This window comes from Stegostoma tigrinum, unplaced genomic scaffold, assembly GCF_030684315.1.
Source record: "Stegostoma tigrinum isolate sSteTig4 unplaced genomic scaffold, sSteTig4.hap1 scaffold_49, whole genome shotgun sequence".
Classification (NCBI taxonomy): domain Eukaryota; kingdom Metazoa; phylum Chordata; class Chondrichthyes; order Orectolobiformes; family Stegostomatidae; genus Stegostoma; species Stegostoma tigrinum.
In genome coordinates, this window is record NW_026728419.1 from 3,492,499 (window position 1) to 3,564,587 (window position 72,089).

Consider the following 72,089-nt stretch of genomic DNA (forward strand, 5'->3'; position numbering starts at 1 on the left):
GCATTTATTGCTTTGCAAACAGTTCAGTTTACTTAGTGCACAGAATAGAACAGCACAAAAATCAGACCCTTTTAGCAACTGCAGGCACATTGACACTGCAGGCAGTTACACATTCCAAAGAAACAGACAGGGTGGGATGGGTTTGGAGGGCAGGGGATGGTGATTCGCCTGTTTTTTGTGACAAAGAGTCACATTTATCAAGGGAGGTACACCCACCATCTTCAGCGGGTGGTTCCTTGCGGCCGTGCACTGCCTGAGAGGGCGCTGGAAGCAGAATCATTCATGGCCCTCAGGAGAGAGTTGAATGATGAGAGATTTACACGGCATCGGGAAGGACGGGTGAAATTACCCGGACAAACAGCTGATGCAGACAGTGACAGGCTGAAGCACCTTCCTCTGTGCTGGGACATTCTCTGAGTGTGCAGTTCTGTCCAGATTGTTGCTGCAATCTCACTGACCCGCTGCTAGTCATGGAGCTGGTTGATGAGGCTTGTTAGTGACGTCAGCTCTACCCTATCTCATCTGATTGGTACATTTCCGATGATCTACATTCACTACGAAGATTTTTTTATAGAAAAGTGATGCAAAAGCACTGGTGCAAACTGACTTGTTTGCCCTGGTTAAGAGGCCCAGGTAACCATCCCAACACCCACAAACGAAGCTGCATTAGAACATTATTCCAACGAGCCACCACACACTGCAGCACAAAGGAACTATGCAGAGCAGAGGAAAATCACCCACACAGCGTATTCAAAAAGAATGTGTACCCTATGAACACAGTCCGCCGATTTCTCAGCAACAAACCCAAACAAACAGACAAAACGGGCTCAGAAACCAGAACCACTCTCCCCTACATCAAAGACATTTCCGAAATGACTGCCAGACTACTCGGACCCCTTGGCATCAATGTAGCCCACAAACCCACCAACACACTAAAACAGCAGCTAATGAACTTAAAAGACCCTATACAGATAACAAATAAAACGAACGTCATCTACAAAATACCTTGCAAGAACTGTGACAAACACGACATTGGACAAACTAGCAGGAAGCTAGCCACCAGGATACATAAACATCAACTAGCCACAAAACGACATGACCCACTATCACTCGTATCCCTCCATACAGATAAGGAAGGACACCACTTTGACTGGGACAACACATCCATCCTAGGACAAGCCAAACAGAGACATGCACGAGAATTCCGAGAAGCATGGCATTCCAACCGGAACTCCATCAACAAACACATTGATTTGGAGCCAATCTACCATCCCCTGAGAAAAAGAACAGGAAATGACATCACCAACCCAAGGAAACCTAACCAGATAAATAGAAAGCGGGACATAACACCAGCGCTTCGTCGGAGGCTCACTGATGATGTTACTAGAAAAGTGACGAAACGTCTGAAAACTAACCTTCCAGCTCAGCGAGCAAACTCACATCCAGGAGCTTTCTCCATCCTCTCCATGCATTGTTGTGGTATTGCAGTGTTCCCAGGAATGGTGCAATCTTATTAAACCAATTTTAAAAGCAGACTGATCAAAACTTTAAAAATTCTAGGCGTAAACACCTTGTTATCTCAGATTCTCCAGCATTTGAAGTTCCTACAATCCTTGAAGAACTATATGCTGGGATATGCTCAATGCTCTGGAACCATAATCATGGAATTCCTACAGTGTGGAAACAGGCTCTTCAGCCCAACAAGTCCACACCAAACCTCACAGCATCCCAGCCAGACCTATAACCCTCCTAATGTACCCCTCCCTGAATACAACAGGCAATTTAGCACAGCCAATCCACCTAACCTGCACATCTTTGGACTGTGGGAGGAAACCCACGCAGACACGGGGAGAATGTGCAGACTCCACACAGGCAGTCACCCAAGGCTGAAATTGAACCCGGGTCCGAGAGCTGTGAGGCAGCAGTGCTAAACACTGAGCCACCATGCCACTAAAATGCTTTCTCTCAGTACTTTCACCCAACTTTCTCTAAATATGCTTGTTTCAAGGTAAATGTTAATCTCTCCTTTTATGTATGTTCAGCACTTGCTCTGAATGTTATCACCTCATCCCTGGTACATACTGCACCTTCCCACCAACACCCTCCCTGAATATTCACACAGGGCATCAGAAGTAAAAGAAAATCAGCTGCTAACACTACCTCACTACAAATAGCATTTCAGAAAAAAATGCTATCGAAGTATTCACTAGTTTTGAATTTGATGATGATGACTTGGATGTATTGAACGAGAGATTTTGGGAACACTGTGAGCCAGGAAAGGATATGGTGTATACAATGCACATTTTTCATTTGAGTGCAAGAACAACCAATCAGTCAGGTGTGCATGTGACTGCTTCATTTTTCTCAAGTCGAGGCCTGTGAGTTTAATCAGATTACTGACTCACTGATGTGGGACACAACTGCGAATGACCAAGTCAGGTGGCATATTACGCCAAAAGCCAATTCTCACATTAGCCAGACCAATAGATATTTGCACATCTTGCAGAGTGAAATAAAAATGCTACATCAAGATGCAGAATTGCCTGTCCACAAAGTACATTCTTGCTGTCAGAACACTACATGCTTTTCAGCACCTGAGACATGTTCTGCTCAGGGCCTGGCACAATATCTCTGCCTTACCCTGGCATTTTTGCACTTTGATGTCTCAACTAGAACTTAATGTCTCACAGTGCTCCTGTCTTGCCTGGTTGCTTATCACAGACATAAGCCAGGCAGCTTAGCATTGTTATTACCAGCAGTCAGTCAAGGGCTGGTCAGCAGCTGTGGCAACTAATGCATTTTTTTTAACCAAATGGTCACGTCTCCAAGTCTCAGGGAAACAGTTCTCAGTCAGGGCAAGGGAGACAGGATTCAGTCAGGGGATCCTGACACAGCATGTCCAAGGAATCATTCGATATCAGCCCAGGGACTTTGACACTGTCAGTCAGCCATTTGGGGCAATCAGGATCAGGGAATCTGTATCACTACAGTACAGAGAGGTGGCCACACTCACTACTAATTATTCTCAAAATGCTGCAATAGACTTGTTGAGCCTGAATTATGTTCATCAATCCAAGCTGACCCTCTCCATTCCTGCCATTGGAGGTCAGTTTGATGAAATTCTCAAGGTTTTCGGGAGTTTGGGAGGTTCAAGTCCATAGCTCCCTGAAATAGCAACACAAGTAGATAAGATGGTGAAGAATTTCGCTTTCATGGTACACAGCATCAGGATATGGTCAACTTGGATGTCTGGTTCATAAGTGGCATGTCAGAGCATGCACTGTTTGTACGAGAATAACTATGGTTTCAACCATGAAATGGCCACAACTTGATCAAAAGAGAAAGTGACCATCAAGCAGTTTGAACAGTCAGCTGTCAAATAAATTAAGAGAGAGTTAAACGTATTTGCAGGAGTTTTTGAAATTTTTTTTTAAAAAATCATTCATGGGATGATCACATCACTGTATAAGAATGGCAGTTTCCTTCCCTAAAGGCCATCAGTGAACAGATGGGTTTTTCCAAGAAAGACAATGGATTGACAGTCATCATCAAATTCTTATTTCCAGATGGATTCACACCTAGGTCCCCGGACCAGTATCTCAGCCTCTAGGGAAGTGATGGACAGAAGACTAAATAGAAAATATGTACTAGGAACCACACAATGTCTTGGTTTATGTTTCCATAATGAGATCCATCGCTGCTATGGACACCAGGTAAAGAGCTGAGGAGACTGCAATGCTCCCAGGCAGAGTCACAGCGGTCACCAGGTTTCACAGCCGACTGGGAAAATGCAATCATGGATTATAGGACATGACACATCCCAATCCTATGTTTGGATTTAAAACTTTCCTTTGATTTTTATCTACAAAATGAAAGATTACCTTGTTTCCAATAAACAAACGTCTGTGGAGAGCAACAGAATCCGTCACTGTAAAGGTGCGCAGACCTATCTAACAAATAAAGGGCCATCGAGATCATCACAGAATTCCTGCAGTGTGGAAGATGGCCATTCAGTCAATACCAACCCTCCAAAGAGCATCCCAACCAGTCTCACACCCTACCCTATCCCTGCATTTTGCACACAAGATACTGTGGGCAATTTAGCATAGTCAATCTACATAATTTGCACATTTTTGGACTGTGGGAGGAAACCAGAGCATCTGGAGGAAACTCACGCAGACAGTGTCTGGGTAAAACACTCTTCGTCAGGTCAGTGCAGACTTGATGGGCTAAGTGGTCTGCTCCCACAGTGGAGGGATTCTCTGATCTCCAGAAACAAGCCCAAAACACATGGTTTTTGAATCTACTATAACAATGTGTGGAGCTGGGTGAACACAGCAGGCCAAGCAGCATCTCAGGAGCACAAAAGCTGACCTTTCAGGCCTTGTCCCTTCTCTAGGCGCGAAAAGTCAGCTTTTGTGCTCCTGAGATGCTGCTTGGCCTGCTGTGTTCATCCAGCTCCACACTTTTTGTTATCTTGGATTCTCCAGCATCTGCAGTTCCCATTATCACTGATACTATTTTTGATTCTACTGTTAGCTATATTCAAACCAATCAACTTATTCAGAAATTTGCTGGTAGTTAACCAGTCCAGATGAACCGGGAAATCCCTTTTCACATATCGTGCAGGTGGATAGTCTTTAGTCAGTGTGAATGTGTCGATGTGTTGTGACAACGTGACTATTTCCAAGCTCTACCTTACACAACTGTCAGTGTGACATTTTATTCACAATACCAGCACCTTCAATTGAGCAGGGATCAGTAATATCTGTACAAACAGCCCAAAACCATGGTTCATTTGCTAGTGAGAGTGACAGCAAAGTCCTTCAACTGTGGTTGTCTGTGAACTCACTGGTGTGTTAACAGTTTGGATGACAATGAATCCCTTCCCACACTCAGAGCTCATGAAAGGTCTCTCCCCAGAGTGAACTCGTTGGTGCATCAGTGGGGAATTCCAGTCAGCAAAGCATGTCCCTCACGCAGAACAGGTCAATGGTCTCTCTCCAGTGTGACTCTGGTGGTCAGTTTCTAGCTGGGATGGATGAAGAAATTCCTTCCTGCAATCTGCACATTTCCACACTCTCTCTCAGTGTCACTGCACTGGTGTTCGGACATTTCAGATGAATCTTCACAGACTCTTCAACATACACACCATGTGCTTTTCTCCCCAATATGAGTGCTGCTTTTTCCTTCAATGTTCAAAATCCTGAGAAAATTGGGTTTGTGATAAACAAAGTGACTGTCAGACCTGGATGTGGAACAGTTTGAATTCTCCGACGGCAGACTATACTTTCAAACAGAAAGTAAGTGTAGCGAGTAAGAAACCAGAAGGGGACACACATTGTGAAACTTAGAAATTCTCTGGACATGTGTGGAGCAACACTTGGGGAATATGCTAGATCACCATTAGAACAAATTCATTCACAAATATCCTCCAGGTAAGGGATCCAGTCAGTGTTTGCATCAAACTACCAAAAGAGAGAGGTGGGAGAGCCAGGGAGGAAGGACAGTCATTGTATAGATCTGTAACTCAACCTTTCGATCCCTCTGAAAGACTAAGAATAGTGCAGAAGTAAAATTGTGGAAATCTGAAATGAAAACAAAAAAAAAATGCTTCGTCAGAGTTGTACAGCACAAAACAATCCCTTTGGTCCCAGTTGTCCACGCTGACCAGATATCCCAAATTAATCTAATCCCATTTGCAAGCATTTGACCTATATTCTGCTACACCTTTCCTATTCACATACCCATCCAGATACCTTTTAAATGTTGTAACTGTACCAGCTTCCACCAGTCCCTCTGGCAGCTCATTCTACACAAGCACCACCCACTTTCCCTTTAAAAAACAACAAATTTGCTGGAAAAGCTTAGCAGGTCTGGTAGCATCTGTGGAGGAGGGAAAAAAAAAGTTAACATTTTGGGACTGGTGACCCTTCCTCAGAACCCGAAACTCTTCTCTCCTCCAGAGATGCTGCCAAACCTGCTGAGCTTTTCCAGCAACTTTGTTTTTTTTTCAGATTTACAACATCTGCAGTTCTTTTGGTTCTCGGCTTTCCCTCTCAGCTTAAGCCAGTGTTATTAGTTCTCGTCTCCCCTGACCTGGGAAAACAATCTTGGCCATTCACCCTCCGCCCACCATAATTTTAACAACGTCTATAAGGTCACCAGTCAGCCTTCAAAACTTCAGGGAAAATAGCCCCAGCATATTCAACCTCTCCCTACAGCTCAAAACTTCCACCTCTTGCAACATTCTTGTAAATCTTTTCTGCACCCTGCTAAGTTTAACAGCATCATTCCTATAGCAGGGAGACCAGAACTGAACACAGTATTCCAAAAGCAGCATCATCAATGCCTTGTTCAGCGTATAACATGACCTCCCAACTCCTACACTCAATGCACTGACCAATAAATGCAGCACAGCAAATATCATCTTCACTACCTTCTGTACCTGCAATTCACCTTCAAGGAACTGTGCACATGCACCCCAAGGAGTTTCTGTTACATAACAATCCCCAGGGCCTCATCATTAACTGTTTAAGTCCTGCGTTGATCGTCATTACCATAATGCAATCGCTCACATTTATCTGAACTAAAAACTTATTTCTATCACTCCTTAGCCCATCAACCCATCTGATTACGTTCCCATTGCACTTGGAGGTAAACTCCTTTGCTGTCTTCTACAACAATTTTAGTGTCATCTGCAAACTTACTAACCATTCCTCCAATATTCATTCCACATGATTTGCATCAATGATAAAAAAAGCAGTGGACCCAGCACCGATCCTTGCAGCACACTGCTGTTCATAGTCCTCTAGAATGAATCTGCTCCCCCCGACCCCACCATGATCCTGTTTCCTACCTTCAAGCCAATTTTGTTTCAAATAGCTAACTCTCCCTGGATCCCATTTGATCTAATCTTGCTAACCAGTCCATCATGTGGAGCTTTGGTGAATGCCTTGCTGAAGTCCATATAGACAGTGTCCACTGCTTTGTCTTCTTCAATCTTCTTTGTCACTTCTTCAAAAAAACTCAATCAATTAAGTGAGACAAGATTTCCTACTCACAAAGCCATGTTGACTATCCCTAATCAGTCTTTTCTTCTCTGAACACATGCAAATCCAGTCCCTCAGAATCCCCTCCAGCAATTTACCCACCACTGACATCAGGCTCAACGGTCGATGGTCCTCTGGCTTTTCCTTAAAGAATGGCACCACATTAGCCACCCGGCCTTCTGGCACTTCACTAGTGTCAGTGATACAAATACCGCAGCAAGGGGCCAGCAATTATTTCCCCAGCTTCTCCCAGAGTTTGTGGGTAACACCTGATCAGGAGCCAGGAACCTAACCACCTTTGTGCATTTTAAGACGTCCAGCACCTAGACCTCTGTAATATGGCCACTTTTCGCAAGTCATTATTTATGTTTCCAAGTTCTCTCACTTTCATATCCTTCTCTGCAGTAAATATTAATGCAAAATACTTACTCACTATCTCAGCCTGCAGTTGGACACAGGCAGCCTTGTTGATCTTTAAAGGGGCCATATTTTCTCCCTAGTTGTTTTTTTGTCCCAAATGAAGTTTCAGAATCTCTTGGGATTTCCCTTAACTCAATTTGCCAAAGATAGCTCATGTCTCCTTTTTGCCGTCCTGATTTCTCTTGAGTATACTCCTACTGCCCCTATACTTCGAGGGATTGACCCAATTTCTGTTGTCAATACCTGACATGTGCTGCCTTCTTTTTCTTGACCAGAGCCTCAATTTCTCCAGTCATTCAGTATCCCCTACATTTACCAGCCTTGCCCTTCACATGAACAGAAACATATTGTGCCTGGGCTCTCCTTATTTTAGTTTTGAGGGCCTCCCACTTTCCAAGCATTCCTTGACCTGCATATTACCTCTCCCGATCATCTTTTGGAAGTTCCTGCCCAATAATGTCAAAGTTAGCCTTACTTCAATTTAATACATACTTTTAATTTTGAAATGTATAAGTTTTATATTTAAACTGATCACATCTGCCTGCATCTGGCATATACTCCTCTAAACCTCTCCTATCTATGTCTTTATTCAAATGTCTTTTAAACAACGTGACTGTACCTCTATCTACCACCTCCTGAAAGTTCGTTCCACACATGGGCAACTCCATAAGAATAAAAATATCCCTCATGTCTTTTTCAATATGTCTTTCTCCTCTCACCTTACACACATGTCCCCTTGTCTTGAAATCACCCAACCTTGAGAATAAACCCTTGCTATTCGCATAATCTGTGCCCTCATGATTTTATGAACCTCTAAGGTCACTCCTTAACCCGTTATGCTGCAGTGAGAAACGTCCTAGCTTTGGCTGTCTATGTGAGAATCAAGCCCTCCAATCCTGGCAACATCCCAGCAAGTCTATTCTGAACTGTCTCCAGTTTAATAATAACGTCCTTCCTGTAACAGGGCAACCAGAGCTGCACACAATACCTCAAATGAAGCCTAAACAATGTTGTATACAACCTCAACACAACATCCCAACTCTGAGACTCAGAGGTCTGAGCAATGAAGGCAAGTGTGCTAAACAACATATTAACCAGCCTGACTACTTGTCTACATAAACTTCAAAGAATTATGTACCTGAATCTCAGTTTCACAACTCTACCCTGGGTGCAACCATCAATTGTGCAAGTCCTACCCTGTTCATTTTACCGAAATACAATGTCTCACATTTATTCAAATTGAACTTCATCCTCCACTCAACTCATTGACATAATTCATCAAGATCTCGCTGTCATCTTAGATAACCTTCACTCACCACTAATTCTAGTATCATCTGCAAACTTACTAATCTTGTCCCTTAAATTCTCATCCAAATATTTAATCTAAACGAGAAACAAAAGTGGCCCCTGCACTGATTGCTGTGGAACACACTGGTCACAGAACTCCACTCTGAAAAATCCCACAACACGACATTCTCTCTGACAACTAAGCCAATTCCGCTTCCAATTAGCGAGCTCTTCCTGAATCACGTGTGATCTAACTTTACTCATCAGTCTACCATGTGGAACCCTGTCAAAGGCTTCACTCTCACTCTGGGAGGTGCTGCAAATCTGACCCAATTCCCCCGCCATTTGTCCATCATTCCTTGAAAAGTTAAATCCCAACTTTCTTCTGAGAATAACTGCTAAATCTGCATCCAGCTGCCATTCACACTGTTCCAGATCCTGGGAACTTGCTGAGCCAAACAAACAATCTTCACATTTTCACCCTGCATTATTTGCCAATTAGCTGAATGTTGTATTCTACGGTTACCAAACATTGCTACTACAATGGAAAATTATCTCAGCTTCTGTTAGCTCTCTCCAAACCAGAGACCCACCATAATTTTAATTGTCTTATGGGATGTGGTCTATGCTGCACAGACAAATATTGATTGCCCATTTTTATTGGACATGGAGAAAGTGGTACTTTCTCTGACTGCTGCACTCCATGTGCTGTAAGTACACCACTGTGCTGTTTGGATGATAATCCACCCTGGAGCCTCACTACCCTCCCTACTGCAGGAATCATACCTCAGACCTCACTACCCACCAAATCATGCCCTCAGGCCTCACTTACCTGCATTACTGCAGGCATCACCCTCGAGCCTCAACACGCTTCACATCCCTGGAATCCCTCTCCAGCCTCACGACCTGCCTATCGCTAGAATCCCCCAGTAGCCTCATAACTCACACCATCTATTCAGATTCCTCCAGTCTCACAAACCACCTTATCTCTAATCTCCTCCAGCCCACAAACTGATCCCACGATGAAGCATTCCACTCTCGCACATCCCAGATGTCCAAGTTCTTCAAGGGCCGCAACGTTCCCCCGACAGTGGTCGAGAACGCCCTTGACTGCGTCTCCCGCATTTCCCGCAACACATCCCTCACACCCCGCCCCCGCCACAACCGCCCCAAGAGGATCCCCCTCGTTCTCACACACCACCCCACCAACCTCTGGATACAACGCATCATCCTCCGACACTTCCGCTATCTACAATCCGACCCCACCGCCCAAGACATCAGCACCACCCCTGTCTGCTTTCCAGAGAGACCACTCTCTCCGTGACTCCCTTGTTCGCTCCACACTGCCCTCCAAACCCACCACACCCAGCACCTTCCCCTGCAACCACAGGAAATGCTACACTTGCCCCCACACCTCCTCCCTCACCCCTATCCCAGGCCCCAAGATGACTTTCCACATTAAGCAGAGGTTCACCTGCACATCTGCCAATGTGGTATACTGCATCCACTGTACCCGGTGTGGCTTCCTCTACATTGGGGAAACCAAGCAGAGGCTTGGGGACCGCTTTACAGAACACCTCCGCTCGTTTCGCAATAAACAACTGCACCTCCCAGTCGCAAACCATTTCCACTCCCCCTCCCATTCTTTAGATGACATGTCCATCATGGGCCTCCTGCAGTGCCACAATGATGCCACCCGAAGGTTGCAGGAACAGCAACTCATATTCCGCCTGGGAACCCTGCAGCCATATGGTATCAATGTGGACTTCACCAGCTTCAAAATCTCCCCTTCCCCCACCGCATCCCAAAACCAGCCCAGTTCGTCCCCTCCCCCCACTGCGTAACACAACCAGCCCAGCTCTTCCCCTCCACCCACTGCATCCCATAACCAATCCAACCTGTCTCTGCCTCCCTAAACTGTTCTTCCTCTCACCCGTCCCTTCCTCCCCCCCCCCCAAGCCGCACCTCCATCTCCTACCTACCAACCTCATCCCACCTCCTTGACCTGTCCGTCTTCCCTGGACTGACCTATCCCCTCCCTAACTCCCCACCTATACTTTCCTCTCCATCTTCGGTCCGCCTCCCCCTCTCTCCCTATTTATTCCAAAACCCTCACCCCATCCCCCTCTCTGAAGAAGGGTCTGCTGTGTTCATCCAGCCTCACATTTCATTATCTTGGATTCTCCAGCATCTGCAGTTCCCATTATCACAAACTTCTTTAGCTCTATAATTGTCTTCAGCCTCACAAACGTCCCTTTGTCTGAGGTCTCCTCCAGCCTCACAATCTTCCCCATTTCTGTAATCTCTTCCAAGCTCACTTTTCCCTATTTTTGTAGTCTTCTGCAGTCTCAGAACCCTTCCTGCCTCTAATATCGTCCGGCCTCACAAATGGATGATACAAGAACGATATTTCTTTCCTCTAATACAATCCTTATTTTTATACACCCACTTGATGGCGGTGCTTTCACTTTCCTGGGCTTCAGGCCCCAGAATTGAGGTAAACCGCATTACGTCTGTACCTCCCTTTACTCCCGAAAATACTGACCAATCATGAGTCATTTATTCTAATAGCTCATATTCTGAAATGACTTGAAATATTGCTGGGTATCTTCCTATGTGAACTGCCTCGGAGGTCTACAGTACAGAAAAAGGCTTTGTGGACCATCCAGCCAGTGCCGGTTAAAAACCACCTAACCGTTCTCATCTAATTTTCCAGAACTTGGCCCATAGACTGGCCTGTGTTGGCATCACAAGTGTGCATCTAAATATGCCTTAAACGCTATGAGGATCTCTGTGCCTACCACCCTCACAGACAGTGAGCTTCAGTGCCATTGTCACAGCATGATGACATCACAGACAGGAACAGAGACGAGCTGAGTCTGTGCAAACCAAAGATCCCCCACACACTGAAGGACGGGAGGGTCCCTGATAGGGGGCAGAGGAGATTTAACAGAATGGTTTGTAGGGAGAGGGTTTTTAGTTGCATGGTTAGGGCTGTTATTATAATTTCATGTGACTTAGATATTGCTGGTACATATTGAGAATAACCATCTACAATAGATGGACTCTCCTTCTCAACCTCTCCCCTCGCCTGGGGTGCAGTAATCTTCAGGTTAAACCAGCCCTATAGTCAGGTAGGACAATGGTGACTTTACCTTAGGCATAGTGATGCCACTGTGCTTCGGTGGTGCAGAGGGGAATGTTGCATGTGGTGGATGGGACACCACTCTGACACTGCTTCACCTGGAGGATGTTACCTTTCTTTAATATTGTTGGGGCTGTACTCATGCAGGGAAGTGGAAAATGTGCCAACACAATCCGGATGAGTGCCTTACACACAGGAAACAAACAAACAGTCATTGGGGAATCAGGTGCTTGGAGAAACTAAGATTGATCTCCTTTTAACAAAGGATTTTGAGGGGACCTTAATAGGCGGTGTTTCCAAAAGATAAACATTAGGACGGCAAAACGCACACTCAACTGGCCATAAGAAAGGACTACAGGACATATGTTGAAAGTCGTAGGAAAGATCTATTGAGAGAATGGAGTAATAAGAGAGAAATTTTACACGGCAAATGGGAACGAGCTGGAACACAATACTCACACACAATGCGAATATCCAGGTGCTGATGAATTAATTCTGTCAGTTTCGTGTTACAATTATTGAGCTTCCCACCTGAAAGTCCACTTGTAATATTCTGTAACACAAATTCATAAAATACATCGCTGACAGTCGGGTTAGAAATTCACAACATCCCCTCCTCCTGGTCAAGGATAACTGTGCATTGTTCCTGCTGCACATTATTCCTTGTTGGGGTCCACAGTTGATTCAGGGGAATAGCACAGTGCTATTCCGACCAGATTATTTGACCTGGGAGTACTCAGCATTGACTCTGACGCCTGGAAGTCTCATGGCTCCTGTTGATTACGATGTACCATCCTCCCTCTGTTGATAAATCGGCAGCAGTATTATCGCTAGATTATTGATCCAGAGACCGAGATAACATTCTGGGGACCTGGGATCGAATCCTGCCATGGCAGATGGTGAAAATTGAATTAAATAATGATCTGAAATTAAGAGTCTACTGATGACCATGAAACTATTGCCAATTATCAGCAAAGACCCATCTGGTTCGCTTTTGTCCTTTCAGGAAATTTGCCATCCTTACCTGGTCTGGATGACATGTGACTCCAAAACATAGCGATGTGGTTGACTCTTTATTGCCTTCCAGGTAATAAATGCTGGTGCAGCCAGCAATTTCCACATCCCAAGAGTGAATTTTAATAAACAAAAAACTCCTCAATGTTGAACAGCTCTTGGAGAAAGCACTGAGAGTGTGAACAGCACTAAATGTACTCAATGTCTACCTTCAGGAGTAATTTGCAGGAGGATTACCAATCAGGCTAGTCGGGTCCTAAAGGACAAAGCTGCCTGGCTGGGACTGCAGCAGGTGGTGACGCACCAAACGGGGAAAACATAGCTGACCTCATCATCACCAATTTCCCAGCTGCAGAGGCATCTGTCCGTGACAGAACTGATAACAGCGACCACCGCACACTCCTGTGGAAACAAAGCCTCATCTTAAACTTGATAATACCCCCCCATTGCGTTGGGTGGCACGAACTTTGGCTGAAAGGAACAGACTTGGAACAGACACAGGAACTCCAAACCTGATATCTATGAGGCTTTGAGAGAGACTACAACAGTAGCAGACCTTCTCCAGCTAAATCTGTAACCTCATGGCCCAGCATACCCTACAGTCAGCCATTGCCAATGACCCAGGAGACAAACACTGGTTGAATGGAATAGTATCGGAGTACATGCCAAGAACAGCACAAGGCAGACTTAAAAATAAGGTGCCAACCTGGTAAAACTACCAAACAGGACTACCTGCATGGCAAATACCATAAGCAGCAAGAGTTAGAGCTAAGCCACCCCATAACCAATAGATGAGATGTAAGCTCTGCAGTTCTGTCACACCCAGTCGTGAATGGTGACGAACAATTAAACAACTCACTGGAGGAAGCATGCCAAAAATCCCCATCCTTACTGACAGAGGAGCCCAACCTATCCATGCAAAAGGTAAGAGTGCAGCAATCTTAAGCCAGAAGTGTCAACTGGATGATCCATCTCAGCCTTCTCCAGAGGTCCCCAACATCAGAGATGTGAGTTTTCATCCAAATTGATTCATTTCAATTAATATCAATAAACGGAAGAATTGTGCAAAGGTTATGGGTCCTGACAACACTGGCAATAGTACCGATGACTAGTGCTCTAGAGCTTGCTAGCCACCAAGCCAAACTGTTTCAGTCCTGCTACAGCGCTGGCATCTACTGCCAATTTGGAAAACCGCCCAGGTCTGTTCAGCACAAAAACACAGCAAATCCAACCCGACCAATTTCCCCTCAAGCAGTCTACTCTCTATCGTCAGTAAAGTGATGGAAGGTGTTGTCAACAGCAGTATTCAGCAGCACTTACTCAGAAGTAACCTGCTCAGTGATACCCAGTTTGGGCCACGGCGGCCACTCGGTTCCTGATTTTATTACAGACTTGATCCACAAATTCACAAGCAGCTGAATCCCCGACGTGAGGTGAGGGTAAACAGCAGAGCCCTGCACAAAAACCACTTATTTCCACTTCAGTGACAATGACCCAACAACAACACCTCAGTTTCAGCTCATTTGCTGAACCTCTCATCTATTCCTGTGTTACCTCTAGACTGAACTATCCAAACACACTGCCAGTCAGCCTCCCACATTCAACGGCCCGGAAACCTCAAGAATACCTAAAATTCTGCTGCACACAAGTTCATTTGTACCAAGACCTGTTCACCATCACTGCTGTGCTCCCTGACCCACAAAGGCTCCTATTTATAAGCAACAATTTAAAATTCTCATCTTTGATTTAATTCCTGGCTGTGATGAGCCCTATCTCCCTGCACCACACAACGTTCAAGACTTCGACAATTCATTTAGTTTCAGCTCCAACAATGCGCTTTGTCATTGCTTCACGACTGGAGGCTGTTTCCACAGTTGCCAGGCAACGTGGTCTGGAATTCCCATGATAAACCTCTTAAGTTTGCTTTCCTTCTTTAAGGAGTCAGGAAAACCTGCAAATTTGGTAACTTTTTGGTCACCTGATCTAATGTGGCCTTATGTCAAAAGTTTCTGGATAATATTTTTGTGAAATTCTAAAACATGATAAAAATACAAATTGTTTGTTGATTTGGACACACCATCAGCTCTTCAGTATCGCTTGATGACCGATCTGTAACTTCTCAAATGACCGCATTGTGGGAGCACCTTCATCATACGAACTGCAGCAGCACACGAAAGTTAAATATCACCTTCTCCACAGGGAACAGGGCTTTGGCAACGATCGCTGGTATCTGTGGAAGGAGAAACAGTAAATGTTGCAGAAGTGCAAAATGAATGACAGAATACAAAAGCTGTCGAATTTGGTGGTCTGAAATGGAAGAAAAATGCACTCTCTTTCTGGGAAATATTTCCTGGTTGTGAAAGATACCGTTCAAAATTTAATCTGGTAAGAGAGCAGCACATGGTGAGGGGGTGGGGAGCAGTGGAAAATTTATTTACAAAAAAGGTATAAGGAATTAACAATAAAATACTGCAGAGATCAAATATACCCATCATTAGAGACCAACACCGACAAAAGTGATCAGGAAGCACAGAAGCGACTAAGAGCAGTGCGAGCTGCTACTATCCCACACTCTGGGAAAGAAATCCAGAAGAAACAAAAACTTGGATAAGAGAAAATGGGAACTGCAGATGCTGGAGAATCTGAGATAACAAAGTGTGGAGCTGGATGAACGTAGCAGGCCAAGCAGCATCTTAGGAGCAGGAAAGCTGACGTTTCGGGCCTGGACCCTTTATCAGAAATGGGGGAGGGGAAAAGGATTCTGAACTAAATAGGGAGAGAGGGGGAGACAGATCGAAGATGGAGAGAGAAGATAGGTGGAGAGGCAGGCCAGGGAGGACTGATAGGTCAAGGCGGTGAGATGAGGTTAGTAGGCAGGAAACAGGGATGCAGCTTGAGGTGGGAGGAGGATATACAAGAGAGGAAGAACAGGTTAGGGAGGTGGGGACAAGCTGGGCTAGTTTTGGGACGCGGTTGGAGGAGCGGAGATTTTGAAGCTTGTGAAATCCACATTGGCACCAATGGGCTGCAGGGTTCCCAGGCAGAATATGAGTTGCCGTTCCTGCAACCTTCGGGTGGCATCGCTGTGGCCCTGCAGGAGGCCCAGGATGGACACGTCGTCTGAGGAATAGGATGGGGTGTTGAAATGGTTCGCGACTGGGAGGTGCAGTTGTTTATTGCGAACCGAGCGGAGGTGTTCTGCAAAGCGGTCCCCAAGCCTCCGCTTGGTTTCCCCGATGTAGAGGAGGCCACATCAGGTACAGCGGTTGCAGTATACCACATTAGCAGATGTGTAGTTGAACATCTGCTTGATGTGAAAAGTCTTCTTCGGGCCTGGTTTGGGGGTGAGGGAGGTGGTGTGGGTGCGGGTGCAGCACTTCCTACAGTTGCGGTTGAAAGTGCCAGGTGTGGTGGGGCTGGAGGGGAGTGTGGAGTGGACAAGGGAGTCATGTACAGAGCGGTCCCTCTGGAATGTCGACAAGGGTGGGGAGGGGAAAGTGTCTTTGATGGTGGGGTCGGATTGCTGATGGCGGAAGTGTCGGAGGATGATGCGTTCGATCCGGAGATTGGAGGAGTGATGTGTGAGGATGAGGTGGATTCTTTTTCGGTTGTTATTACAGGGACGGGCTGTGAGGGAGGAGTTGTTGAAAAATGCAGGAGACACAGTGAAGGGTGTTCTCGATTACTGCGGGGGGGGGAGGGGAAGTGGAGGCTGGGGTTGCGGTCCTTAAAAAACAAGGACATCTGAGATGTACAGGAGTGGAACCCTGGGAGCAGATGCGGAGGTGAAGGAATTGGGAATAGGAGATGTCATTTTGCAGGACGGTGGGTGGGAGGAGTTGGATACTCGCTAGCTGTGGGAGTCAGTGGGCTTCAAATGGATATCGGCTTCTATATGGTTGCCCAAGATGGAAACAGAGGTCCAGGAATGAGAGAGAGGTGTTAGAGATGGTCCAGGTGAACTTAAGTTTGGGGTGATAGGTACTGGTGAAGTGGACGAACTGCTCGAGCTCCCCATGGGAGCACAAGGCAGCGCTGATACAGTCATCCGTGTACTGGAGGAAGAGGTGGGGCTCAGGGCCAGTGTAGGTACGGAAGAGGAATTGTTCCAACAAAGAAGCAGGCATAGCTTGGGCTCATGCAGGTACCCATGGCCACCCTCTTTGTCTGTAGGGTGTGGGAGGAGTTGATAGAGAAGTTGTTGAGGGTGAAAATGAGTTTGGCAAAGCATCTAAGGTGGGGGAGGTGGGGGTGGTCAGTGGAGGGGTACTGATCAGACCGGCAGGACGGGAAATAGCGTAGGGCTTTTAGGCCATCTGTATGGGGAATGCAGGTGCTCATGTGGTAAACTACATACGCTCTACCCTTTCTGGCCTCCTCTACATCAGGGAAACCAAGCGGGGACCACATTACAGATCTTCTACGCTCAGGTCGCACGAAACAACTGCTCATCCCCACTTCCCTAACCTGTTCTTCCTCTCACCTATCCCCTCCTCTCAACTCAAGCTGCACCCCCATTTCCTACCTGCTAACCTCATCCCAACCACTTGACCTGTTGGTCCTCCCTGGACTGACCTATCCCCTCCACACCTACACTCACTTTTACCTGCTCCATCCCCATCTCTTTAACTTGTCTGTCTCCTCTCCACCTGCCTCCCCCTCTCTCCCTATTTATTTCAGTATCCCCTTCCCCTCCCGCATTTCTGAAGGGTGTAGGCCCGAAAACGCCAGCTTTCCTGCCCCTCTGATGCTGCCTTTCCTGCTGTGGTCCTCCACCCCCACACCTTGTTCTCTCACTTTCAGCCAGATGCGGCTGCGCATGCGCCCAGCTTGAGCTTGGCCCTTCGAAAGTTTCAAAGCTACCGCGCATGCGCCTCGCGGATCATTGCCCCCAATAAAGATGGTGGCGGTCACACAGGCCTATCGCCATCTGAGGCATTGATTTGTTTTCTGCAAACGTGAGTCTGGGAGTTTCAAACGTGTGTGTTTTCCGACGTGCACTAAGTGTTTGTAAAACTTCCAAACCCATACGAATATCACTCCCCTCCCGCTTTCTGCTGTTTTGCTTTCTTTACCGTGTCCTGCTCTTACCTCAATTGCACAAATCTTGGTCTCAGCGAAGGAGCTAGGCCCGAAACGTCAGCTTTCCTGCTCCTCTGATGCTGCTTGACCTGCTGTGTTCATCCAGCTGCACACCATGTTATCTCAGAGTCTGTGGTATCTGCAGTTCTGGTTATCTCAGCGACTCTGGACCGCTCTCGTGGATGATCACGTGGTTTTCACCGATCCCGCCCCATCTTCATTCCGATTGGCTAGAAGGGCAGGGACTTTCGCCCGGCCCTGCACTGCATCTCTGTGCTCATATTGGTCGCGCACTGACATCAATCACCCAGACGCCATTGTCAGCTGGAGCATGCGCAGTGCTTTGTGTTGTCATTGTCAGAAGCAAATGATCGTCGTCACAATGTTGCATTTTGAGACAAATGAGACTGAGAACCGGATGAGAAAGATTGTTACATTAGCGATCCTGGGATTTTAATAAGTCGCTCTGAGGAAGGGGCACTGCACCCGAAACGTTAACTCTGTCTTTTTACCCTCACAGATGCTGCCAGACCTGCTGAGCTTTTCCAGCAACTTTGTTTTTGTTCCTGATTGACAACATCCCAGTTCTTTTGTTATTTTTTAATAAGTCGCGATTGAAAATGCTTCCTGCAGCTCAAAGCTAAAGATAGCTCTTGATACCGCTCTGCCAGCGAATAGGGAAATGGCGGTGAAATAAGGGTAATAAATACAGGTATAACAGTCCTCAGGTAAGATGAAAGAGAATAATTATGAATATGAAGAACACCACGTGGTGAAGTGAGGTGAGTGTTGTTCATATGAACTGTGATTGGGCAGAGAGGGATGTTAATCAAAAAAGAACAAGCATAAAAGAGATTCTTAAGAAAGGTCTGTGCAATAGAAAACAAGGAGAATCAGAAGGTAAAAGCCCAAGACGGAGGAAACAGTTTGAAGACCGAGGCTGCAAAAACTTCAATAAGTTGTTTCACTGCTAGTTATTGACACTAGCAGTATAACCCACATTCAACTGGAAATACCTGTCTGAGTTGTCACTATAGTTTACTTCATAACAGATAAACTTCTCCACACTTTGTCTCAATAAGGCTGACAGTTGGTTCATAAATCAGTTCTTCTGCCAAGTCCATTCCTGTTTGAAAAGGGATGTAGATCACATTTAAATCGACAATGCTAAATGTCAGTCCAGGCTGGCAGCCAAACTCCACTCCCTCACCACTGACTCCATCCCTGCCCCTGGTAACTGGCTGGTAACACACTGCTCACAGTCATGGTGCAATATTTCACCCCAAGATGAGCTTCCAACCACATTTCTCACCCCCACGCCCATTACCACAAAGACCACGTATAATTTCAACCTCAACAAGATCTCAGTTCATCTGTTGCTGAAACTCTCATGCATTCCTTTGTTACCTCTCGACTTAACTCCCCAAACACACTCCCGGCCGGCTTCTTAATTCTACTGCCCTGAAATCTTGAAATGACCCAAAAATCTACTGCCTGTGTGTTTACTGTCACCAATTTCAACATCTTCGGGTTTTGCCATCCGGTGCTCATTAACATACACATTTTCTGGGTGGCAAAGCACCAAGGTATTGAAATTCATATCCTTATTTTGAAATTTTGTCATCAAACCTCCTTCTTTTGATAGTGCCTCCAGCTGCAAAACCCTCTGAGATATATCTGAAGAAGGGTCACTGGACACAAAACAATAATGCTTTTCTCTCTCCACAAGCACTGCCAGATATGCTGAATTTTTCATGAATTTCTGTTTGTGTTACTACTTTAAAGCATCTACTGTTCTTTTTATTTTTCCGTCAAGATATTTGTTCTCCCTGACTTCCAACCTCCTGTGGATTTCTGGCTTTAACTTTCCCACCTTTTTCATGGCCTCAGTTTCCAAGGCCATAAACTCTTGAATTTACTCCCTAAACATCCCTGGTTTTCAAAGTCCCTTTGTTTGTTCAGGATATTCCTTGAAACCTACTTCATTGGCCAGTTTTGGGTCACTTGTCCTAATAAGTGCCTGGTATCAAATACTGTTTTGTGACAACCTTGTGTAATATGTCAGATCATTGGATTGAATCAAAAATGTGAAAACATTTAAATTGTTCTTTTGGAAAACATCACTAATCCTTCACGATCATTTGGTAACTCCTTACCTAATATTGTTGCAAGTGCGACTTCATTACATGGACTGCAATCGTCGAGAAAGGTCAAACATCAAATTCTCCAGAGGTAACTGAGGATTGGCAATAGTTACTGATACCTGTGGAGAGTGATCCAAAGTTCATTTATCAGGAAATGTTGAATGAATGACATGGTGCAGAACTTGTTGGTTAATATAAGCTCAGAACAGAAAAGAAAAGGACTGCATTAAGAATAATTCCTGACTACAAAACATACTGTGGGAAGACAAAGCTTCTGAAACCATAGGGTTCAATGAAAGAAATGTGGTGGAAAGCTCATCTGGACGTCATCTGATAGAGTAACAGAAGCATTCACCAGACAGGTACTTCCACATTATTAGAGACAGAGGTAAGGCAGAAGTGAAACAGAGCAATATACTGAAATGGATTCAGATCCATACTAAAGGAGACACACCAGCCCTAAAGCTACAGCACATCTCACAGGTAACAGGCACAGCACTAAAACTCAACATTGTTGACGAATGGTCAAAAATACTCCACCACGTCACTGTTGACAATTTGAGATTCTCCTGTTGCACCTGCAGCTGGAAAGATATCAGAAATACTGGAGTTAGAGAAAATTCTGTCAGTTGAGGAAATCCCTAAGGAACAGGTGGTCTCACTGTGCTACTGTTGCTGCAGTAGGATCTTCAGAGGAGATAGATTCATTCATAAACCAGAAAGTTTCAGGACTGACGGAGTTGTGAAGCGATGGACCACCTGGAGTTGGAGGGAGATTTTATGAAAGCATCTATCTCCTCTGATGATCCTCCCCTCCTTCACAATGTATGACAATGTCTGTTCTGAGTATACCTGGTCATCCTCGGCCAGGAGGAGGGACGTCGTGAATTCCTGAAATAAAAGAGAGGTGTTGGAGCACTCCATAAGCCTGGCAACATCTAGGGAGAGAGAAATAGTGCTAATGTTTAGAACCAGTTATTGTACTTTTATCTCTGCACTGATAGTGATTGATTTTTGAAGCTTCTTTCACTGAGGCTCATTTGAGGACCTACATATAAAATATTAAATCAAACAAAAGGAATAATTTGTGTGTCTGATTTCCAACCGAGACTGACACTGTCCTTACTAAACTTCTTTTACAGAATATATTAAAACAAATCACAGACAGGAAACTTTAAACAAACATCAAATCAAAATTTGGCATGATCAATCGATTAATCAGAAACTGGACATTATTGGCCTTTTGAGTGTAAGTATTCGGGTCCCTGTCATTACCATTCACTGCAGGTAATTTAACCGTTATAACCTTCATGTTGATCTAAATCTGACATTTGTATCCCATGATCCATTTCTTTTCAGTTAATGTGAACCCCTTGTTTTGTCTACGTTGCCTCAACCAACAGTAAACATTATAGTTCCGTCAAATCTCCCTTCAGCTTCAGTTAATCCCTGACATCGTAAGCCTTTCCATTTTTAACCTTCCTGGCAAAGGAACACGTCTGCTCCCTCTCAGCGACCTACGTCCTTCCCAATGTGTGGGTGATCTCTGGTTTGCACAAACCCAGATGCCCTGTGTTCCCATGTGTGATGTCATCATGCAGCAACAGTAGCACAGTGACATCGCCTGTTCCTTAAGTATTCCCTCAATTGAGAGATTTTTCTCTAACTCCAGTATTTCTGATATCTTTCCAGCTGCAGGTGGAACAGGAGAATCTCAAATTGTCAACAGTGACGTGGCGGAGTATTTTTGACCATTCATCAACAAGATCTTGGACAAAATCGATAAGGAAGATCTGACGAAGAAGCTATGTGAAAGGGCTTCTATAGCCTGGCTGCAGTAATTGTTTGTAGATAGTTTGACAGAGTGGTCAAAATCACTACATTTAAGCTCTAGTCTCTATCGAGTCATGGGTATGAATCTTACCGGTAACCAAAATCACGAGTGATCTACCTCAGGCAGTCACATTGAAGGAGCTGGGCAACTTCAAGTTTGCAATGTTTACATTTCTTCTGGGTAACTGTGGCTGCTTGGGCCTCTGATACTGTCGGTGCTGCAAGTGGGAAAATGGGCAACAGACTCCGAAAACAGCAAGAGCTCTGGCTTCACAACGGCCCTTCAGAACTCCGCTAACACCCTGCTTCAGCGGATTTTGCATGGCTTGTTGATGCCAGTTTTTATGGCTCAACCGGTCAGCATTAGGTGTAAACTGAAAAGTCGGGTGTTTGAGACCATCCAGGCACACAACTTTAGTTATTTTGGATCAAGCAATTTGAGTGACCACCGACCTGCATTTAACCCATGAAAAAGCTACAACAAGATTGGATTCAAAACACATCCATCAATGATTCTCTCTTCCCCAGCTCCACACAGCGTGAGACTGGGGCAAGCAGAGGGTTTGACTTCGCTCTCCAATCTCCATTGCCAGATTTTATGGGCAGAGAGATCAAAAGATCGTACAAATGGTTTGAGTGCAGTCTCCTATAAACAGTCTCTGCAGGTGATCTAAAGTGTTAAACGGTGTGAGTAAAGTGTCAACAGCTGAATAACAGGTGAAGGGATGACCTGTGATCTGATTAAATGAGGCAGAGAGATAATTACAAAAACAAACTAAAAATAAGGTTGTGGTTGGCACAAACCAATTTCTGATGAAGGGTCTAGGCCCAAAACATCAGCTTTCCTTCTCCTAAGATGCTGCTTGGCCTGCTGTGTTCATCCAGCTCCACACCTTGTTATGGCTGGAATTATGTGATAGGTATAAGAATCACTTGCTGATAGTCTAACCAAAGTAATAAATAATCCAAAATTGTACTAACTAATCAAGAGAGAGATGTCATAACAATTTATCAAGGTGATGGTGTTGAAATAGGACAATAAGGAAGATTTTATAGATGCAGAACAGTACAGGGGGATCACATGTAGACATGAACTTAAGATCATGATTGAGGCTGTCTTCATGGGCATGGAATTTGGCTATCAGTTTCTGCTCGGTGATTCTGCTTTGTCGTGTATCTCAAAGGTCACGTTGCATGTTTTCCCGAAGATTGGACGCTTAATGTACTTTACTGCTGAAGTGTTCCCCAACTGGGAGGGAACATTCTTGTCTGGCAATTGTTGCACAGAGTCCATTCATCCGTTGTCATAGCGTCTGCATGTTCTCACTAATATACTAAGCCCGGGGCATTCTTACCTGCACTGTGTGAGGTCGATAATGTTGGCCCAGTCACATAAGTATCTCCCTTTATGTGGTGGGTGGTGGCTGCATGTGTGATGCTAGTATCCATGTCAATGATCTGACATCTTTCAGAGGTGCCAGTGGCAGGGTTGTGTGGTGTTGTGGTCGAATTTGTCCTGAAGGTTGAGTAGCTGGCTGCGAACGACAGCCTGATTAAGGTTTGGAGGTTGTTTGAACAGAGAAGTGAAGGTGTATGGATGATCTTGGTGAGATGCTGGTCATCATCATTGACATGTTGAAGGCTGTGGAGAACATGGTGCAATGTCTCCGCTCTGGGGAATTCTTTATGATGAAGGGCGCTCTCTAGGTTGCATCCTGTGTCTGTCTTCTGAGGAGGCCATTGTTGGTTTTTGCTGTGGCACGTCGGAACTGATGAGCCTCTGTCCAAAAATAAGTCTCTGTCAGTGATCAAAAAGTGTTAGATGGTGTGAGTAAAATGTTAACAGCTGAATAGCAAGGGAAGGGTTGACCTATGATCCAAGTAGAGGAGGAAGAGAGATAATTAAAAGAAAATTTTAAAAAGACGGTGCTGGAGAGAAACAAAATGACTTTGTTTTTCCTGCAGAACATTAAAACCAATTTTGAGCACTTATTCCAGGATTTTAAATGAATATTTTAAAGCTATTGCCCTCATCTTTGAGCAGCCCACATGACTGCAAATTACACTGTCAGACGCTGGATAAATTTGGGAAATTGCTTCAATAAACCCATTCATTTCTGTTACAGATCGTAAGGAATTCTCATTCGGCTGAAGAGACACGATCAACACTTTGTTTGTTCTGCGTGCAGGGTCTCAGCGAAGATCTGAAGAGACTTTATACAACTGTTTCAGAAACTGTCGCCAATTTGACTTCTTACATCAGCCAGTGCATCGAAGGCCTGCAAAGCTGGCAACTGATCGAATTGGGGGGAGCTGGTTACATTGAAAATACATTTAAACTCTCTCCCAAATGAGAAAGGCCTCAAATATTTATCACAGTTTCAAGCAAACTACAAAACACATATAGAATCGTGAATTAAATTATTGATAATGTATAATCCATGTGTTAGGATTACAGAACGAAAGAACACTGCTGATGGTTCAAATCTGAAAGACTAAAAGTGAATGTGAGAGACACCCAGCAGGACAGAATCTAATCTATCAGCAGGGAATCTCTCCGCCCCCAGAGACTGGGGTTAGATTCTTTCGAGCAGCATAGACTGAGGAAGGGTCACCAGACCCAAAAGGTTAACACTTTTTTTCTTCACAGATGCTGCCAGACCTGCTGAGCTTTTCTTGCAACTTCTGTTTTTGTTATACACTGAGAGACGGGGGGCAGGGGAGGGTGGCGAGGACATGAGTGTGATGTGTACATTTATGAGGGAAACAGACAGAGTAAACAAGATGAATCTTTGTGCTTGGCGGTGGAATCAGTATCGGGGAGGGGGGGCCTAGGACAGACACATTAGATGAGATGTAAGGATTTTTTTTCACTCAGATAGTGGGAATCTGAAACTCACAGCCTGGAAATGTGGGAGAGGTGAAAACCATCATCACATTGCACTGGTCTTTAGCTGTAAAAAAGAAGCGCTGAAAGAACTGTGGATGTTGTATATCAGAAACAAAGCAGATATTGTTGACAAAGTTCATAATAATAAAGTGTGAAGCTGGATGAACACAGCAGGCCAAGCAGCATCTCAGGAGCACAAAAGCTGACGTTTCAGGCCTAGACCCTTCATCTGAGAGGGGGATGGGGTGAGGGTTTTGGAATAAACAGGGAGAGATGGGGAGGCAGAAAGAAGATGGAGAGAAAAGAAGATAGGTGGAGAGGATGGTATAGCTGGGGAGGTCAGGAGGGGATAGGTCAGTCCAGGGAAGACGGACAGATCAAGGACGTTGGATGAGGTTCGTCAGTCGGAGGTGGAGGTGCGGCTTGGGGTCGGAGGAAGGGATGGGTGAGAGGAAGAACAGGGTAGGGAGGCAGAGACAGGCTGGGCTGGTTTTGGGATGCCGTGGGGGGAGGGGATGAGCTGAGCTGGTTGTGTGATGCAGTGGGGGGAAGGGACGAACTGGGCTGGTTTTGGGATGCGGTGGAGGAAGGGGAGATTTTGAAGCTGGTGAAGTCCACATTGATACCATTGGGCTGCAGGGTTCGCAAGCGGAATGTGAGTTGCTGTTCCTGCAACCTTTGGGTGGCATCATTGTGGCACTGCAGGAGGCCCATGATGGACATGTCATCTAAAGAATGGGAGTGGAAGTGGAAATGGTTCGCGACTGGGAGGTGCAGTTGTTTATTGCGAACTGAGCGGAGGTGTTCTGCAAAGCGGTCCTCAAGCCTCCGCTTGGTTTCCCCAATGTAGAGGAGGCCTCACCGGGTACAATGGATACAGTATATCACATTGGCAGATGTGCAGGTGAACCTCTGCTTAATATGGAAAGTCATCTTGAGGCCTGGGATAGGCGTGAGAAAGGAGGTGTGGGGGCAAGTGTAGCACTTCCTGCGGTTGCAGGGGAAGGTGCCGGGTGTGGTGGGGTTGGAGGGCAGTGTGGAGCGAACAAGGGAGTCACGGAGAGAGTGGTTTCTCCGGAAAGCAGACAAGGGTGGGGATGGAAAAATGCCTTGGGTGTTGGCATCAGATTGTAGATGGTGGAAGTGTCGGAGGATGATGCGTTGTATCCGGAGGATGGTGGGGTGATGTGTGAGAAGGAGGGGGAGCGTCTTTGGGCGGTTTTGGCAGGGGCGGGGTGTGAGGGATGTGTTGCGGGAAACGCGGGAGAAGCGGTCAAGGGCGTTCTTGACCACTTTGGGGTTAAAGTTGCGGTCCTTGAAGAACTTGGACATCTGGGATGTGCGGGAGTGGAATGCCTCATCCTGGGAGCAGATGCAGCGGAGGCGGAGGAATTGGGAATAGGGGATGGAATTTTTGCTGTAAGGTGGGTGGGAGGAGGTGTATTCTAGGTAGCTGTGGGAGTTGGTGGGCTTGAAATGGACATCAGTTACAAGCTGGTTGCCTGAGATGGATGCTGAGAGGTCCAGGAAGGTGAGGGATGTTTTGGAGATGGCCCAGGTGAACAGGAGGTTGGGGCGGAAGGTGATAGTGAAGTGGATGAACTGTTCGAGCATCTCTGGGGAGCAAGAGGTGGCTCTGATACAGTCATCAATGTAACGGAGGAAGAGGTGGGGTTTGGGGCCTGTGTAGGTGCGGAAGAGGGACTGTTCCACGGAACCGACAAAGAGGCAGGCATAGCTGGGGCCCATGCGGGTGCCCATGGCCACCCACGTTGTCTGTAGGAAGTGGGAGGAATCAAAAGAGAAGTTATTGAGGGTGAGGACGAGTTCGGCTAGGCGGATGATGGTGTCGGTGGAGGGGGACTAGTCGGGCCTGCGGGACTGGAAGAAGCGGAGGGCCTTGAGGCCATCTGCATGTGGAATACAGGTGTATAGGGACTGGACGTCCATCGTGAAAATGATGTGTTGGGGACCAGGGAATTGGAAGTTCTGGAGGAGTTGGAGGGCACGGGTGGTGTCACGGACGTAGGTGGGGAGTTCCTGGACCAAAGGGGAGAAAATGGAGTCCAGATAGGTGGAGATGAGTTCGGTGGGGCAGGAACAGGCTGAGACAATGGGTCGACCAGGGCAGGCAGGTTTGTGGATTTTGGGAAGGGGATAGAAACGGGCCGTCCAAAAATCCACACCCCAACCCCGCACTGGCCCGGTTCTATCTCCTTTTCAAAACCCACAAACCTGCCTGCCCTGGTTGACCCATTGTCTCAGCCTGTTCCTGCCCCACCGAACTCATCTCCACCTATCTGGACTCCATTTTCTCCCCTTTGGTCCGACCAGGGCAGGCAGGTTTGTGGATTTTGGGAAGGGGATAGAAACGGGCCGTCCAAAAATCCACACCCCAACCCCGCACTGGCCCGTTTCTATCTCCTTTTCAAAACCCACAAACCTGCCTGCCCTGGTTGACCCATTGTCTCAGCCTGTTCCTGCCCCACCGAACTCATCTCCACCTATCTGGACTCCATTTTCTCCCCTTTGGTCCAGGAACTCCCCACCTACGTCCGTGACACCACCCGTGCCGTCCAACTCCTCCAGACCTTCCAATTCCCTGGCCCCCAACACCTCATTTTCACAATGGACATCCAGTCCCTATACACGTATATTCCACATGCAGATGGCCTCAAGGCCCTCCGCCTCTTCCTGTCCCGGAGGCCCAACCTGTCCCCCTCCAGCGACACCCTCATCCGCCCAGCCGAACTCGTCCTCACCCTCAACAACTTCTCTTCTGATTCCTCCCACTTCCTACAGACAAAGTGGGTGGCCATAAGCAACCGAATGGGCCCCAGGGATGCCTGGCTCTTTTTAGGTTATGTGGAACAGTCCTTCTTCTGCACCTACACAGGCCCCAAACCCCACCTCTTCCTCCGTTACATTGATGACTGTATTGTTGCCGCCTCTTGCTCCCCAGAGGAGCTCGAACAGTTCATCCGCTTCACCAACACCTTCCACACCAACCTCCAGTTCACCTGGGCCATCTCGAACACATCCCTCACCTTCCTGGACCTCTCAGTTTCCATCTCAGGCAACCAGCTTGTAACTGATGTCCATTTCAAGCACACCGACTCCCACGGCTACCTGGAATACACCTCCTCCCACCCACCTCCCTGCAAAAATTCCATGCCCTATTCCCGATTCCTCCGCTTCCGCTGCGTCTGCTCCCAGAATGAGGCATTCCACTCCCGATCACCCCAGATATCCACGCTCTTCAAGGACCGCAACTTTACCGCACAGTGGTCGAGAACGCCCTTGACCGCTTCTCCCGCATTTCCCGCAACACATCCCTCACACCCCGCACCCGCCACAACCGCCCAAAGACGATCCTCCTCGTTCTCACACACCACCCGACTAATCTCCGGATACAACGCATCATCCTCTGACACTTCCGCCATCTACAATCCGGCCCCACCACTAAAGACATTTTTCCATCCCCACCCATGTCTGCTTTCCGGAGAGACCACTCTCTCCATGACTCCCTTGTTCGCTCCACACTGCCCTCCAACCCCACCATACCCAGCACCTTCCCCTGCAACTGTAGGAAATGCTACAATTTCCCCCACACCTCTTCCCTCACCCCTATCCCTGGCCCCAAGATCACTTTCGATATTCAGCAGAGGTTCACCTGCACATCTACCAATGTGGTATACTGTATCCATTGTACCCGGTGTGGCCTCCTCTACATTGGGCAAACCAAGCGGAGGCTTCAGGACCGCTTTGCCGAACACCTCCTCTCTGTTCGTAATAAGCAACTGCACCTCCCAGTCGCGAACCATTTCTACTGCCCCTCCCATTCTTTAGATGACATCTCCATCATGGGCCTCCTGCAGTGCCACAATGATGCCACCCGAAGGATGCAGGAACAGCAACTCATATTCCGCTTGCGAACCCTGCAGCCCAATGGTATCAATGTGGACTTCACCAGCTTCAAAATCTCCCCTTCCCCCACCGCATCCCAAAACCAGCCCAGTTCGTCCCCTCCCCCCACTGCATCACACAACCAGCTCAGCTCATCCCCTCCCACCACTGCATCCCAAAACCAGCCCAGCCTGTCTGTGCCTCCCTAACCTGTTCTTCCTCTCACCCACCCCTTCCTCCCACCTCAAGCCGCACCTCCAGTTCCTACCTACTAACCTCACCCCACCTGCTTGTCCTCTCCATCTTCTCTGGACTGACCTCACCCCTCCCTACCTCCCCACCTGTACTGTCCTCTCCACCTATCTTCTTTTCTCTCCATCTTCGGTCCGCCTCCCCCTCTCTCCCTGTATATTCCACACCCTCACCCCAACCCCTCTCTGATGAAGGGTCCAGGCTCGAAACGTCAGCTTTTGTGCTCCTAAGAAGCTGCTTGGCCTGCTGTGTTCATCCAGCTTCACACTTTATTATCTTGGATTCTCCAGCATCTGCAGTTCCCATTATCTCTGATACAATTGTTGACAAAGTTCTGCAGGTCTGGCAGTATCTGTGAACAGAAATCAGAGTTAACATTTTGTGTCAAGTTTCCCTTCCTTAGATCTATTCTCTCCGCAGATGGTGCCAGACATACAGAGTTTTTTCAGCAATTTCTGTTGAATTGTGATGACATTTCGGACACATCTCTGGGAAAAGTGCTGGAAATGACACTTGAATAGTTATTTGACCAGCAATAATTCGATGGTCCAAAGGGCCTTTTTCTCTGCTGTGGACTCCGAAACTGGGAGATTGGTTCAGATCAGTGAGCAAGGGCATAGAAAGTGGGCGGGGGGGGGTGTGTGGACGGTGAACAGAGGGAATGAGCGGGTGAAGGCTGGGAGAATTTCGCCGATAAAAGCTGTCAAGTGAAGGGGATTGGTGATGGAGAAGAAGAGACAAAAGAAGTGTCTGATATAACAAGGCGTGGAGCTGGGTGAACACAGCAGGCCGGGCGGCAATGGAGTATCAGGAAACTTGACGTTTCAGGTCTGGGCCCTTCTTCAGAAATGGGGAGGGTGAGGGGTCTCTGAAATAAATGGGTGGACAGTGATAGCAGGTAGATAGTTGAGTGGATAGGGTGGGAAAGAAGATAGACAGGTCAATGAGGCGGGTATGAAGCTTGAAGAGGTGAGTGTAGGAAGGGAGTGGGGATGTGGGTTGTTCAGTGAGGAGGGAGAGGTGAATATGTTCGAGAGAAGATGGGCAAGTCAAGGGGCAGGGATGAGCGGGCACTGATCTTGGGATGAGGTCAGGGTTGGGGAGATTTTGAAGCTTGTGAAGTCCACATTAATACCACAGGACTGCAGGGTTCCCAGGCCGAATATGAGGTCCTGTTCCTCCAACCTTCGGGTGGCATCGTCGTGACACTGGAGGAGGCCCGGGATGGTCATGTCATCAAGGCAGCAGGAGGGGGAGTTGAAGTGGTTTTACGACTGGGAGTTGTTGTTTGTCACAAACTGAGTGTAAATGCTCCCTGTGATCTCTCAGCCTGCGTTTGGTCTCCCTGATGTAGAGGAAGCCACATTGGGAACAGAGGGTGCAAAAGACCTCATCAGCAGATGTACAGGTGAACATCTGTTTAGTGTGGAAGGTTTTCTTGGCGCCTGGAATGGAAGTGAGGAGGGAGGTGTAGGGGCAGGTGTAGCACTTCCTGCGGTTGCAGGGAAAGGTGCCAGGGCTGGTGGGGCTCGTGGGAAGTGTGGAGTGGAAGAGGGAGCCATGGAGAGCGTGGTCCCTCCAGAAAGCTGATCAGGGTGGGGAGGGAAAAATGTCTTTGGTGGTGGGGTCAGATTGTGGGTGGTGAAAGTGATGGAGAATGATGTGTTAGATCCGGAGATTGATGGGGTGATACGTGAGGACAAGGAGAATTCTCTATTTGTTTTGATTGTGGGGAGGGAGTGTAAGGGCTGAGGTGTGGGAAATGCAAAAGATGGGGTCAAGGGTATTTGCAACCACTGTTGCGGGGGGGTTGTGTGTGTGTGTCTGTGTGTGTGTGTGTGTGTGTGTGTGTGTGTGTGTGTGTGTGTGTGTGTGTGTGTGTTTGTGTGTGTGTTTGTGTGTGTGTGTGTGTGTGTGTGTGTGTGTGTGTGTGTGTGTGTGTGTGTGTGTGTGTGCGGCCATTGCCGTCCTTGAAAAACAAAGACACCTCAGATGTCCGGTAGTAGATCACCTCATTTTGGGAGCAGAGAGGTCTAGGAAGGACAAACAGGTATCAGAAATGGCCCAGGTGAACGTCAGGTTGGGGTGGAAGGTGTTGGAAAGGTAGATGAAATGTGCAAGCTCCTCGTGCGAGAATGGAGCAGCATTGATACAGTCATCGATGTAACAGAAGAAGAGGTGGGGGGATAGGGCCAGTGTAACTGTGGAAAAGGGACTGTTCCATATTTCCCACAAAGAGGCAGGTACAGTTTGTGCCACTGTGGCCACCCCTTTCATCTGCAGGAAGTGGCTGGAGTTAAAGGAGAAGTTGCTCAGATTAAGGACGAGTTCAGTTTGGTGCCTATCGGTGAAGGGGGACTGGTCTGGCTTGCGGGACAGGAAGAAGCAGAGAGCTTTTTAGGAGAATGCAAGTATACAGGTATTGGACATCCATGATGAAGATGAGGTGTTGACGGCCAAGGATTCGAATGTTTTGGAGGAGGTGGAGGGATTGGGTGGTGTCCTGGATGTAGGTGGGGAGCACCTGGACCGGGGGGAGGAAAAAGAGTCGAGATAAGTGGAGATAAGTTCGGTGGGGCAGGAGCAGGGACGCTGGGTCGATCAGGGCAGTCAGGTTTATGGATTTTGGGAAGTGCGTAGAAGCGGGCCGTGAGGGGTTGGCGAACGCTGAGGCATGAGGCTGCTGGTGATGAGGTTATGGGCGGTCTGGGAGATGCTGTTTTGGTGGTTGCGGTGGGGTTATGATCATGGGGACCGTAAGAGGAGGTGTCAAAAGCTGACACTTGGCTTATATATAAGTTATCCGTGTAGGAGAAAATTACATAGAATACTTGCACACACAGCAACAAATGTCCCCGAGAATATCAGAGTCAATGTGTGAGCCTCTTCAAGAAGGGCAAGGTGCCTGACTGTCTTTGTTCAGTTGTACAGGTTCACACTTCATTCTCCCCTCCCTTCTAAAGGTTCATAATGCTCAGCCTGGGTTTTTGTGTTTTTTTTTTCATTCCCAGCAACTGCAGTGATTCGGTCGGTGGGGTTCATAAATTGGCACATACCCATGGGCAGCTTGTGGACTATTTCAGCTTCCCCTCCCCTTTGCTGTTCTCGGTGAGACCTTCAAATGATTTTCGTTGCCTGCAGATCAAGAATTCAAAGCTTATTTCACTTTCAACGCCATGAGAAAATTTAGTTTGGAGTTCCAGCAAATGGCTCACCGCCTCACCATGGATATCCCTGCAAGTTTATATCCGAAAACACGTTAACTTTTATGAAGATAACAAAGTGTGAAGCTGGATGAACACAGCAGGACAAGCAGCATCTCAGGAGCACAAAAGCTGACGTTTTGGATCTAGACCCTTCACCAGAGAGGGGGATGGGGAGTGGGTCCGCCTCCCCTTCTGTCCCTATTTATTCCAGAACCCTTACCCCATCCCCCTCTCTGATGAAGGGTCTCGGCCCAAAACGTCAGCTTTTGTGCTCCTGAGATGCTTTTTGGCCTGCTGTGTTCATCCAGCTTCACACCTTGTTATCTTGGATCCTCCAGCATCTGCAGTTCCCATTATCTCTGATCACAACTTTTATAAAGGTTTGGTTTGTTTGAACATGACCGGCAGAGATTTGCCTTTTCATACCATTGGCAATCTCAGTAAAAAGTCTTGCTGGTCCTGCTTTGACTCCTGTCATAAACAGCCTTTGCGTTTCTACTCAGCTTTCAACCGTAGTCAGCAGGATTCAAACCTGCGCAGGAAGAACCCAATGGATTTCAAATCCATTGCCTTAACCACTCGGCCATGACGAATGGGAGAAATGCCCTGCTGTTTGTCTTTTCAGGTCACTTTCCATGACCAGTCACACTGTGGAGGAATTATTGCAGTGTTTGTTTGAATCCAATCACTTTGCAGATTTCGAAAGTGTTTAATGCAATACATGGTGATTCCGGTTGTTTAATTCCAATAGACAAAATAAACGTTCACTTGCAAATGAAAATATGCATTGCAGGAAAAAAAAACTCAGCAGATCTGGTAGCATCTTTGGCCCAGGATTTGAGTCAACATTTCAGAACTTCTTCAAAACTCTGTTTTCTCCTTTCTGTAGGGCAGTTTAGGTTTTTGATTCTGATTCCAAGCATTCCCAGCTCTTTATTGTAGCTATTAAAGCAACATAGAAATAACTTTATGGTCACGCCCCAGACAAGATTTCCGTTTGGTGAACATTTTCCTGACTGCATTAAAACCCGTAACTGTATACTCAAAAGGGAACTGGTGGAGGGAGAACAGCACTTGTTCCTTTCTCAGTGACCTCAAACCACCAACTTCACATTTCACAGTCGAAAGCACCCGCCAATTGAACCACAGAAAATGGCGAGCTCTTGCAGCAGCCCTGAAAGCGGACTTGTAGTGAATTCAAACTTCCAACTGCCTCACTTGGAATGACAATTGTTTTGTATCAGCTGTACTTTTCCAAAATAAAACCTGGGACATTCATTGGGGAGACATGGGATCAGACTGATCTTACCCTCTGCAGACCCATCCACATCACTGGGAACCAGATCTTCTACAACCGGGCCCGTCTCACATTGACCCTTTCAGTGTCTTGTCTATTTCTCAGTTTTCTCATTGTCCCAGAGCTGAGATGAGATTTGAATTCCTGACGCACAGGAAAAAGAATTCTTCCCATGTCTCAGCTCAGTTCATGTCCCAATAACACCTGTGTCAATGCCCAGCCTCTTAAAGAAATGGCAGGTGTCTGGACTGTTTGTGCTCAATCAGAAAGTTCACTCTTCATTGTCCTGTGATTCCAGTTCCCAGGACATTCTGGCATGTGGTCAGGGGTGGGGAGATTTTGAACCTTGTGAAATCCACGTTGATACCCTTGGGCTGCAGAGTTCCCAAGCGCAATATGAGATCCTGTTCCTGCATCTTTCGGGTGACGTCATTGTCTTAATGCAGGAGGCCCAGGATGGACATGTCACCAAAAACAGCCCAGCTAGTCCCCGCCTCCCTAACCATTCCTCCCATCTCAAGCCCCAACCCCACCCCCTACCCACTAACCTCATCCCGCCCCCTGACCTGTCCATCCTCCCTGGACTGACCTAATCCCCCCTTAACTCCCCACCTACATTCACCTTCACTGGCTCTCACCCTGACTCTTTGACCTGTCTGTCTCCTCTCACCCTATCTTCACCTTTCTCCATCTTCTATCCGCTTCCGCCGTCTCCCTATTTATTTCAGAATCCCCTTCCCCTCCCCCATTTGTGAAGAAGGGTCCCGACGTGAAACATCAAGCTTTCCTGTTCCTCTGATGCTGCTTAACCCGTTGTGTTCTGACAAGGCGAGGTATGTTCAAGGCTGAGATAGACAGACATTTCGTCATTTTGGGAGTGAAGTCAATTGTTGGGAAAAGCCTACCTGGTTCACTGATATCTTTTCAGGAAGGAAACTGCCATCCTTACCTGGTATGGCCTATATGTGACTCAAGACCCACAGCAAGGTGGTCAACTCTTTTCTGCCCTCTCTGGAAATTGGAAACGGCTGATAAATGTTGGCCTCTCCAAACATCCCCCTCATCCTGCGTATGAATAAAGGATCTGCAGTTCTTGCTATCACCAGTTAACAGAAGCTTTTCTGCAATACATCTACTGAACAACATCAGATTATTACAGCCCCGTTTTCTCCGCTTTGAAACGCAGGGCAATAATATGAATCATTTCAAAACTTGGAGAAAGACACTTCGCTGGTGAAGGTGCTTCTGGTGTAAGAACAGACTTGGGAGTGTGTGCAAGTCAGGTTGCTTGGATTAGTGTCAAGTAAATTGGTTGGCTTTTAGTGCTTGCATCGCTCAGGCATGGATGCAATTCCCACTTAGGAAATGAAGATTTATATCTCTTCCTGTTAACCTCAGGAATGAAAATGAGTTGCTGGTTATGCACAGAACACACACCCTGGATCTAGCAGAATCAGTCCAATGAGAGCTTGCCTTCACATTGAAGGGTAATAGCAGCAGTTTCATGGGAATTTGACCACAACAAACTCCCCTCCAAGTATCTCACCATTCTGAGTTTGAACTGTGCCACTGTTCCTTCAGCGTCGCTGCTTCTAAATCCAGGAACTCCCTTCCTAATAACATCAAAGCTGTACCCAAGTGCTAAGGAGTTTGAGTGTTCAATAAAGTAACTCATCACCTCCATCTGTGGGTTAATTAGGGAAGGGCAATAAATCCAATCCCATTGAATGAAGTCCTATCCCAGGCATTCGGGTTCAAGTTGTAGTTTCTAACTGAACACCTACAATTGGTCAGGAACACGTTCAGAAGCAAAGTGTGGGAGTGAAGCAATGGGAAAAGCAACAATGGCTGTGAGGGGGGGGGCGGGGGCATGAGGCAGGAAGTGAGTGTGGAACTGTTGGTGCAAGGATCAATGTTGGCTCCAATGGGCCAGGCTTTACATTTGCTCAGTAACCAAAATGAACCTATTCTTCTTGTTAGGTTCCCTCAGTGTGTGTTAACGTTGTTCATGGGCCCCAAGAGGATGGGCCCATGCTCTTTATCTTGTCAGCTGAAACAGGTGAAATTGTCGGTTTTAAACCAAAGGGTCCAGGCCCAAAACGTCAGCTTTTGTGCTCCTGAGATGCTCGCTGGCCTGGTGTCTTCATCTAGCTCCACACTTTATTATCTTGGATTCTCCAGCATCTGCAGTTCCCATTATCTCAGGAGAAAATTGTCTCATTCCATGTATTTTCACAGGAGAATATTGAGCTGTCAACAATCCGTGTTGAAAAGTGGTGGTAGATTGAAATTCACACTGAGTAACACTGATACAGGAAAGTTCCCCAAGTTACTGTGATTGCGTGGTTAAGGAAATGCCCTAATGGATGGGTAAAAAAAATCAGTGTGCAGTAAACAGGCGATCTTGAGTTAAAATCCCAGCGGTGCCTGAGCTTTACATTGAAGATTCCTTGTTTCAACGCTTCTGAAATGCCATATAACAACAAAGTTACTTGCCCCCGCTTTATTCATTCACAGACTGAAGGTGTCACTGGCTCGGCCAACATCTATTGCCCGTTGCTAATTACCCACCATGTTTGCTGTGGGTCTGGAGTCAGACGTAGGCGCGATCAATAAGGATTAAGGATGCCTGAAGGACATTAGGGAACCGCATCGGTTTTGGTCCCCTGATAATGGATGTATGGCCATCATTGCATTCTAAATTACACATATTTATTGAATTGAAATCCCATCATTTTCTGGGGGTGATATTTGAACTTTGGTCTCCAGAACGTTACCTGACTTTCTGAATAAACAGTCCAGCGACAATACCACTCAGCCATTACTTGCCCTGTTGGTGCAGAGAACTGAGCATGGTTCCTATGTTTTAGTGCAGACAGTTATCATTTGATGCTGGCACTCCTGTCACCTGTTTTCTCCCCATCAGGGAATGGTTTCCTGCTAACAAATAATTCATCCTGAGGTTTGGTCGGGATAACAAGGTGAGGCAGAATAAACTGCAGCCTTCCTGCGGAATATTGTGGTAATGAGACAGGCACCACGAGCTGATCACACTCATTCTCTGCTGTCACCATTCATTCATTTTACACCAACAGTAAAAACATCACAGCAATCATATAATTGTGGCATTTTGTTTCTTTTCTGGTGGATTAGGAATTCTATTTAGAAGTCGAAACACTCATCATGTTTTGAGGGAATAAATGTCTCCTTGGCTCAGTCCTAAGTAACAGAAACACTATTTGGAGAATGTGAGCCCAGTTCCAGGCTTTACAATCGGGGTGGGAAAGTCTCTCAGCAGCTCCAGTCTGAAACACTGTCCAGTCATCAGACTTTTCAAAGAGCAGCAACGGGAAATGAGGGATATAGATAGAGAATCCCTACAATGTGGAAACAGGCCCTTTGGCCCGACAAGTCCACACTGAACCTCAAAGCATCCCACCTCCCTATAACCCACCTAATCTACACATTCCTAAACACGACGTGCAATTTAGCATGGCCAATCCACCCACCCTGCACATCTTTGGACTGTGGAAGGAAACCCATGCAGACACGGGGAGATTACACAAATTCCACACAGACAGTCGCCCAAGGCTGGAATTGAACCCTGGTGGCTGGCACTGTGGGGCAGTAGTACTAACCACTGTGCCACTGTGCTGCCCTCAATATGGATGGACAGAGTTGGAGAATATAAAATTTGGTGAGGTGAATACCCAGAGACAAATAGAGATGCATATTGAGGCAGACACTAAAAGGACCAATTCTCCATTCGACATCGCTGCTAACTAACTGAAAGGAAAAGGCAAATAAACCCTTTTAAGCAGAGCCTTTTACCACCTGAGGGCCACGGAAGCAGCATTACAGGCGATAAAAGTCTGTTAAAGTAGTAAAGTTGACGATGGGAAATTAATGTGATATTTTAATAAATATGCTGATTTGACAGATATAAGTGATCATTTCCCTGGCATTATAATATAAAAAGGCATAACTGACCTGGTTCTGATGAACAGTCAGTGGATCTGAAATGTTAACTGTACCTCTCCACAGATGCTGCCAGGCCTGCTGGGCCTCTCTGTCAGTTCCTGTTTTTGTTTCAGATTCCCAGCATCCACAGTTCTTTGTTTCACGTGAGCTTGAGTATCGTTTGGGACACAGTTAGTTACCTCACAGCCCCTTTCCTTCTCCTCATAGGGAGGCGATGCAATCCATGCAATCGATTGTCGGAAGAACCCTCCGGTTCACTAATGCCCTTTAGGGACAGAAACTGCCCATCCTCACCTGGTCTGGCCTACATGTGACTACAAAGCCCCAGCAATGTGGTTGATTGAATAAATGCTGCCGAGCCAGAGACGCCAGTTAATGAATAAAAGTACAATGAGTCAGCAAAGCTGTCATCGCTAAAAGCGAGGAGGTAAGATCTTCCACTCAGTATTTCAAACCAGGGCCGTGGTTCCAAAAGCGCCAAATCCGAACCACTAGACAACCAAAGAACATGCCGGAGATGCTTGTATCATTTCTCAAAAACGTTGTTTTTGCCTTTCCATTTTCGATCCTTTTGGTGACAGGTCAGTTTCTCCCAGTCTGAGTTATTATCGCGTGGAAAGAGACTATCAGGGCCATTGTGTCTGTGTGTGTCATCAGGCATCTATCCTATTCTAATCTCATTTTCCAGCATTTGGCCCACCGTGTTGTGCATTCTGACACATCAAAGGCAAACGTCATTGAGATTAACCCTGTAATCAAGGTTTTGTGACTGTAAAACAGTGGTACAGCCTACTTATGGAACTCATCCTCATGTTTAGCCACAGAGGGAGATACACAGGCACATTGCTCAGGATGACACTAACTCCAGGCGCTTCACGTTCACTCTCTGTCCCCACACATGTTTTGCCCACAACAGGCAGATTTATATGGAGCACAAGCAAGTTCTCCAAGCAATGAGACCTGTTGTTCTGAGCTCAGAAATGAAGCCAACAGTGAGCTGAAAAGGTCCCCAAAACTGCTCAACTTCCAATTTCGTAGTTTAGCTTCAGGGAATTGGCAACGAAATCACCCACCCTATATTCCAACTTCAGGTGAACATGTCATCTTGCTAGCCTTGAAAATGGGCAGGTTGCACTCAAGCCAGGCAGGACTCGAACCTGCAATCTTCTGATCCGAAGTCAGACGCGTTATCCATTACGCCACTGGCTCGAAATGATGAACTGGCTTCTTGTTGAGTTGAGATGTTTACAGGGTCCAAGGTGGAAATGTGATACATGAGGTGAGCAGCAGCAAAGGCAATCTCTGTCACTGCTTCATTTCAATGGGCCTCATTTTGTGAAGCAGAAAATTTCACTTGCAAAACAAAAACAAATTTGTCCTCAGATGACTGCTTCATTGTCATCTGTTTCTCTGCTGAGACTTGGCATCATTTCATTCAGTTATTGTGCAAGTTTACCGACCAATCCAGTGAAACATAATTTCATACGATTACTAACCCTAAACTTTGGTCAGGTAAGTGAATGCATGTGATGTGTTCGCAGCAAACACCCTTTTTGATCATAGGCTGAAATTGATTTCATAAAGAACCACCCCCAAGCTCCCCCAAACATTAAAAAAATACATCAGAGGCAACAACGGCTCATGTAGGATTCAAGCCAGCAACTTGTCACATTTCTAACAGCCACCTGATGTGAGAATCAGACCACAAGGCCAATGACGCAGTCTGAGGACACCCCACTTAACAATAAATGAGGTGCCACTCAGGCAGTGATAGTCTCCCTACCTTGGATGTAGGAGAAAGAGTTCAAGTTTTATCTGCTCCAGAGGTATGTAATAAGATATCTGAACGTGTTGCTTAAAAAAAATCCTACTTCCCAATGCAGCAGTGAATATTTTCTTTTTGTTCTGTCTCTCTACCACGGAGTCAGAGCTCTCTCCATCAACAAATGCATTCAGCCATTTAGCCACGGGCAGGCAGTGCTGGGAGTGGTATACACTTTGTCGCTGTCTGTCAAACACTGGAAGAAGGAAGGAGCAGAAGGCATGGAATCAGACTTGTGTAGCAAATTTTAAAGGCGATTTGGAACTTTCATCAAATGACATTGATCAGAGGCAGACAGAAAGATGGAGAGCTGCTGGGAAAGATAGAAGTCGAAACTAGAGATTAGTCTGTACAGCAACTTAAAATGCAATCTTTCTGTGCAGCCTGTTTGATGTTCAGAATTTGTCTGGAAAACAGGGCGTCCGGCGTTAAGTGAATCTGAGTGAAACACTCACGCACTGAGAGACACCCCCAACGACCCCGAGTTGCTGGGCTGCAGACAGTACAACGTGGAAGGGAGGGTTAATAATGAGCTATTGTTTCTCCCCCACCCGCTCCCTCACAGAGACAGGGAGAGTGACGTGATAAACCCATGGTGTCATTCACATTCACATTCAGCCCATCGAGTCCACAGCGACTCTCTGCCTCTTGTATTTCTCTGTAGTTATTCACAATTTTTGATATCTGTCCCTAATAATGGTGAACTGTGTATGTGTCATGATGCAGTCTCTGGCATCCTGACCCTTTTGTCATTCATGTCTGAAACAGCATTGGGAATTACTGCCAGGCATGACAAAAGAGACTGCAAGTAATACGTTCAGAGATAATGGGAACTGCAGATGCTGGAGAATCTGAGATTACAAAGTGTGCAGCTGGATGTGCTCGTAAGGTGCTACTTGGCCTGCTGTGTTCATCCAGCTACACACTTTGTTATGCAAGTAATGTGTTTCTACTTGACCGGATTATTCTCATCTCAGAGAGGAAGTTTGACGATTCAGCTCGGAGCAGACCAACTGAGAACAGAAGAAGACCATTCAGACCTTCACAAGTGTATAATCTCACCTGTATGAACTTGGCCACAACAAACTCTAAACATTTTCATGTCGCATCTCTTTCTGCTTCTGTCCCTGCCTCACCTCTAGCTTCCTCTGACCGCCCAGATCTGAGGTCAATGAGCTGCTCGATACAAATGCAGTCAGATCGTGAAGCCAATCTTTACCTTGGCAGCAGGTCCAGGGAATGTCAGGCACAAGGAACGGATTGAGAAGCGATGGGTTATCACATGGTTGTGCGAAGAGACACCAGGATTCCATCTTCCTGTCTCCCAGATACTGATTCCAGGAACATGCACAGTGCCAGTTATCCCCAATCCCAATGGATGACGTGTCTGATCGCCAGATGAGGGGACAGTCAGACCGACACCTTCCTGGCTCGGGTGCATTTTGAAAACGCTGTCCTGTCACTTCACAAACGAAGCTGACCACAAATGATCATAGAGTGCTCGAGCACAGAAAAAGACCCTTCATCCCATCCGGCCTGACCAGTTGAACTCAAGACTTTGACTGTTCTCGGAACAAAATCAAAATTGCTGGATAAGTTCAGCAGGTCTGGCAGTATTTGTGAAGAAAAATCGGGATTAACACTGTGGGTTGGCTGACGCTCTCTCAGGGCTGACTATTCTAGTCTTATTTGCCAGCAGATGGCTCACAGCCTCACCACGGCTGGCCCTGCAAGTGGATATCTTCAAACTGGTTGACGTTTATGAAGGTTCGTGCCTGTTCTGCAATGACAGGCAGTGAGTTGCCTTCTCCCCACCACTGATGCCCTGAGTGAAAAGTTTGTTTCCCACTGCTTTGATTTCTGTCACATGCAAAATGGAGGGAACATACAGCCCTCACACTTGTCTCCAGTTTCCCCCCACCCCCGCCACAGTCAACAGGATTTGAACCAGCACAGGGATGCCCCAACAAATTTGGAGCCCTTTACCTGAACCACTTGGCCATGATTACTGCAAGTGGTATGATGCTGTTTATCTTTTCAGGTCGCCTTTGGTGGTCAGGTGAGCTGTGGCAGAATGAATTCTTGCCTGGTTAGTTTGAATCCAATCACTCAGCAGATTTTTAAAGTATGAAATTTGGTTCATGGTGATTCTGGTTGATTTATTCCAACAGATAAAATAAACATTCATTTGCAAGCAAAATATAAACTGCAGAAAAATAGCTCAGCAGATCTGGGAGCATCTGTGGGCCAAGATTTTCAATCAAGATTTCAGACCCTCTTCAGAACTCTGTTTTCTCCTTTCTGTAGTGCAGTTTCTGTTCATCGTTCTGACTCGAAGCATCCCCAGCTCTTTATGGAAGTAAGGAAAGCAACATCAAAATACCAGTCTGGTCACTCACCGGACAAGATTTACGTTTGGGAAATATCTTCCTGACTGCATTAAAGCCTGAAACAGTGCAGTCAAAAGGGAACTGGTGGAGTGAGAACAGCTCTTGTTCCTTCCTCAGTGGCTTCAAACCCCCAACATCATATTTCACAGTCAAAAGCGACAGCCATTTGCATCACAGAAAATGGCAAGCAATTGTAGCAGCCCTTAACACGGGCTCATAGTGAATTCAAACTCCCACCTGCCTCGAATGGAATGATAATAGTCTTGTGTCAGCTGTACTTTTCCGAAATTGGAGATATTTCACGAAAAAAACAGCAGTGTTGCAGAATCAACGCACAGAATACTGCAGAAACTCAACAGGTCCAGTGATATTGGTGGAAAGAAAAACAGAGCTGAGGTTTTGAGTGCAGCTGTATTCTTGTTCACAGCATGTGTGCCCTGAATGTCGATGCACTGCCAGAACTGAGAAAACATGACATTGTTTTGACAGAAATATAGCTGGCAGGATTTGACCCTACATGGGGAAACCCCAAGGTATTTCTAAGCCATTGCCTTAACCACTTGGCTACAACTACAGGCCACTGAGCATCTGTTAATATTTCTCATGAAATGGTTCTAACAGGAAAGGTGAGTGCTCGATTTGTGATGTCTGCACCATGATCCTAATATCTCCTGTCACCCTGTACTTGATCAGAACAGAGTCGGCTGTTGTGGGATTGAACTGAACTAAACACATTGATGAACGATAGAGTGGATGGAAAGGATCCATCTCCATGAGCAGAGAGATTGAATGTCAGGGCAATGGATCGAGAAATAATTATGTACTTTTATTTTAATCACGCCTTTCACCACCACCTAAATCGCAGCCACCGAAGTACGCTTGGAACAGATTCATTTTTGGGAAATCTAACGTGCAAATCAGGGCAGTTGGTTCAATGAGAGGCCTAGAAACAAAATACTTTAAATACTTACAACTGGGGCTGGGGACGCCAGTGAGTTCACACCGAACTTTGGAGGCTTGTTGTGTTCTGATTTATACCCGAGTGAGTTATTTCAGGGAAGCGAGTTGCCCATTTAAATCAACGATAAGGTGGGTGTTCTCACACTCAGGGAGAAGCAAATCTGTGGAAGTCTTGAAAACAGAGGCTGTGCTGGCTTGATATATTCAAGGCTGAGACAGACAGACATTTCGTCATTTCAGGAGTCAAGGGCCACGTGGATAAAGCAGAACAGTGGTGTCGAGGATTACCAGATCAGCCTGGACCTCATTAAAATGTATAGCTGACCTGATTGGCCAAATGGCTTCCATCTGCTCCAATTGCTTATCTGTCATTTGGAAAATGCTAGGGAACAATTTAAAGGAAAAAATAGCAGAACATTCACCAAAGATGACCGCAGTCAAACTGAGTCAACATCGTTTGATGAAAGGAAATATGCACTTGACACTTTTCCAAGATTTGCTTGCTCATCAGAGAATGATGAAGGGTCTCGGCCTGAAACATCAGCTTTTGTGCTCCTGAGATGCTGCTTGGCCTGCTGTGTTCATCCAGCTTCACATTTCATTATCTTGGATTCTCCAGCATCTGCAGTTCCCATTATCACTGATACAATTTCAAAGGGGCTGGGTTTCCCCACTGATCAACAGTGGGGTGTGCCTGCACAGCAACGATTGCAGCGGATTGAGATAGCGGCTCATCAGTTCCCTTCTCCAGGACAGAAATGGGTGAACTGAGAGAAATTTAACAAAATTTCACATCGCAATTATCCTCCTTTTCACATCACAGCAAATAACTGCGTTAAGAATTAATGCAGGATTTGATTTCACAGCAGCAGTCGTGCAACGATCTCCATTCGCTTTCAGTGAAAAGAGTGAACAATGCATCTTGTCTGGAACATGAAGCAGCAGAGCAGCCTGCTTGTTCCGGAGATCATGCTGGGGACATTCCATGCTTTAATGGGCCGAATGGTCACTGTGTATGCATTAGGTTTTCTGTGATCTCTGAGTCTGCGTGTTTTTTTTTTCTTATTTAGAATTTTGAAATTGTCTGCACCAAAATGTGCGGCTCATTCACATCTGTTCAGAAGAGAGGCGGCCTCAATAGGACTCCATTTAACAACATTGTGCACTGTTCTCAAATCTGGAAAACAAATCCTCATGGACAATTTTACATCCCGCTGTCATGGAGCTTTTCGTTCTATGACATGACCCACACTACACCAACTATAATCACCGTTTCTATGTTTAAGAATACACAGCTATTTACATACATCTCTCAAAGAAGAGTGAATATCTAAACAGATACAAATTTTCAGCAAGAAACAACGGATTATTGTTGATGGTTGTTTTTGTCACTGATAACCTGTTTCCAGTGTTGTTTCAACAGGCTCTGTGCTAGGTCACGTGATATATGTGGCAGACACAGAAACATTATGGCAGGAAGAGGCCAGTCGGTCCTTCCAGCCTGGTCCACTATTTAATATGATCATAGACATCACCCAACTTAGTTCCCTGTTTTACGAGACCTAAGAACCATAACTAACTCCGTCTTTGAAAAATAAACAATCTTTTAGCTTCAACCGCTTGTGATGAGCAGAATGCTTCAGATGTGTTATTTTATGGTGATGACGTTCCCCTCACCTCATTCCTATATGGCTACAGCTTATCCTCAAGCTGTGGCCTCTGGGTTTGGACTCTCCAGTGATCGGGAACATGCATCTTTTGTTTACCTTGCCTCGTCCTGTTGGTGTTTTATAGGTTGTTTGGAAATGTCCCTCATTGGCCTACAGTTACGTTTAATGATTTGTAGATCAATGTCAGAGGCATGGTTAAGACGTTTTCAGGCAACACAAGACTTGGGAACTTCATTGAAAACGAAGAGTGTCGGTGTAGTCTGCAAGAAGATATCGATGGACTGGTCAGGCGTGCAAAAAGGTGACAAATGGAATTAAGCCCAGAAAAAAGTGGAGTTGTATTTGGGGCGATCCAACACAGTAATGGATTGCACAATTTAGAAAACAATACGAAGTGACATTCTGAGGATGGATATATGTGAAAGGCATCAGAAAGATTTATGGGGCGAGGACATGTTTTCAGACAGGGGGTGGTTGGTGTACGGAAAACACTGCCGGAAATATATGAAACAGAAGCACTGAGTGCGTTTGAACCCTCCCTGGGTTTTCCAGTCGTGTTCTATAATTGAAGATCTGCAGCTGCAATTGTGGAAAGTGGGCTGAGGTAAGTGTTCCATTTCTCCTTCAGCACAGAGAAACTGGGCAGAGTGACCTCCTCCTCGTCTGCACATTTCACAATATTTTCAAATAAATTGATGTCACCAAGAAGGGACCTTTACATAATTGAGCACTGGCTGATCTCAGTGAGTTGATGGCTCTCTCTCAACAGCTTTGTCGGTCCTTCATTGTGCATCTCCTCAACAAGTCTTGTTGCTGCTGTGTGGAATGAACATGTGAATATTTGTCTCGTTCAGTGAGCCAACACTAAACAGCAGGCAAGAGCATTCCTTGTGAAGTGGAAGCAAGCTGGACCCGTTAACCAGGGATCAGTGTTTTCAAATGGTCCAATGCTGTTAACATTTTCTCCAGTGATCCACAACATCAGATCCTCTCTATGCTGACCTGCCAGTTTCATTTGTTTCACCGAAAGTGATTTTCCACAAGCTGACAGTAGACCCCTCAATCTAAATGCAATCTCTCAAACTGTTGCTATTGCTGGTTGGACGCTGTAAATTGTTGGATTGTGCAGACAAGGGCAGTTTCCCAATACGCATTCGCTTGTTCAAATGCAAAGCGCTGCGTGCCAGAGGAAGGAAATGGCTGAACACATCTGGCAATGACCTACGCTGGTCCAGGAGAAAGGCCAGAAACAGTAGGCTCCTGGGAGCATAGAGTCAGAATGGGAAGCAGCTGTTATTGAACCAGTTTGCTGCCTTTTCTCCCAAAGCAACAGAGAATTGACTTCGTTTAGAAAGAGGTATACTAAATCTGTTGTTAAAACTGTTGCATTGCCAATGCCTCAAAACCCGGGCAGGTTGCCTTCCATTTTGTCAAATACCCTGAACAGTTTTTCGAACAGAGCTGCACTCGATGATGTCGGACTTCCTGATATCGCAGTTTGAGCCACAGGGTTCATTGAGGCAAATATAGCACAGCAACACACATGGAGAAAGTGAAAACAAATATTTTGGATGTTTGTCCACGCAGTGGGAAAATAACCACCCAGCAGAGAGGCGTGGGTCTGGTGGCATTATCGCCAGGCTATTAATTCGCAGTCACAGGTGTTGTTCTTTGAATTCAATAAAATCCTTCAATTAGGAGTCAAATGTTGGGAAAATCCCAACCCAATAGACTTTCGAGAAGGCATTAAATGCATCCCAAGGCAACGCGAATCCAGTCCAGTGATCTGAGCTAACCAACTTTCCGTAATCTAACATTTAAAACACAACTCCCGAGATGCTGCTTGGCCTGCTGTGTTCATCCAGCTTCACACTTTATTCGCTCAGTTCCTTTACAATTTTCAATGAGTCACATGGAATAATAAGACACACCTTTAAAAACCATGTTTTCTTTACAATAAAAAATGTTAAGTGCTACACCTCCATGCAACTTCATTACAACTAAAGACAAGCAAGTGGAGGCTGCTACCCTCCGAATTCCTTAGTCAACCCAGTCTTGTGAAAGGATGCTGGTCACATCAACCCGTATTCAATGCAGCTATATTTTCTGTGCGGTACAACCTCTTTTGTACTGCAAGAATGGAATTTGTTGTTTCTGCTCTCAGAGCTGAGTTGGTTTCACCAATATCTTGCTCAGCTCCCTGCTTCCAGTGAACACTTTAATCAGGAACAAATCTATCAAATTCTTTACGGCCCAATACAGACTGATCCTGCTAACATGCAGAAGTCACACATTTCCACTTTCACTATCTCAATCATTTGACACAACATTTAAAAAGCTTAATGAGATGAACATATTTTTTTTCCATCATTGGAACGACTTGTACGAATTTGCACGTGGGAAGTTGAGTACTATGAAACAGAGAAACCGTTTTTTTTCAGATTTTATCACACAACAGTGTCAGCGATACAGCGAAAACATCACCTCCGTTTCTTTCTCCTCAGATGATCCTTCTCCAGTTGAAAATTAATGCTAATCAGTTGACAGTTGAGGTATATCCCCCAGGTATGGATCATTATCCGAACACAGAGAGTGATCTTCTCCAATAAATTCGGTTTTGATTAACGACTTTTTTTCCCCAACAAGCTGATGTCAGCATCTCAAACAGCTGGTCACCGCCTCCTCCCCTCCACCTAATTTGTTGTGTCAGAGCACACAAGGCTATGGGCCAAGTGCTGGGAACTGGGATGTTGAGCCTCTTTCCGTGTTGGAAAAGCACAATGATTCAATCATATTGGAGGACAAAGAATGCCAGAGGAAAATAAAAGCCAGAAGCTGTGTCATTAAGAAACAATGCAGCTCCCCTGTCAAGTGTCCCTGGTGGTCTAATGGTCAGGATTTGGTGCCCTCACCGCTGTGGCCTGGGTTCAATTCCTGGTCAACGAATCAAGATTTATCATTCCTGATAGTGGTAACAGCAAAAGCAGCGCAGCTCTGAGTGGATTTGTTTGAAAGCCTCAGATCAGTTAATGTCCCCAAGAACATCAGAGTCCATGTTTCAGCTTCTTAAAGAGAGGAAAGGTCCCGTAACTGTCCCTGCTCAGTGGGACTATTCATCTTTGTGCTCTGTTTTTAACAGGGACATGAGCAGTAATAGTAACACTCACAAGATGAATAACAAGCAATGAGAATCATCATCACGGCTTCACCTACATAGCCTTCCTTTCCTGTTCTGGTGAGTTTCAATACCAAATAAAACATGTTTGTCGTCAGGAAGCAGCCATTCAATGAGATCACCACTGACATGAAAAAAAAATCACCTCTACTTTCCTGCTTTTCCTCCACAACCTCAGTTAAACTTGAGCCTAATCACAACATTGTATATTACTGACAATTTTCAGAAAGTTGGATAACATTAATGACCTGTGCAGGCTGGCAATAAATTGAATAATATGAAATGAGCTAAAAAGGCTTCCCGCAATTCAACCCAGTGCAGGGCTAGCCACATGAGAAAGGTCAAAGCGCGAAAACATTACCTCCATTTCTCCCTGCACATATTTCTCTCCTGACAACTTGAATATTTGCATACTTTTTCTTTATAATTGAGACATTTTCACTGACAGACCTGTGCTGCAGAAAACTACTTTGCTCCAGATTAAAATTGCTGAGTACCCTTTCGCACAGACCAATTCTCAATAAGCCCTGATTCATGTCAATAAAAGCTGCTCTGGGAGAGGTTGGAGCTCACAGCCTCAGCATTGCACGCACCTCGACACCGTCATAGAAGGACGACGTGCTCACCGATTGTGTTGCTTCTATCTGTAGCACCCTGCTTACTGCTGATACAGCACTGCATTCTCTCATCCTTCTGCACATGATCCCCGCGGCCCTATCTCGGTTTTGTCGCATTGTCTCAGTTATAATGCACAGACTATCCCGTCGCCTATTACCACAGAGGAGCTCCTGCACTGATTGCCATCCCCATTTCCGGTTCTATCTTCATGGCTGGGCAATTGAGTTTCTCTGATTCCAGCCCAGGAGCTGGGATTGTATGGTTGTCAGCAGCAGTGGTTGCTTCCATGTGTGAGGGATCTGGTGAAGTAACCAATGCTAAACTGCATTGCTTGCCTCTTCCCGCAGACATTTCTCCCTACTACTGTCACAAACCCTCTGTTACATCCTTCCTCCCACATTACTGAGGCACTGCACAATCTAACACTCGCTCCACATTGACACATTGACACAGTGCGTGTTTTTACTATCTGCCCTCCCATTCACGGTGGGACATGTCACAGGAAGGACGGTGCTGTCTGAACCAGCGCCGGGCAGATCTGCAGCTCCAGGGGAGACAGACTATCACTGAAATTGCCAACATGCACCTTCAGCAAGGTGCACCTTGTATCTGTTTTGTAATGAAAGCGCTTAGATAGATTACTTCTGGATTGAAATGTTTACTGGAAGCAGGAATTTGATAAAGATACAGGGGAAACAGATTGAGATTTGACTGAAGAAACAGCAAAAAGCTTCAACATTTTAGTGTAGATTTGTAGTTTGAGTTGTGGATGTTGTGGCTCGTTGTCTCGCTGAGCTGGTTGGTTGGTTGTTCTGCAGACGTTTCATTACCCTATCGGTTAGCAGCATCAGTGCAACGTTTGATGAAGCACTGTTGTGTTTTCCCGCCTGTTATTTAAACTCTGGTGTCTGTTGAGCTGGAAAACCTCGCTTACGGTTTTCTTCACAATGGAGTGCATTTGGGGTCGAGCTCTATTTGTTTATTGAAGGCTTTCTCAGTGTAGTACCAGGTTTCTTGGAATTTCCGTGCTTCTCTCTGCTTTGCCTGCTCCAAGATCCTGGCATTGTCCCAATCAAAATGGTGGTTCTCCTTATTCATGTGGATGGAGATGAGTGAGTATTAATTGTGTCTTTTTATTGCCAATTTATGTTTGTGTACCCTTGTGATTAATTTCCTTCCTGTTTGTCCAATGTAGTATTTGCTGCAGTCTTTGCAGGGAAGCGTGTATGTGGCATTGGTCTTGTTCATAGTGAGTGGTGGGTCTTTGTTCCAGGTGAGCGGTTGACAGAGGGTTGATGTGGGTTTGTGTGCTGCTCTGATGCCCAGTGGTCGTAGGAGTCTTGCAGTCAATTCAGACGTGTTCCTGATGTAATTTAACTTGATGAGTGTTTCAGGGCGTATAGTATCTTCCTGGTGTTGTTCGTGTGATAGGTATCTTCTGACCCAGTTTTTCGGATATCCATTGTCTTTGAATACTTGGAAGAGGTACTCTCCTTCTTTCTGGTGTTATGCAACATCTGCAGAACAACGAATCAGCTCGGTGAGCCAACCAAACACAAGAAGATGGTATGTCACTGCCTCGAAGCATTGTGCTGTAGTGAGGCAAATATTTAGCTGTTCATCATAATTACAGACAGGAAATTCATTTTCCCAACATGAAAGGAGTCTTTACGTAGCAGACGTTATGTAAGTAATCCTTTCACCGAAATAATCATACTCTGTCTCGTGTCTCCTCAGCACGTTATCTGTCATTGTATGGGCACTGAAGGTGCTTTCATAGAATCCTGACCATGTCCAAACAGGTCCTTGGCCCAAGAAGTCCACACTGAACCTCAGACAATCCCAACAAGACCCATTCCCCTGTAACCCACCGAATGTACACGTCCCTGAACACTATGGGCAATTTAGCATGGACAATTTACCTAACCTGCATATATTTGGATTGTGGGAGGAAACCAGAGCACTTTGAGGAAGCCCACGTAGAAACAGAGAGAATGTGCAAACTCCACACAGTCGTCCGAGGATGGAATCAAACGCAGGTGAGGCAGTAGTGTTAACCACTGTAGCTACTGTACCGTCCTTTGTTCCTTCTGCGTGTCTAATTGCCTGACTCTTACTTTCAGGGTGATGTGATGCTTTGGGATTGTGAAGCGAGAGTCAGGCTGCAAAAACATGTGCTCATCTTCAAAAGTGAAGGAAAACAGGCAAAGAAAATTGAGCTTTCTGTTTTGAATATTCTGAAATATCTCCTTTAACCACTGCTGTTGCAGCTGTACTGAGCCAACTCTTATCCTAACTTTTCATTTCACATCAGTCCGAATTTCAGTCTGATACTATTGCACTGTTAAGGTTTGATGCACTTATCTTGGATCCAACATTTGCTCTTTTGGACTGAATGGAAAAATCAGATCACTGCTTCTGAGTTGCATTATCACTCTAAGAAAGAACTGCAGTGGGCTCTTACTTGCTCAAACTAGTAACCAGTAGGCTGTGAGGCACAGGTGGGGATTGAATCCACAATTTTTGGTTTACGAGACTAAAGCCTTTCCTCTTGGCCACTGGGCCCTGCTTTCTATATTCATTAAACTGATACACTCTATTGGTTCGTTAACTACAAGTATGATTTTTGTTTTTAAATTGTTGGAAAAGTTACAAAACTGACAAATTACCTGATGTTAAAGTACAAAACAGGATGATCAAGAGACAACAGTAAATGATTGAGTTCAGACAAATTCTGAAGTAAGTAGAAACAGGCAGCATGGTAGCCATGTGTGTAATGCAGTCTAACCACATAACCATCAATGGTTAGTACTGCAGCCTCACAGCACGAGGAACCCAGGTTTGATTCCAGCCTCGGGCAACTGACTGTGTGGAGTTTGCACATTCTCCTCATGTCTGTATGCGTTTCCTTCGGGTGCTCCGGCTTCCTCCCACAGTCCAAAGATGTGCAGGCTAGGTGGATTGACCATGCAAAATTGCCACAGAGTGTTCAGGGAGGTGTAGGTCAGGTGGGTTATAGCAGAATGGGTCTGGGTGGGATGTTCCGAGGTCTGGTATGGACATGTTGGGCCGAAGTGCCTGTTTCCACACTGTAGGAATTCTAATTTGGGTCGACCCATACAGGAATCAGATTGCAAAAACTGAATGTGGATTTCTTGCTGCAATTGTCTTGGTTTTAATGAGCACACAACTGCAGATCTTTGCAGTAATGATTTCCTAGCACAGAGAAGGAAATGCCTGCTTGCGAGATCGCGTCAGGAATGTCCATTGGATTCATCCCAGGGTTGTGAGGATCGACAAGCATACAAATAATATCAGTCAGTGCGCTATAAGTTTAGAATGGTGACAGATGGAGAATATATGTTCGTTCACAAAATAATCATTTGGTAGAATTCAATACAGAGAGGCACAAGTGATGCACAAACAGAACATCTACATGGAGAGATGATACACAATAAATAGGAGATTCCTTTTTTTAAAAGTGTTGATTTCAGTTTCAATCTGACATTTAGTGAAGGATATAGAACTGCCCTTACCCAGTCTGCAATGGAAGTGACTCGAGCCTCACAGAGAGGTAATTGAATAACAGTTACATTTTGAAAAAGCTGAGAGTCAGTTGGGTCACAGGGATTTAGGGATGTTGGCATTACAAGCCTTTCCCACATTCCATGAAAGTACCAAAGAAGTGAGTCAAGAGCTTTTGGTCCCCAGAGAGAAGATGTCCATGATGTGGTTAGACAATAATTTAGGTTAGTTGAGTTTATAAATGGAGAAATTACGATAATTAAATGAAAAGATCATTGTACAACTGCAATGCCTGTAGTTCAGTCTCAGTTCGAGCAACGCGTGTAATCCTTGTCCTTCATCCTCACCAAAACGCCAGAGATTAGACAAGACGCAGACGATTTTATCGGGATGGTGGACAGAATGCTGGATTACATTCACGAGATGTTGGAAAAGTTGTAAAAGCTGCACTTGAGGTTGGGAAAATTGGGAAGTAAACTAACGGAAATTTCCCTGACGATGCGAGTTTCAGTGTGTTTATATTTGCAGAACAGCCCCTCTTTCGGGGCAATCAAGTTCAAGAAGTCAGAGACTCAAAAATAACGGTGAATGACAAAGAAAACACAGGAGTCGAATTTCTCTTAATCATATAGTTATTTTAGTGGGCAACGATTTTTCAGAAATAAAAGTAGATACTGATTCCTGAGTGTTTTAAAAGATACGTGAGCTAACATACAAGGAGTGAATTTAACAAGGGTACAGAGCCAGTGTCCAGGTCTGCGAGGAATGGGTGCCGGATACTGGGTGACAGGGCAGGATGGGGCAGGGAGATGAATTCGAAATTGAATGACTTCAGGTGCAAAGAAATTTCATGAACATATGATTAAGACTGAGTATGAAAACGCGCATGGTTTTGAAAAGTGCGGCATTGCATTCAAAGGGAAGCCCGTTGTAAATTGCGACACGACTGATCATGATTTTCAAAAACAGATAAAGGAACTGCAGATGTAAATACATTGTGTGAAAGCGTGCACCTGAATAGCATTGTCTGTAAAAATATTTCATGGATTTGAAATGTTTGGCATATGGTTCCCCGTGAAGCATTTTCAATGAAATCCAGCTGTTTTATTTTCAATTGGTAAGGAAAGTCATCCCCTAATAATTACTGAGTGAACCAACTCTTGGAGACACAATTCCTGCTTTTATCTACCAGGTTCAAATTCCACCAGACTTGTGTTTTGGTTCTTTTTCCATGTAGATAATATTCTCACGTCAAACAGAGACATGTGAAAAAGCAGTTTGACGAAATTAAATCAGAGAAAATATTCATGCACATATAATTGATTCCTTCCCGCTAGCAGTTAGGATTCGGCGCTTTCACAACCTTGGACTATCTCAGTTTTTGTCAGGGAATCAGGATTTATTGTTCTTGATAGTGACAACAGCAGAAGCAGAACAACTATGACAAAAATCCTTTCAATGCCTCAGATCAGTTAATGATTACGAGAACATGAATCAATGCCCCAGATTCTTAAAGACGACCATCTCTGCTTAATGAGACAGTTAATATTTAATTCTCCTCTGATTCCACTTCCCAAAGTGTTTCTTTAAAGCTTCACAAAGCTGAGACTGGGTTTTCCATTTTGTTTCCTTGCCATTGCCAGGAACTGCATGATTGGGTTGGTGGGTCTGGGAAAGGTCCCCATGAGCAGCTTGTAGGTCTATTTCAGCTTCAAATCTTTAATGATGTTGGGACATTCACTCTGATGTTCTTGTTAACATTTACTGATTTTCTCCTGTGAAAGGATTCTCGTTCATGTGCAACAGAAATTCAAACCTCATTGCAGCTTCAGGCCAATGAGAAGTGGTAATTTGGGAGTATAAAGTAGTCATGAACTGCACAAGACCAGAGAGAAAACTACAATCTCTGAATCCCTAAACAGATTTCATTACGTCATACATTGTGTTACCCCGGATAGAGCTTAAGAAAGCGAGTCAGGTTTACTTGAAACCAAGTACATTAGGTTTCTAATAATGCAAATGCAGGAGTACAGTCAGTTACTTGTTTTGTCGTTTACCCACAAGAACATTTGTGGAGAATGCCTGAGCATATCTGTATTGGAATCGACCCCCACTCCATCCCACAACCAAATCATTTACTTCTCATTCCACCTGATGGAGATTGGAGAATATTTCCGGAACCACCCTGTGACACAGAGTCCGGGAGCAATCTCCCCAGTTCAGATCAGAATGTATCAACAAGAAAGTTATATATCAAGAAGAGAGAGGCTGAAAGAATGAAGTTGAGAAGGGCAGGATGAGGGAGAAAAGGACAGACAAACAGGTGGAGAGTGATAAAAGACATTTGGAGACACGTGGAGATAGCCGGGAGAAACGACGGAGAAAGGGTGGGACCTTTAGACCTTTTTTTTCATCATAATTTCTCGTTGGGATATGATCACTTGCCTTAATTCTGCACAGCAGTGCGCCTGTCAGCTGCGAGCTTGTGGTGCAATGGAAGCGTGTGTGACTCCAGGTCAGAAGGTTGTGTGTTCAAGTCATGTCAGGCTTGTGGACTCTTGGCTCAATAAAGTGTTTCTCCTTTATATGCAAGCAGAACGTGTTGTTTCAGAGTGTTGCCTGGTAGTGTTTCTCTTATTCAGTGGCTGTTCAATTACATGTGGCCCTTCTCTGTAAGTTTTATATTGGGAACACTGCTGCAGAGACGTTGTTTGCCCAAACACAAATTTTTCATCGTAGAGTTTAAATGGACACCTGCCTCCATCTGGGCAGCTGCTTCATTCAGTCAGTAACAATGCTGTGCTGCTAACATTGTACAGGTATTTTCTCACTTAATTCGTAAACACACAACTTTATGTTTCAAACTGTCAGGAGATTTCAGCTCCTCCTGTTAAAGCAGATGACGGTGAGTTCAGGAAGAATTTTTCCAATCAAAAACAATTCCCTTTACAGTTGGAATGATCCTTATTGAACAGCAGGAGAGGAAACTGCTGTCCCACAGCCCCTCTTCACATTAACGGTGAAGCTGAACTTTATAGCCTGAATGGGTAAAATCCAATGGTTCAGGTCCAATGCTGTTTGGTGCTGTCCACTTCCTGATTGTTGTGTGAGTGACAGGCAAAATCTCCAGGAAATATATATCATGTGGATGCATTGCCAGGACGACAGAACAACGAATCTAAAGTCAGGAAACTAAAAATCGCCTAATTTTGAAATTCAGGAAATGGGACACATTGAAGATGCATCGGATCTTCCCGCTGTCCCTGAACTCTCTGTGATGAACAGAATCCAAGTGAGAATGAAATTTTTTTGCTAAGATTACAGAAGAAATCTGAGAGAACCCCTCCTGAAGGTTTTGCAAGACACTGAAGATTTCTTCTTCCTGTGTGACATGTTTTATTTTGATCAAATAAATGTTTATTCTCAGATGGGGTTGGGGGTGAAAAGGATTGTGAGTATTCCCAGCATTTTCGAAGTTCATAGGCACAACTCTGGAAAAAGAACAAAGGTGAAAGCCTGTGACAGGCTGAGAGGCACATTTAATTCACTGAAACAAGGAATAAGGAACAAGGCAGAAGAAATGATGATGAAACAACTTTTACTGTTAAGTTGTAGCTTCTTTAATGGTCTCGTTGTTCGGAACAAGCTCCCTCCACTGTAACTGTGATTTAAAATTCAGACAGAGAATGACTCTGTGTGGCTGTTGTGTGAGAAGTCACAGTGGGCAGGGCTTCTTAACAAAGATAAACAAGGCCGTTGAGTGTTTGTAGGGTGGTGCTGGCAGTCAGTCTTACATAGAATGACTTTCAATGCACTTGAAGAATCCAAAATATTATCAGTGGAAAACAAATGCAGAGGAGACAGTGTGAAAGGGCCGCAATTAGCTACAAGGCATGACAGCGTGAAACTAAGACTATAATTTTATCTAAGTCCACCCTGCAATAATGTTGGACGTATCGATTAAATAAGATCATGGGCAAAATGATGGAGGAGAAATATGAATAAATTAGGAGCAGAAATATTTGACCCAACGAGTCTGCTGCACCTTTCAATGATAATCTTCAACTCCATCCTGCTGCCTGACCTGGATAGCGCTTGGCCATCTTACTGATTAGACATCTGTCTAGCTCAGTTTGGCAATACCCAACAATCCAGCGTCAACAGCCATCTGTGGGAAAGAATTCCACAAGTTCACTGGCCCCTGAGCAAAGAAACTCCTCCTCATTTCCGAATTAAATGGGCTAAACCTTATCCGGATATGATGTCCGATAGTACTTCTCTCATGCTTTGGGAAACCATTTGTCCATAACCTACACTGTCAAGGTCCCGAAGAAGGTTAAATGTTAATAAATGTTGTTCGATTATTATAAAATCCAGTTAGCCTCCTGTGTTCCAAGGAGAACAGTCCCAGCCCAATCAAACATTCTACAAAGTTGCACCTTATCCAGCCCTGGCAACATTCTCGTAAATCTCCGCTGCAACCTGCAGAGTTCTTGAATATTTGTGAGGCAGACCGAGAGATATTGTGCTCAGCAAATTTTGTCAGGTTTTTCAGGAATTGACTGGAATAGGAATTTAGGATTAGAATCCAACTGAACCTGCGTACATAGAATGTCAGAGCACTGAATTTCCCTAATTCTGGGGCTGGGGAACTGGGATGTTACTACCGTCTGCAGCACTGGTTAATTCCCTGTGTGAAGGAACTACTGAGGCAACCAATGTAAAACTCTATTGCCGTTTGAGAAATACATCCAAGGTCGTAGCGGTGAAAAATAATATTATTTCAACTGGAATATTAATTACATTTGCCAACTGAATATCAGGCAAATTGTTTTCATTTTGAAACATAAAAATATGACACGGCCACTTAGCACATTGAACCTGCTTCGCCGCTTAATGAAATCATGTAAGAACTCCTACTTCACTGACATTTTATTCCTCTTTCCCAGGAGTTCTAAATGTTTTTTAATCTATACAGCACAGTGGAGGCCGGGACGTTAAATGGCTTCAAGGCGGAGATTGATAAATTATTGATCTCACAAGGAAGCAAGGGCTACGGGGAGATTGCAGGGAAGTGGAGTCGAAATGCCCATCACCCATGCCGAAATGACGGAGTGGACTCGATGGGCCCAATAGCCTTACTTCCACTTATCTGTTTTATGGTCTTATGGTCTCATAGAACTATTCATCTCAGTTTTGTACAGTCTGAACATTGACATCCTCCATGGCCCTGAATTCCATAGTTTTTCTCCACTCATTTCAGTCAGCTATTTGGCAACAATTTCTGTTGTATTTCTGGTGCTGCTCCTGGCATGCCCTCCAGCATTGTGCTTGTTGTCCATTTCCTACAATTAATTAATACAGAGATAAATACTTGCAGCCCCATGACTGACCATTCTGGAACTCCAGAAATCACATCTTTCCAACTTGAAGAATACACATTAATTCCGATTCTATATTTTCTGTTAATTAAACAACAGGCAGCCTATGCTCATTTAAACCTAACAGCATAAACTCTTACCTTGTCATCGATATTTTATATGGCTTGTTGTTGAGGAGTTGCTAAAAATTCAAATTCACTTCATCTACCACTTGCCTTTATCAACTGTGCTTGTAATGTTCCCAAAGAAGCCTGGCAAAATTCCCATGTCTGCACAACGAACGTCCCAGGCATTCTTTTGGAAACGTAAACCTGATAGCGGATTTTCCATTTGAAGAGAGGCAGTTTGAAGCTTGCATTCACTAACAGCCTACTTTTAGAGATCGTGCAAGCTCCTGCTCGCTGACCTCTGAGGCGCAATCAGTGTGTTCAATTGTTAAACAACAGGGCGATAGTTCAAGGGCACCCAGGCAAGAGTGATTGCTGTTTTCACTTCACCACTTTTGTACGTTACGCAGTTTTGTGTTTTTAATGCGGTTCGGGAAGTGTTTCCCAAATGAAAACCTTATCCAGTGAGTAACCACAAAAATGTTTCCATGTCGCTTTCATAGCTAACGTCAAGAGCTGCAGATTTGGGGAATCTCAAAAAGAAACAAAAACTGCTGGAGAAACTCAACAGGATTGGAAGTACCTGTGAGGTAAAACAGAGTTCTGAAATGTAAACAACTGCACCTCCCAGTCGCTAACCATTTCCACTCCCCCTCCCATTCTCTTGATGACATGTCCATCATGGGCCTCCTGCACTGCCACAATGATGCCACCCGAAGGTTGCAGGAACAGCAACTCATATTCCGCCTGGGAAACCTGCAGCCATATGGTATCAATGTGGACTTCACCAGTTTCAAAATCTCCCCTTCCCCCACTGCATCCCTAAACCAGCCCAGTTCATCCCCTCCCCCCACTGCACCACACAACCAGCCCAGCTCTTCCCCCCCCACCCACTGCATCCCAAAACCAGTCCAACCTGTCTCTGCCTCCCTTACCGGTTCTTCCTCTCACCCATCCCTTCCTCCCACCCCAAGCCGCACCCCCAGCCACCTACTAACCTCATCCCACCTCCTTGACCTGTCCGTCTTCCCTGGACTGACCTATCCCCTCCCTACCTCCCCACCTACACCCTCTCCACCTATCTTCTTTACTCTCCATCTTCGGTCCGCCTCCCCCTCTCTCCCTATTTATTCCAGTTCCCTCCCCCCACCTCCCTCTCTGATGAAGGGTCTAGGCCCGAAACGTCAGCTTTTGTGCTCCTGAGATGCTGCTTGGCCTGCTGTGTTCATCCAGCCTCACATTTTATTATTCTGAAATGTTAATTCTGATTCTCTGCCAGATCTGCTGAGATTTCCCTGAAATTTATGTTATTGTTTTTCAATGAATGTTTCTCCCATCTATTGGGATGAAACAAACAGACCCGCCTGGTACTGAATTTAACTCGTTAGAAATCTGAGAAGTGGTTGGAGTCAAACAAACCTTGGAATGATTCACGCTCCCTCAGCTCCATAGGGAGAAAGGCGAGTAGCTGCTGTACTTCTGAAACTCTAGGCGAGTGGTAAAGGTGATGAGCTTGAAATGCATTGTGGTATCTCTGCACAGCTTTGATTCTTGCCGACAATGAATGAGAGTCGAAAGCAAATAAGAAGGGATTTTATTCTCTGTCTTCTTGTTTTGGAGAGTAATCGCAGAAGGTGGGAATAAGTATTTCACCCAAACCGCAAATGGTGGGAAGACGCAACTCCTTGCCTGTCAGAGTGAAACAAGCAGAAACTTTCAACCGTGTGAAGATACATTTCGATGTACACTTGCATTGCTAAACTTGGTGAGGCCATAAGCCAAGTGCTGGACGAGGGACAGCCAGAAGCGTGAGTTTAACTGGTGCAGACCTGATGGGTTGACTGGTCTTTTTCTGTGCTGGAGACCTGGTGTCAAGGACCTAGTAGTATCATCTACGGTACTGAAAGAAACAGCAATAATTAAAAATAAAAGCACAGAGGAAAATATTATCACCGGGGCAGAGAGGGAATAGCTGTACACATAGCACATCAAAAGCAATGTTAGAACAATAAGATATACTTTTAGCAGCTACAAGACAGCATGAAGCCAGAGATAATGAATGGAAAATTTTAAATTTACAAGCAATGGCCAGTTCAGAAGAAAAAGGTGGAATGAATAAAAGACAGGGCGACATTAGGAGCAGGCACTATTTGGAGAAAAGGAGGCAAAGTGGTAGCGCCCACATTCTGCCAGCAGACATTGTGCAATGTTCACCTGGATTAGCACACATAGGTAGAAATAAAATGATAGAGGTGATATCTACTTGCTGCTGGTGGAAAGGAATGGGAAGAGACAAAGCCAAGTTTTGTGAAAGATGTACTTTATGAGCACAGACAGAACCAGGACAGGGAATTAAAAATAAAATGAGCAATCAACCCCATCCACAGAGGCCGTGGTAACACATTCAAATGGATTTCATAGGGCCACATACACAAAGTCAGAATTTTTTTAAAAAAATGTTTTCTGGCTATTTTGACCAGTTTACCAGATGGGTAGAAGATTTCCCCATAAAAGACTACTGCAACCTCAGTAGCAAAAATACTGACAGTAGAAATAATACCTTGGTGGCCGGTTCCCCTACAAATAGATTCAATCCAATCGGCCCATTTCACTGGCAAGACCCTGAAGGAAGTGCGTAAAGTACTGGGAATAACTCAAAGGTATCATATCCCCTACCACCCACAGAACTCGGGGATGGTAGAGAAGATGAATAGAAGACTGTAAAATGTTCTCACCAAGGCAATAATTGAAGAAGGGTTTAAATGGACCGTTTCCCTACCAGCCAGTCTAATGTCTTCTCAAGGAACAACTCGCAGACTAAAAGGACTGACTCCTTTCCCATTCATTACTGGTCGCACCATGGGCCTCCTGCAAGGTGGGGGGACCAGAAATGGTCAACTCAAAAGGACAGATTTAGGAAGGTACGTGCCAACTTTTCATGCATCTCCAACAGCTGAAATACCCGATCAATCAGGTACAGTAGGTTCATGGCTGGGAACAAGAGGGAATGTGCATGCCCAATGATAAGGGCTGGGGAAGGAGTCTTCATTCATGTACTGCATCCAAAAGGGCAGCGCAGTTCTAAATAGGGTGGCCACTATGAGGTGATTGTCAACAGTGATTGTGGACTTTTGGTCATCAAAATTGGGATCGGCGAATGGAGACACCCGTCACAACTGAAAATATTTAACAATTAACAGAATTGACAAGGCCTCGGGCATGTGTGTTTGCCTTGTGTTTCCACAAGACCCTGTCCCTTATCGTCATAATGACCGTCCAAGGAATATACATTCGAGGAATCGACACTGAGGCACGCAGTGCTCCAAAACCATTGACGTAATGTTGATGACTCAAGGACTATGGATATATACAAAGGATTAGTAAACTTTGATTTGGAAATAAGGGCGTGAGTTGTGCTGCCAGGAACTGATATGTAGCTGATAGAAATCCTCTTAAAGTATCCCGTGGAGATGGTTATCCACTGTTAACATGTAGTCAGGCTGAAAGCCATATGTGGTGTCCCTCTCCTTTGAAAATAGGCAACTGCAGCCGTCCTTGATCTTAACTGCAATACCATGTTCATCTTCAGTGTACAAAGGTAACAACACTTATGCAAATCCTATTAAAATCTTGTATGTGAGCAAAACACATGCCAGTTTCATCTTGCCGGAGTCAGATCTACATGGATCTGGTGGAGCATCGACTCCCTCCAGCTTTTTAGCCATACTATTGAATGCCAGAGATGTGCTCACTTTACTAACGGCATACCAACTGCCAGACGAACTGTCTCAGGGAACAATTGTCCCTGCCATATTGTGACGCAATGGGTCCCCTCCTCAACTGCTCTGAAGTCCATATTATCCTTGTTGGGGCGAATGCTATGATCCTCATGGATGCAAATGAATATGTTATCCTCAACGCTTCAGTGACTACAACCTATTTACTAATTAAATTTAATCTAGAACTTCCACACAATTGTACTGATGCATCAGGTCAACTTTATTTCTGGAAATGATTAAGTCTGCCCTTGGAGGCATGCCCCTTATACAAATGGTGAGAAAGCAGGGATCACCCAGGCAGAGGTGAGGGTTCTGGCAGGATTCAGGACGGGGTCCTCTGCTGGTAATGCCATAGATAATTCGCTATTACAAGAAACCTCAGAGTGTTGAAAGAGAAGTTGAAGGTATTGTTGGAAAATAACGTAGATTTCCAAGAAATAGCTGCTAGGTTAGAAGAAGAAGGATTGAAATTCAGACTAAAACTCTCACTTTTAACAATTTGAATAAAACTGCTCTGAATAGCGAGTTTTGAAAAGATTTGTAGCTCAGGTTGAGGTTCTGGATGTGAGTTTGCTCGCTGAGCTGGAAGGTGAGTTTTCAGACGTTTCATCACCATTCTAGGTAACATCATCAGTGAGCCTCCGACGAAGCACTGGCATTCCAACCGGAACTCCATCAACAAACACATTGATTTGGAGCCAATGTACCATCCCCTGGAAAAAGAACAGGAAATGATATCACCAATGCAGGAAATGACATCACCAACCCAAGGAAACCTAACCAGATAAATAGAAAGCGGGATATAACACCAGCACTTCGTCGGAGGCTCACTGATGATGTTACCTAGAATGGTGACGAAACATCTGAAAACTGACCTTCCAGCTCAGCGAGCAAACTCACATCCACTGCTCTGAATGTTCTAATTGATTTTGTTAATAATGGGACAATGGCAAGGCGGGAATCCTTTGTTTGTTCCTGGGATCCGCTTTATATAGTGATCTGTGGGTGCAACTATTTGCCGAAGCGAATGGGTTTGACCCTTCTTGAGTCACTGTTGAACTGTTATCCATATGGATCAACATCCCATCAATTAAGAATATTCCCTGAATCTACAACATTTGTCGTACGCTACTTGGCATGACGACCACTTGTTCAGGAGCAAATGACTATCACCGATCCTCCTCCGAGTATCACACAACCCCAGCATACCTATCTCTGCTAAGGCTGTATAACATGAGCAGAGGAAACAGTTCTCTCCAGGCCACCTCGAAGCATGCCCTTCAATGCACAGTCCATTGGAAGGACATTAGTGCAGTGGGGCTCGACATTACCAAATGCCCTCATGCCCATCAGTGGGTGTGCTTATGTGAGGGGAATTCAGTCCTGTAGCCTGTGTGTAGGCTACACAATTACTCTGATTGCAATATCCAGTGGGCATATGGACATGGTACTGATTTTGTTTCCAGTTGTGGGTTAACTCACATTTCCATGTCAATCTGATTCTACACCAAAAATTGCAAAAGGTGTCCTTTACCCAGCGACGACTTCCAGGACCATTCTTTAACTGATGCAGCTACAATCAAGTTTGCAACAACTACAGAAGCTCTGACGGCCCAGGACATGACTATCAACACTTCTATTAAAACATCTCCGGCAGCTATTTGGAACTGGGCTCAGTTGTTGCAAGCCCTACAAGCAACGCCCGCCCCGACTGAGACATGTTCAAATACCATGGCAAGACCTCGCGAGGATATGCATCAGATTGATGCATAAGTAGCCTAAGCTGATGGTGATCATTTCAAAGGAGAAAGAGGACGTAACTTAAATATTGAATGTTCAGCCATAGTGGATAAGACTGTGGAAGGGGTTTAAATGTGAAGGTCCATCCTTGGATCTGCATTGTCTCATTATTACTGAGCTACTTATCTTGCTTAGAATAAAGAGCAAAGTACAATGAAAAAACAACATTACAGCACAGAAACAGGCCCTTTGCACTCTAAATCTATCACCCCTGGTAACTGACACTTCCACCCTAAGAAAAAGAAAGCTTGACTCTGGTGGCTTATACTAGGCATGTGTCCTTGCCTGCTTAAGAAGCTGCTTATGAAAACTGCCAGTAGAGACGAGCTGAAACATACTGCAGGATTGGCAACCAGTTTAGAGATAGGAGCTTGCAACAATCTCATCACAGGGACATGTGTGCAGCTATGCACCTATTGTAATACTGTTATTCCCATGGGCCAGAAGCATGAAGGGATGCTGAAGGAAAAAGAGTGTAGATTTCTTATAGAACTGTAGATTTTTTTCCACAGGTCTGTAGTAAGGGACAATATATAGATTAGGTTAAAAGTCAGGATTGAAAGGGCACTTTCTTCATGCTGAAGAGGCAGGCAGCTCTTTGGAAGATTGTTCCCCGAGACATGGCCAACAAATGGAGGAAACGCTGCAGAGAAGGGAGTCTCTATAAAATGGAACGAGGAGTCACAATCAGATCAGCCATGGCCTTATTGAATAGTGGACCTGGATTCAATGGTTGACTCCGGCAACGTATTGATATATTTCTGTTTATAACAAGCCAAGCCTCCTTCTCTCCTATTGCATCATTCTGGTAGGGAGTGAGTTGACTCCTCCTTTTCCTGGGAAACAGAATGCTGGGGGCTCTCTGGCCTCTGACATTTCCTCTGTACTGGCCTCAAGCAGTTGATTGACTGCCTCCTATTCCCATGCACAAAGTTTGTGAAAATAGATGCCCTCCTCCTAATCTGAGTAACAGGCTCCTATACTGTGGTCTTCTGCTGCTCTTGTTGTTTGGAATTGAGGGACCAAATGGCCTATTCACGTTACTTGCAGCTTCTATCTCCGAAATCCTTTCTCCTGTTTCTGTAAAACATTTTCAAAATATGAATGACGTTTTTTTCTTCTCTCTGTAGTTGAGCAAGTAAGCTGACTGATTTGACAGATTTGAGAAGCTGAATGGCCTCTTCTTCTTCCTTTGCAGTAGATTTGAGCAGCTGAATGGCTTTCTCCTGTTCCTGTGTAACATACTTGAGAGAATGAATAGCTGGGTTATTAACAGCCATGAAACTGGATCTGATGGAGGTTCCTCCTGCCTGAGTTACAGAAAAACAAACAACACAATGTACTCCAGGTATCCTCTCAGTAAGATCTCATAAAACTGCAGTAACCCTTCCCTATGTTTTGAATGATACCCGCTGCAAGATGTATCAACATTGCAGCTTTATACTTCTTCAAGTGGTAATTGGCGAGTGTGGACTGAATGATCTCTTCCTATCCCTCTGTAAAAGGCACATGGGGCGGAATTGCTTCCCACTGTTCCTGAGCAGCAGGCTTAATAGACTTTCTTAAGGCCATGAACGGATTTGATAACAGTGTGTTCACCAATAGGAGAAACATCATGCAAAGTCAATAAGCAATAACTATTATTATCCTGCTTTATGACTTCTAGAAATGTCCCCACTAGTCATTTTATGCATTGTCTGTTATTTTATCCCTATCTCCATTTATAAACAGAGTGGGGCATGCAGTGCAGTGTACTACTATCATATGCAAGCAAGAAAGTTTAAAAAGATGGGAAGATTTATGGTCCATTCCTCAGCAATTTCATTCCTATCATCCAGACTGCATAAATATTCCCTTTTATTGTGATATGAAAAACCATGTAAAGAGGGTGTTAACTGAATCTGTTTGTTCGGTGACTGTGATTAATTTCAGTCTCCATGGATTCTAATTATCCAAATGGATGGTTCTATCTTTTAATAATAAATGGACTCCTTTCGATGTGTTATCCCATAGTATGAGCGGGAACGTAACCTACAACAATAACAGGAATCAGCAGCTCCAGAGAGAAGGGGAGCAGAGGTCAGAGTCTGAGAAAATTAGACTCAAATACTCCAGCAATGGATCAGAATCTGAGAACAATAGACTGGAATGCTGCAACAATGGACAGGAGTTTATCTTCGTATGTTTGGCTTCTTTCTACATATTATGATGGGATGTCATTACCAGGGCGGATACAATGCACACTTTACATTATTCAAAGCTATTATTATCCTATCCTTGCTGTCATTGGTGTTCCTGGTAAGACTCACTGTTCAATTTTTATTTCTATATGCCGTGTTCAACTGTATTGCCGTTCTTTTCATTTACTCTACACTCTTAGCTGTCATTCCTGCTCATCCTCTGAGTCCAGATATTCCGTTTCAAAACAGTATTAACTGCATCAGTGAACTTGTTCATGAATTCTCTCACTTTTGCTACTGGCAGTGTTCTCGTGGGTCTCTATACTGAGCCATACCATTTCTGCTGTGATTTGTTGCATTCCTATAATGGTTATTTTAATATTGGGAGTATGGAGGTTACTGTCTTCTGTTCTGGTTACAAATTCCACTGACTCCATCCCATCGTGATCAATATCTCAGGTTGAAACAGTTGAATTACAATGGCAGTGATTATTTTGGCTACGAGCTGGTCCCTAATCATTCCTAATTTTAACTACTGGCAGTCTCAAAATTTACTTTACTGACTTGTCAGACCTGCTGTTTGAACCTTCAGCTATGAAATACAGTATTTATGGTGCCAATAATTTTGGAGACCTGCTGCACATATGGGTACAGCCCAGCGCGAGATTTACACCATCTCTCCCAGATTTTCAAAAGCCGGCGAGAGCTCACCAGATGCCATCAGAAACACAAAGATTTCCAAGGCATGGACCCCTCTTTCAGGGCCATCCCAGTCCAGGGTCCCCTGCCCTTTACAAAGAAAAGAGAACTATCCCTAGGGGTCCTGCCAGTTTCTTCCGGATTGTTGCAGTATCGCACTGGACATGCTGAGGTGCCTGTCTCCACATCTCCGGATTCAGAGATCTGAACCAGAATCCCTTTTAATCGGTGTTATGACATGCCAGAGACTGTTCATGATACGATGGCTCAGTGATTAGCTCTACTACCTCATAGCACCCGGGACCTGGGTTCAATTCCACCTGTGTGGAGTTTGCACATTCTCCTTGTGCCTGCATGAGTTTCTTCTGGGTGCTCCAGTTTCATCCCACAGTCCAAAGGTGTGCAGGTAGGTGGATTGGCCATGCTTTGTTGCCAGATATGTTCGGGGATGTTTCAGATGGGTGGGTTAGAAATGGGGAAATGCAGGATGAAGGGAATGTGTCAGGGTGGGATCCTCTTTGGAGAGGTGGTGTGGACTTTTTGATCTAGATACCCAGTTTCCACACTGTAGGGAATTCTATGATATGATGAGAATAATCTGCTGCCGACACTCCCAGGTAGAAACCTGCCTAAGTAGGCCTTGGTCAATCCTGAACAACTTGTATCTGAACTCACAAAAATCCCAAATTTGTAATTCCTGTGCGCACTGAACAATATTAATCTCGGATTTGGCAGTGATTTTATTTTAATATTCTCAAGTACAAAATCACATCTATCCATAAAATGTCTCTCAGTCTGTCTAAATTGATTCCCAAAACACTGTCAGATTTTCGTGCATGAACTGATTTCTTCCATGCGTGTTCTCGCTCAAATTTGTACATGTAGAACCGCGCTATTCCCCCTACACACACACACACACACACACACACACACACACACACACACACACACACACACACATACACAAAAACACACACACACACACACACGCACACACACACACACACACACACACATACACAAAAACACACACACACACACACACACACGCACACACACACACACACACACACACACACACACACACACACACACACACACACACACAGACACAAACAAACTCTTGTTTTGCCATTGTGCAATGGAGCTATAGACACAGATATAAATATATACATTTACATAAGTACACATATAAATTTGTGGGGTGCCCATTTACTGTCACTTACAGCATGAGCTACAATGATCCCTCAACTCGGTAGTTGTCTAGTGCTAGTATAGTAGCAACATACTGGCAAAGGTTTGCAATGCTGTCTATGCTGGGCAGATAGCCCAGTTTACTGAACAATACACTAACATATGCTCCATGCTCAGCTCACATCTTGTCCCATTTATGGAATCTGGGCCGGTTCTGTGAGGCAGAGTCAGAATGTGATGTGACGTGTCATTTTAGTTGATTTGGCATTGCTTTTATTTAATGCTGTCATTATTATGATTGGGACCTTCTAAGGTCTCACCCATTCGGATGGTCCCACTCACATCCCTTTTTTCCCCATATTTCCACAACATGTTCTCATTTAATTAACTGTCTGTTTCTTTCTTGAATTGGAATCTTTCTGTTCCTCTGTACTCTCCCTTGGCTTTGATTCTTGGCTGCCTAGTGTATAGAATGCTGGCAGGGCTAAGCCGAGAAACATTAAACTGCTGTGTGTCAGTATTGTCCTGCTGGAAGTGGTGGAAGTGACGGAAGATGATTATTTGAATGTGGATTCTAGTGCAGTGGAAGGTGAGGACAAGGGTATCATTCTGCTGAAGAAAAGAGGAGGGGGTGAGAACAGAAACACAGGAGATGGGTCAGCCCCAGCTGAAGGCTCTGTGCACTAGAAATGGGGGAAATTTCTCTTGGAGGGAAAAGGAGGACATGCCCAAGGCTTCCCGCTGGAATATGGCATCATTGAACAGAAATGACAGAAACGGAGAAACTGGGAAAATGGAGTCACTCTCAGCTGATCATGCGCTCAGCCACATGTGGAAGTTTCCCCTGAATGATTCAAACGAACCAGACATTTAAATTGCAGGTTTTTGTCTTATAACTGCTCTAAAGCAGGATGTGAAAATCGAACCACAGAAAAGTCAGAGGATGTACAGCGACAGAAGTTTAAGTAGACAATCCACGATGCTCAGCATTGATTGTTTCTTTTCAAAAGGATGGACTCGATAAGAAGAATATCTGCCCATAGTTCACATAGGCTGCCAAGGATACCATTCATCACAAACTAAAGTATTCAAATTGTTGAGAGCTAGTGTAGGCCAGAAATGAGATGCTTATTCTCGGAGCCAGAAGCAAATGATGTGAAGCAAAAAGAAGAAAACGTGTTATGAAAGTACATTGGAAAGAAAGATTAAAACATAACAAGTAGCAAGAGATTTTCAATGCATACATAAGAAACAGTTCAAGGTGAGTATGTCACCCTTTGAAGAAAGAAGGTCACGAAAGTACATGTGGTACATCTGCAGGGTATGACTGGGGATTACAGGGGACAAGCAAATAATTTACACCAGTGTTTTACATCGTTCCTCACAAGTAAAGACATCGTAAGTGTTTCATTGATAAATGGAAGATGTTACTAGGAGAAAACCTAAATAGTCTCAAACCAAAAGAATACTTTTTTGGTAAAAATACAGGCATTAAGGTAGACAAGTCAACAATAACTGTTACACAGTTCTAAAAGAAGTGGCAGCAGAGTGGCTGGCAGCAGAGTTTGAAATATTCCCTAACTCTCTGGATTGTAGGAATGTTTCAGCAAGATTGGAGAACTTCTATTGTCGCAACTGTCTTCAAGAAGGGACCGGGACAGAAAATAGGAACCTATTGGCCATTCAGTCCCTTATTCAAGAAGGAATTGCAGGACATTTAGAAAAGCTTAATGCAATTAGATTCAACATTGATTTGTGAAAAGAAAATTATGTTTTGCCTTGTAAAATCATGTAAATTTTTCCTGGAGTTCCTTGAGAACATAACAAGCAGATTGATGCACTTGGTTTTCTGTATGGTTCTTAATAAAACAAAATAAAGATTCTTGTACAAGACAGGAGCTCACAGTGTGATGGTTAATAGATATGTGTGGAATGAGGATTGTTAAACACATAGTAGACTGAGAGTGGGGATTAATAGGTCTTTATCTGTTTAAAAGATATACTTGCCAGAGTACCACAAAATCAGTCCTATGACATCAGTTATTTACAGTTTATACTGATGGCTTGAAGGCGAGGCTTGAGTGCATGATACATCCAAAATTGCAGATGATGCAAACATACATAGGAGGGAAAATCGCAGTGAGGATGTAAGGAATATAAAAGGAGATATAGATTAGGGCAGTGACTTCACAAATATTTGACATGTCGAGATTATTTTAACAATGACGTCCTGCACTTTGGCACTGAGAGGCAAAAGCCACGCTGTTATTTAATGGGGAGCACGCCAAAAAAACTTGTATAAAAACAGAAAGTTAGCATGTCAGTCAGGTCGTAACTAGGTTGATTCTTGGTTTTAAACTTTTGACGAATCAAGAAGGTCTAAAATGGTTAGGTGATTATTCATTGTCGTTGAAATGAATGAGGAGTGATATTATTTGAAAAAAATGCAGAGGGGCTTGACAATGTAGGTATTGAGAAGTCATTTTCATTCGAGGACATAGATACAGAACAAAGAAGATGTAAAGGAGATAATGGGAACTGCAGATGCTGGAGAATTCCAAGATAATAAAATGTGAGGCTGGATGAACAGAGCAGGCCAAGCAGCATCTCAGGAGCACAAAAGCTGACGTTTCGGGCCTAGACCCTTCATCAGAGAGGGGGATGGGGAGAGGGAACTGGAATAAATAGGGAGAGAGGGGGAGGAAGACCGAAGTTGGAGAGTAAAGAAGATAGGTGGAGAGAGTATAGGTGGGGAGGTAACGAGGGGATAGGGTCAGTCCAGGGAAGACGGACAGGTCAAGGAGGTGGGATGAGGTTAGTGGGTAGATGGGGGTGCGGCTTGGGGTGGGAGGAAGGGATTGCTGAGAGGAAGAACCGGTTCGGGAGGCAGAGACAGGTTGGACTGGATTTGGGATGCAGTGGGTGGGGGCGAAGAGCTGGGCTGGTTGTGTGGTGCAGTAGGGGGAGGGGACAAACTGGGCTGGTTTAGGGATGCAGTTGGGGAAGGGGAGATTTTGAAACTGGTGAAGTCCACATTGATACCATTAGGCTGCAGGGTTCCCAGGCGGAATATGAGTTGCTGTTCCTGCAACCTTCGGGTGGTATCATTGTGGCAGTGCAGGATGCCCATGATGGACATGTCATCTAGAGAATGGGAGGGGGAGTGGAAATGGTTTGCCACTGGGAGGTGCAGTTGTTTGTTGCGAACTGAGCAGAGGAGTTCTGCAAAGCGGTCTCCAAGCCTCCGCTTGGTTTCCCCAATGTAGAGGAAGCCGCACTGAGCACAATGGATGCAGTATACCACATTGGCAGATGTGGAGGCGAACCTCTGCTTAATGTGGAATGTCATCTTGGGGCCTGGGATAGGGGTGAGGGAGGAGGTGTGGGTGCAAGTGTAGCATTTCCTGCGGTTGCAGGGGAAGGTGCCGGGTGTGGTGGGGATGGAGGGCAGTGTGGAGCGAACAAGGGAGTCAGGAAGAGAGTGGTCTCTCCGGAAAACACACAGGGGTGGAGATTGAAAAATGTCTTGGGTGGTGGGGTCGGATTGTAAATGGCGAAAGTGTCGGAGGATGATGCGTTGTATCCGGAGGTTGGTAGGTTGGTGTGTGAGAACGAGGGGGATCCTCTTTGGGCGGTTGTGGCGGGGGCGGGTTGTGAGGGATGTGTTGCGGGAAATACGGGAGACGCGGTCAAGGGCGTTCTCGATTACTGTGGGGGGAAAGTTGCGGTCCTTCAAGAACTTGGACATCTGGGATGTGCGGGAGTGGAATGTCTTATCGTGGGAGCAGATGCGGCGGAGGCGGAGGAATTGGGAATAGGGGAAGGAATTTTTGCAGGAGGGTGGGTGGGAGGAGGTGTATTCTAGGTAGCTGTGGGAGTCGGTGGGCTTGAAATGGACATCAGTTACAAGCTGATTGCCTGAGATGAAGACTGAGAGGTCCAGGAAGGTGACGGATGTGCTGGACATGGCCCAGGTGAACCGAAGGTTGGGGTGGAAGGTGTTGGTGAAGTGGATGAACTGTTCGAGATGTTAAGGATTTTTGTTTCCTCTCAGAAGGTAGTGAATATTTGGAATTTGCTAACCCAGACAGTTTTGAATGCTAGTTAACTGAATGTATTTACAGATGAGGTGGTTCAATTTTGATATATCAGCAAGTTGAGGAATACAAGCAGTTGACATTAAAGTGGAGGTGAACACTGGATCAGAACAACCATATCCTTCATGATTTACGGGTCACGCTGAAGGTGCCGAGTAGACCACTCCTGTTCCTATTTCTGATGATCTGTTATTAGAAAGTAGCTGTTTTTTTTAGAAGTCATGTCGTGCAATTTTGCAATCACAGAGACCAGAGCCAATCCTGGGTCAGTGAACCCTGGGTGAGGTATGGGGATTGTGTTTACAGTGAATCTGGCTTTGCAGCATGATCCAAATCCGAAGCAGACATTGCAGGGAGGGAATGCCTGTAAAGAGGGATTGGGGTGGGTGTGGTTGTGTTCTTCCTGACCTAGGTTGGATTTTCGAGGAATATTTTCCAACCTATTCCTCAATGATCCGAGGGGGTGAATCGATCATCAGAACATAAGATGGAGGAGCATGCGTGATCCAGTCAACTCTTTTGCATTCCTGCACCAGTAAATAAGATCGTAGCTCATCCCATTGTGGTCTCAGCTGCGCTTTTCTGTCAATACTATATTTTCCATAATTCACCTGTCCATCAAAAATCAAACGAAGTCAGCAACGAAATAATGTTTAGATCCAACCACCACAAACTACTGGGAAAGAGATTTCCCTCTTCAACAGATTCCCACTTTGTATATTTCTCCCCAGTCCCTGTTCTGACTGAGGTTTGAGGTGTCATTGTTTCCTTTTCCAATCCCACTCCTTTATTGGCCACAACAAATTTTAAGTGCAACCAGGCTGGTGATATGGCCAATGACATAGGCCTCAGACTGGGCCAGGTTCAGTGATAGGAACAAGTCAGACAGATTTCTTTTGTCAGCCACAAATAACCGGTTTATAACCGAATCAAGCGTCCTCAGCAAACGCACAAAGCCTAGTGACAATACATTTGGACTATGCAGACAGCAAACGGCGATCCACTCTCCTCAATAAGATCAACCTTCATTGAGTGGGTAACATATTAAACCTTCATAATGTGAGAACTTCAATCAAGGAATAATGAAGTGAAACTTCTCTGAACTGCTTCGAATGTCACTTTATCCTTTCTCAGGTAAGGAGATAAAACAAAACCATCACAAGCTCTGACTGTGTCACGTCCT

At 45.1% G+C, this 72,089-nt stretch overlaps 2 long non-coding RNA genes and 2 other non-coding genes across 4 annotated transcripts; 1 reads left to right on the plus strand and 3 right to left on the minus strand.

The window, feature by feature from the left end:
- Positions 1-12,401: 12,401 nt before the first annotated feature.
- On the minus strand, positions 12,402-18,205 carry LOC132208604 (uncharacterized). The gene is made up of 3 exons (XR_009444738.1): positions 18,010-18,205; positions 14,996-15,148; positions 12,402-12,457 (listed from the first exon to the last, which is right to left on the minus strand). It is a non-coding gene; the product is annotated as an uncharacterized LOC132208604 (long non-coding RNA).
- Positions 18,206-32,742: 14,537 nt separating this feature from the next.
- On the minus strand, positions 32,743-32,824 carry trnas-uga (transfer RNA serine (anticodon UGA)). Its single transcript has one exon. It is a non-coding gene; the product is annotated as a tRNA-Ser (tRNA).
- Positions 32,825-38,645: 5,821 nt separating this feature from the next.
- Positions 38,646-38,718, minus strand: trnar-ucg (transfer RNA arginine (anticodon UCG)). The gene has a single exon. It is a non-coding gene; the product is annotated as a tRNA-Arg (tRNA).
- An 18,736-nt stretch (positions 38,719-57,454) lies between these two features.
- LOC132208613 (uncharacterized) lies at positions 57,455-64,066 on the plus strand. The gene is made up of 3 exons (XR_009444746.1): positions 57,455-57,554; positions 57,661-57,747; positions 63,935-64,066. It is a non-coding gene; the product is annotated as an uncharacterized LOC132208613 (long non-coding RNA).
- The last annotated feature ends 8,023 nt before the right edge of the window (positions 64,067-72,089 follow it).